The sequence below is a fragment of the Psammomys obesus genome, unplaced genomic scaffold, assembly GCF_907164565.1.
Source record: "Psammomys obesus unplaced genomic scaffold, mPsaObe1.curated_primary_1811, whole genome shotgun sequence".
NCBI lineage: Eukaryota > Metazoa > Chordata > Mammalia > Rodentia > Muridae > Psammomys > Psammomys obesus.
In genome coordinates, this window is record NW_026596131.1 from 14309619 (window position 1) to 14373186 (window position 63568).

At 55.5% G+C, this 63568-nt stretch overlaps 3 protein-coding genes and 1 non-coding gene across 10 annotated transcripts; 2 read left to right on the top strand and 2 right to left on the bottom strand.

Moving 5' to 3' along the window:
• Positions 1-5736: 5736 nt before the first annotated feature.
• On the top strand, positions 5737-31590 carry Card14 (caspase recruitment domain family member 14). Of its 4 annotated transcripts, none has more exons than XM_055592053.1 (22): positions 5737-5829; positions 6389-6706; positions 9091-9228; positions 9947-10272; positions 11722-11889; positions 13874-13993; positions 14507-14632; positions 15058-15207; positions 16697-16819; positions 18792-18934; positions 19045-19133; positions 21085-21145; positions 21311-21503; positions 24475-24601; positions 24870-25107; positions 25498-25561; positions 25815-25883; positions 26192-26303; positions 27609-27782; positions 29386-29504; positions 30092-30207; positions 30706-31590. In XM_055592053.1, exons 2-22 carry the CDS (start codon positions 6496-6498, stop codon positions 30911-30913), a joined length of 3075 nt encoding a protein of 1024 aa, XP_055448028.1. In that variant the 5' UTR covers positions 5737-5829; positions 6389-6495; the 3' UTR covers positions 30914-31590. The 4 variants fall into 4 exon arrangements, with proteins under 4 accessions (XP_055448028.1, XP_055448027.1, XP_055448029.1 ...); XM_055592052.1 differs by having other exon boundaries at positions 6487-6706; XM_055592054.1 differs by having other exon boundaries at positions 6487-6706; positions 21314-21503.
• On the bottom strand, positions 31562-40604 carry Sgsh (N-sulfoglucosamine sulfohydrolase). The gene is made up of 8 exons (XM_055592060.1): positions 40492-40604; positions 38097-38257; positions 36775-36880; positions 36310-36460; positions 35898-36054; positions 35468-35549; positions 33699-33902; positions 31562-32901 (listed from the first exon to the last, which is right to left on the bottom strand). Exons 1-8 carry the CDS (start codon positions 40577-40579, stop codon positions 32342-32344), a joined length of 1509 nt encoding a protein of 502 aa, XP_055448035.1. The 5' UTR covers positions 40580-40604; the 3' UTR covers positions 31562-32341.
• A 22-nt stretch (positions 40605-40626) lies between these two features.
• Slc26a11 (solute carrier family 26 member 11) lies at positions 40627-60712 on the top strand. Of its 4 annotated transcripts, none has more exons than XM_055592059.1 (17): positions 40627-40729; positions 41827-42052; positions 42707-42899; positions 43373-43458; positions 45173-45252; positions 46154-46296; positions 49714-49889; positions 50261-50333; positions 52456-52506; positions 54676-54736; positions 56033-56088; positions 56292-56432; positions 58309-58436; positions 58636-58735; positions 59085-59218; positions 59632-59704; positions 59922-60712. In XM_055592059.1, exons 2-17 carry the CDS (start codon positions 41870-41872, stop codon positions 60023-60025), a joined length of 1782 nt encoding a protein of 593 aa, XP_055448034.1. In that variant the 5' UTR covers positions 40627-40729; positions 41827-41869; the 3' UTR covers positions 60026-60712. The 4 variants fall into 4 exon arrangements, with proteins under 4 accessions (XP_055448034.1, XP_055448032.1, XP_055448031.1 ...); XM_055592057.1 differs by having other exon boundaries at positions 40675-40733; XM_055592056.1 differs by lacking the exon at positions 40627-40729 and having other exon boundaries at positions 41819-42052.
• On the bottom strand, positions 46799-46902 carry LOC129665819 (U6 spliceosomal RNA). Its single transcript, XR_008718430.1, has one exon. It is a non-coding gene; the product is annotated as a U6 spliceosomal RNA (small nuclear RNA).
• Positions 60713-63568: the final 2856 nt, after the last annotated feature.

A 63568-nucleotide genomic window follows, 5' to 3' on the forward strand; every position in this document is an offset into this window, starting at 1 on the left:
TCCTCCTGATTCAGCCTCCTGAGTACCAGGACTACAGGCATGTCACCAGGCCTGGCCTGTGTGTGTTTTAAGGGCAGAGTGTCGTGGGCTCCCTCTGTCATTTGGCACAGCAGCATTTCTTTGCATTTTCTAGATCCAGCCTTGGTGAGATGAGCCTTCCTACCATGAGGCAGGGACTTTTTAGGTGGAGAAGTGAGAAGCCTGAGCCCAGAGGCTTAGGGACCTGGCCAAGACATGGCAACACTCTTGCTCTGTTTGGACCTGTGATCCTGGTAGAGTGGCTGTGGCCTTTCCCTCACCAGGGGGCCTCATCTCAGCTGTGATCTGGGAGATCAGCCTTCATCTGTTCAGATGAAAATGCCTAAGCTCCTCCTGCCCAGACAGGGGACCGAGCATCCTTCCACCCTGACCCGAGTCTGCCAGCCTGACACAGTTTTACTCCCTCACCCAGGCAATATTTATGCAACTGTCTTAGGGGTGAGGCCGAACAGAGAACAAGACAGACAGGAATTGTTGTCTTGTGCCAAGGGAGAGGCAAAAAAGCAGACTACAAAATAGATCGGGGCAGATGAGTCCAGCAGAGAGAAATGAAACAGGCCGAGGGGGAGGGAGGGAGGACCCGGCTGAGAAATCTGCAGTTTGAAATAGGCCTGGAAGGGCCTTTTCATGGGACGCTGGGCATGGAGTGGCACCTGAAGGGCGTGAGGGGAAGTTCTTGGCAGCAGGCACAGCAGGTGCAAAGGCTGTTGTGGGGTGTGAGCCTGGAGCCACGGACTTGGCCACAGGGGTGCGGGGCTGGAGAAGGTGACGGGCGTGTGCCATCCAAGGGACCCCACAAGTGTTGTGGACTGGCACTGTGGACTTGAGTGCTGGCACACGGAAGGGAGTGCCTGGGTCTCACAGGTGTCACTGCCTGCTGTGCTGAGCGCTGGGTGGAAGGGGCCTAAGAGCCCCTACGCAGTAAGGGGGTGCTTGGGTGTAGATCTAGGGGGTGTCACTGCCTGCTGTGTCCAGCGCTGGCAGCCCAGGTGTAACAGCCGCCATGCAGCAGTGGGGGACTACGGCTGGGGATCCAGGGACACTGAACACGTGAATCAGACTCCAGAAAGAGACGCGCCAAGGCTTCTGCTGCAGCCTAAATCTCCTTATGAAATGGTGACTTTTGCTGGGTCTGTTGGGGTCATTTCATAATTCCTATATGATTATGGAACCAGGAAGGCCCCTAAGGCATCTTAACCTCCCTAGGTTCTTTCCGAGAGTACAGGCTGAGGAACTGGGCTGACTGCTCAGGAAGGAGGGAGGATTCTCCTGGCCTCCACCACACCCTCTGCCTTTGCAGAGGGGGCGGTATGGAGGGGTGGGAGAGTTGGGGGGGGCAGAGGAGGCGGCAGATACCTGGCATTCCTCAACAGGTGACGGTGACTCTCACAGCAGCCAATCCGGCCGGGGAGGAGGGAACGCGCTGGCCGTTCTGCTGTGGATGTAACCCTGCTCCCGTGGGCAGAGCCCAGAAGACTGTGACCTGTCAAACCTGCTCCTCAGTGCTGCCCAGCCTGGGCCGGAGCCTCCGTCTATCACTGCTACAGGACAGGAAGACAAATGCAGTCGGTCCTGCCAGAACCAATCAGCATGCCAGAGGGACCGTGGACAGGTCAGGACAATGGGCAGGTCGGGATGGGGCGCCAGCCATTCTGAGGCCAGAGGGACCGTGGACATAGCAATGGGCAGGTCAGGATGGGGTGCCAGCCATTCTGAGGCCAGAGGGACCATGGACATGACAATGGGCAGGTCAGGATGGGGCGCCAGCCGTTCTAAAGCTGAGGGAGCAGCTTATCTCACTGTGCTTGATGAAAGTCCTGAACACTCCCCTCAGGGAGCCACAGGGGCTGGACAGCTGAGCCGAACGCCAGGATTCACAGCCACACCTCCTGGAGAAAGCGGGGTCTGGAGGGAGGGTATGTGAGCTAGGCCTGTCTTCGGTGGGACAGTTCACATGGGTGTTCCTGGACTGAGGGACTGGCTTGAAGCAGAGGACTATAAAGGCCCGTCCTCCCCTCTTTGGTTGGTGACCCTGTCCTCGGCTACTGCGCTTGTCGGCCACCTCTTCTAACCTTCCATGTGTGGTGTATGTGGGGGCGAGTGTGTGCATGAGAGAGAGAATGTGGGGGTGTGTGTGAGCGAGAGGAAGAGAATGTGGTGTGTGTGTGTGTGTGTGTGTGTGTGTGTGTGTGTGTGCTCTCCTACCAGGCTGACGAGGAGGCGGCTTGCATGCAGGCTGCACTAGTGTCGGGCGGGGGGAGAAGGCTGTAGAGAGCTAAGGCTGCTGCGAGGGTGCCAGGGCCGGGGCAGAGCTCCTTTCTCACAAGGACGCCCCCGTCTGACCTTATACACAAGTGCCACTGTCTGTTTTCTGAGACCCAGTGTCCTCTGCCTTCAACTCTTAGACTTGTGGGTGCTTCCCAAGTAGCTGGGACACACCCAGCCTATCTACTGTGTGTGTGTGTGTGTGTGTGTGCGCGAGAGCGCGCGTGCTCAGGTACAAATGGTAAGTGCTCTACCACTGAGGTACACCCCAGCCCCAAGCAATGCTTTCCTGATTTGGGTTTTCGTTGTGCTGTGCTTTCATTTTTGTTTTGCGACAGGGTCTCACGTAGCCCAGGCTGGCCTCTCACTTGCTGTGTTGCCCAGGCTGGCCTCACTCTCACTGTGTTGCCCAGGCTGGCTTAGAACTCCCACTCCTGCAGCCTCTGCCTCTCAAGCTCTGGCCCCCCAGAGTGACCCTGAGGGACTGCTGTCTGCATGCACTTTCACCCTCATCCTGGACTGGTTTGGGCTCCTGAGGCCTGGGGCAGAGCTGGATGTGGAAATCCCCGACTTTCCAGTTCACCTCAACAGTAGCAGGGTCAGCTCCAGGGTAGGACCTACACCAGGGGAGAGGAGGCAGGAACAGCCACACTAGCTAAGGCTCCCAGAGCTGTGTCCTCCGGGACCCAGTCCTGGGAGGCTCCAGAAGTTCTCAGCACCCTTCCCCCAGCCTGGGCCTCACGACCTACTGGAAGCCGAGGTGTTCAGGGCCCCTGAGTTTCCGCTGCAGGCTAGAGTGTGGCTGATGGCATTAGCTGGCATCCTGAGTCCCGATGTAGTGATGTTTGGGGGAACGACATAAGTGTGATTTGTTACAAATAAGTTAGCATACCACAAGCCCTTGGTATCGGCCACTTGGTACCAACATAATCGCAGGGCTGTTGATTCTGCCAGGGAAAGGTCACCATGCTGGGCCGCCTACTCTGTACAGCTCAGACGGGGCCAGGCTCCGTGTTTAAGTGGGTGTCTCTGGACATACCTGGGGAAGCACTGCCTTCTGTACTGCGTGGGAAGGGAAGGAACCTTGTCCCGACAGTGACACCTTCCTGACGGAGGCTGGGCAGCCGTCTCCTTTCCTGTGACTCTTCCACAACTCTCCCCACCGTGGCCAGCGTCTGCTGCCCTCCGGCCTGCTTCCACCCTCGAGACACCAGCACGTTAGGGGGACACCTGCTCTCAGAGCTGAGGGACCCTGCAGGGAGGTGAGGCATCTGTGCTCCTCTCTGTGTGTGCAGGGGGCCAGAGGACAGCAGCCCAGCCCCCTCTGCCCTGGGACCCTTCCGTCCTGGCACTGGGCTGGCGTCAGCGCTGCTGGTCACACCCAAAGCCTTCTCCCAGGTTGTTTCCCTTTTCCTGATTTTGTGGCTGCTCTCCCCCCCCATTTATCTATGTAGTTGTTTATTGGGGAGAGCGGCTCTGGTGGAGAGAGGGGATAGCCTCTGGACAGTCCTCTCTCACCATGTGGGTCTCAGGGATTGAACTCGGGGTGTCAGGCTTTGTGTCAGGTGCCTTTGCCAGCTGAGCTAACTTGGCCCCCAACCTTTTAAATGGTTTTACAGCTATTTGGGGTTCGACTTGGAAAGGTCCAGGTAGAGAGCTTTCAGGGTCCGTCCCACCCTGTGCTGTCATCATTTCTCCTGGTCCCACGTGTCCTATTTAACACGGGAGGTAGCCGTGTTCACCCATGTCCATGACCTGTAAGAGGGGTAAGGTGGTGCAGTGAGAGCGGTCCTGGAGGTCACTTGTCCGGTGACGGCTTCTGAGACTCTGCCGTGAGGAGGCAGGGATGAGAATGAAGAGGCTGGCACCCCGTGTTCTGAGGACAGGCATACAGGGCCACTACTAGGGCAGAAGTCAGGCACTGGCGCAAAAGGAACCAAGCGTGGGTGGGAGCTCCTAACAGTCAAGGGCCAGACTGATGAAGACCCTGTCTAGGAAAAGAAGAGAAAGAGGGTGGAGGAAGGAAGAGGAAGGGGAGGTGGCGGGGAGGGGGAAGATGGAGGACGGGAGGGCAGGAAGAGAAGAAGGGGACAGAAGTGTGCACAACGGAGAAAGGCTGCTGTCGCCCCATACACAGAGTAAGCCCTAGCTTCAGGCTGGTAAGACAGATCATGTAGGGAGCTCCTCAAGCCCCACCCTCTTCCTGGACCCTGTCAGGGACTGGAGGTGAGAGACTCGAGCCTGATCAGCATAAGGTCATCAGTAACTCTGAGATATCTTTCTCTCTCTCTCTCCTAGTTTTTCAAGACAGGGTTTCTCTGTGTAACCCTGGCTCTCCTGGAACTGGCTCTGCAGACCAGGCTGGCCTTGAACTCACAGAGATCTACCTTCTCCTAAACTCTGGGATGAAAGATGCCACCGAAGCTGGGCCATTGTACTTTATTCCTTTAATCATAGCACACGGGAGTCAGAGGCAGGTGTTGCTCTATGAGTTTGAGGCCAGCCTGGTCTACAGGGTGAGTTCCAGGGCAGCCAGGGTCACACAGAGAAACCCTGTCTCAAAAAACCAAAAGAAAACAAAAGATGCCACCAAGCCTGGCTTTATTTTCACTCCTCACCGGGCTCTGCAGGCCACACCTGACCCTGTCCTGGTGTGGAGGTAAACACTGCCCTTTGGGATGTGTACATGACTGGCAAGATGACAGAGGGCAGGCCTGGGCCATTCCAAACCTCTTTGCCCTGTGTGTCTAGTATGGTGGAGAGAGTGGCTCCAAACTGCAGGCGCTCCTGTCCTCTGAGCTCCAGATGTGCCTGTGATGCTTGGCACCCCGAGGCTCACGTCCCTCTTCCTGGGTCAGTGCCTCTCCTCCCCTTCTTGAAAGGACACCAGTCACTGTAGAGAGAGAGCTCACCAGCTCCATCAGTGAAAACTGCTTCCAACAAGCTCACACTCACAGGTCCCTTGGGGACATGACCGCAACGCTTTACTTCGCAAGCCTGGGTCAGCTGTCAACAGGACAGCAGGAGAGAGCTGGTGGCGCCCATGACTGCTCTGTGCTCATCCCCACATGATCTTCCTTGTGACGGCTCTGGCCTGCCCACAGGCTCTCCAGAGTTCTCTCTGTGTGAGGAAGCTCAGGGAGGGTGTTCACGGAGCCCTGTCACTGAGTGGCCTGTGAACACTGGGTGACGATGATACCTGCCCTCCCTGTGTCCTGGAGTTCCAAGCTCAGGCTCCACCTGGAACCTGCTTCCTCTAAGCAGCTGAGAAAGTCGTGGGTCAGAGGCGTCTGCAGCAATTTCTGAACTCAATCTCTTATTGTTTCTCTTCCTGCCTGCTGTAGTCTTTGGTGCTGCTCGGACTTTGAGTTTTGGAGCAGGTCACGTGGTTTGACGTGACTTCACAGCCCTCCCTGCCTGGCCCTGCCCCACTACAGCCATCTGCAGCTCAGCAGACAGGCTGGGACTCATCAGGCTCTGGCCAGCTACACGGAGGCTCTGCAGAAGCAAGTCTGGGCCCCTCAGGTGAGCAACTTGCTGGAGCCATGGTCCCGGCACGGTTTGTTAGCTGTCCCTCTTGTTGCTGTGAGGAGACAGGTCATTTGGGCTCATGGTTCGGGGAATCAGGCTCTCACTGTGTGGAAGGCGTGACAGCAGGGACATGAGCTGGACATCCAGAGACAGGAAGCAGAGAGGTGCATGGCTGCTGTCCAGTTGGCTTCCTCTTCCTCACGCAGTCTCAGCCCACAGCCATGGTGCCACCCACATTCAGGGCAAGTCTTCCCTCCTCAGCTAGACCTCCCCAGAAACACTCTCACAGACATGCATGAAGGATGAGCACGATTAGCTGTCCCAGTGGACAGGATGCTCCAGCCATCACTTTCTTTCTGAGGGCTGGAGGGTTGTTGAGATAGCGTTCCTCTGTGTAGCCTTGGCTGTCCTGGACTCACTCTGTAGACCAGGCTGGCCCCCAACTCACAGAGATCCACCTGCCTCTGCCTCCCAGAGTGCTGGGATTACAGGTGTATGTCACCACGTCCAGCCCCCTGACTGATTTTCATTCCATCTTCTCTGATTGATGAAGTCCCTGGGCCATGAACAGCAATTGGCAAATGTAGTTTGCTAACACCAGGGAAAGCCGGGCCGGTGTTGGATTGCACCCTATCCGTCCCGTCCTCTCAGCGTCCAGGCATGGCAGAGCTGTGCCGCATGGACTCCACGCTGACTGCCCTGGATGAGGAGACGCTCTGGGACCTGCTGGAGGGTCACCGCTGCAAGATCGTGCAGAGCATCTGCCCCAGCCGCCTCACCCCCTACCTGCGTCAGGCCAAGGTGCTGGGCCAGCTGGATGAGGAGGAGGTCCTCCACAGCCCCCGCTTCACCAACAGTGCCATGAGAGTCGGTGAGTCCACTAGCCTCTCCCTGAGCCCTGCCCAGCAGCTCAGCAAGGCTTGTAGCATAACAATGGGGGGGGGGTCTACACCAATAGTGACCATGCCTATCATCCCAACATCACAAGCGACTGAGGCAGGAGGATTGCCACAAGTTCAAAGCCAGCCTGGACTACACTGTGAGACCCTATCAAGAAAAGGGAGGAGGGAAGGTAGCTCTGTTGGTGGAAGCCTTTGCAGCGTACACACAGCACAGAGCTAGATCCCCAGTACCTCGTCTACCAGGCGTCAGGGGTGCACCTGTAACCCAGGTGGACATCTTGCGTGCACCTGTAACCCAGGTGGGTATCAAGGAGCACCTGTAACCCGGGGAGGCATCGAGGAGCACCTGTAACCCAGGTGGGCATCTCGAGTGCACCTGTAACCTGGGCATCGAGGTGCACCTGTAACCCGGGTGGGCATCACAGGTGTGGCTGTAACCCGGGTGGGCATCTCGAGTGCACCTGTAACCTGGGCATCAAGGATGCACCTGTAACCCTGGCATCACCGGTGCAGCTGTAACCTGGGCATCGCAGGGGAAGTTGTAACTCAGGCATCACGGGGTGCAGCTGTACCCCAGAACTTGGGAGGTGGAAGCAGGAGGATCAGAAGTTTAAGGCCATCTTCAGCTCTGCATCAAGAAGTTCTAGGGAGCCTGGGCTGTATGAGGCCCTATCTCAAAACAACCTCCGTAACAAAGCATCAAGGGAACCAAGGTTCTCACTGTTAGGACACTGAGTCAGTCCCCTAACAAAGCCCCAGCAAATAGCTATAAACAATGTGGCTCAAGGGAAGACTGGGGTGTAGCTCAGTGGTAGAACACACTCAGCATGTACAAGGCCCTGACATCCGTCCAGGCACCAAGGGAAAGAAGCCCCACGGGCTCTGTTCTCTCAGTTCTGCAGCCAGGAAGTCTTATGTGTGCTGGTGTGAACAGGGCTGCAATCCCACCGCAGGCTCCACAGGGACTCTTCTTGCCTTTTGGCTCTAGAAGGTTCTGGGAAAGCTTTGGCATGTGGTCCTGTCACTCCATCTGTCCCTCCTCCTTCATAATGCCCCTTTCCACGTTTCCCTCTTCTTGTGAGCACACTTGTAATTGGAATATGGCCCACTGTGTCCTCTTCTTCTTTTAATTTTTAAGTTTATGTCTTTGATTGAGACACTATCTTGTGTACACTTACGATGTCGCCAAGGATGGCTTTGAGTTTTCAGTTTGTCACCTCTACTTGCCAAGCGATAGGATGACAGGTGTGTGCCGGCACTCCTTGTTTATGTAGTCCCGGGGCCTGAACAAGGGACTTTGCGCCTGCTGTGCAAACACCACCACGGAGTGCAGCCTCAGGATCTCTCCCTGAGATCTTTCACTTAATTACCCCTACGAAGCTCCTTTGTCCAAAGGGAAAAGATTCACACAGGCACCATCTTTGCTCTCTATTGCTCTGATAAATATCACGAGGAAAAGCAGCTTGGGAAGGAGAGGGTTTGTTGTGTGCTTACATGTCTCAACCACAGTCTATCACTGAGGGAGGTAGAGGCAGGAACTGAAGCAGAGGCCGAGGAGCAATGCTACTCGCTAGCTTGCTCCCCTTGGTTTGCTCAGTTTTCTTATACACCCCAGTGGTGGCCCATCCACAGAGCTCTCGGCCCTTCTACATCTGTCATTAACCAAGAGAACACCCCCCAGGCTTGCCCACAGGCCGGTAATGGAGACAGTTCCTCAAACGAGATCCCTCTTCCCTGAGGTCCCTAGTGTACCGAGTTGACAAAAAGCATCCAGCACGGATAGACTTTGGGGGGTGATGTATCTTTTGGGGATATCTTTGGAATTTGTTCTTCTGGTCTGGCGGGCGGTATTTCCTCACCTGGACGTGACTTCGCCCCTGAAGGCTGGTGGGTCAAGCTGGACTGCTGACAAAATGCCACTGCAAATGCAGGCTGTCGAGGCCAGGTGTCGGTGGCAGTCACTGCTGTCATAATGCAAGTGTGTGGATCTCAAGCTAGACTGATCTGTAAAAGGCTGGTGTTTTACACACACGCACACGCACACACACACACACACACACACGCACCTGCACACACACACGAGAGAGAGAGAGAGAGAACACAGCACTGTAAGACCATGTCTGCACCTGTCCCTCTGTTCCCAGCTCACGGAAGAACATTTTCTTGCCCCTAGTAAGGGTCCAACTATGGCTCCTGCCTCTTCGAGTTGATGACACATGAATAAAGCCTGCAAGGACAGTAAAGGGGCACCTCCAAGCAGGGGTCCCAGAGGACTCCAACCCCGAGGTGTACAAAGCTGTCCATGTCCACATCCACTGGTTCAGGCGCTCTCTCTCCCTCTCTCTGCCTCAAGGACACTTGCTGGATCTGCTGAAGGCCAGAGGGAAGAACGGTGCCGTCGCCTTTCTGGAAAGCCTGAAGTTCCACAACCCTGATGTCTACACTCTGGTCACTGGGCTGCAGCCTGATATTGACTTTGGCACCTTCAGCGGTGAGAGCTGGCTCGAAGGTCGTTCCCTCTAAGCGGGCTGTTTGGCCCTGGGCAGGGCGCTCTCCCCACTCAGTGCAATGGGAAGAAGAAGGCCCTGGACTTTGGGGGCTGCAAGGCCCCCCTCCCCGCACCTTGAGGAGACTCTAGGGGCCCGCCATGCACTCAAGACATAAAGGGCTGCCTTTCATGCTGCCTAAGGGGACGCCTAGTGTCTCTCTTCCCTGGAGTGGGGGGACTTCTGCAGGAGAGCACAGTCATGCCCTGAAGGCTTACCCGCATGGTGGGACATGCAGTCACATTCAGGAGCTGATGGACTCTGGCCTTTCCCAGGGAGCTGTTGAAAGATTTGGTTGTTAAAAGAACAGGACTCTCAGGGAACTCAAAACAGCAGCTAGTCAGACATCTGCTCTGGTTTGTGTGTTCTGTCAGGCAGATTTATGTCTCTGCTGAGTTTTCTTGGGGTCCCATGGAAATTGCTAGCTTTGGGTACAATCAGCTCATAAGGGAAGCTGGATGAAAATGGTAGGGTCTCACAGGAAAGCCTAGAAGGGCAGTCCAAATCATGATGAAAATATGGAGTCCCTCAAAAGCAGGAGGTTTTTAAAGAGACCAACAGAGTAGGCCTGTAGGCTTACAAGGGTCTGGTCATGGGGTACAAGACCCTGGGGACTGAGTACAGGAGGGCAAGGTGACAGAGAGAATGATCACCCACCTGTAGGTCTCATGGAAACGTCCAAGCTGACTGAGTGTCTGGCTGGGGCCATCAGCAGCCTGCAGGAGGAGCTGGCCCAGGAGAAGGCGCAGAAGGAGGCGCTGCTTCGGAGATACCAGCAGCTGAAGGAGCGCCTGGGCGCCGCTGAGGCCCGGGCAGAGGGTCTGCGTCAGCTAGAGGCCGACCACAGCCGCATGAAGCGAGAGGTGAGCGTGCACTTCCACGAGGTCCTGAAGCTGAAGGATGAGATGCTGACGCTGTCCCTGCACTACAGCAACGCGCTTCGAGAGAAGGAGCTGGCCGCAACGCGCTGCCACAGCCTGCAGGAGGAGGTACCCACCCGAGGACTCGCTAGCCAGCTAATGGGAGAATCCAAGTAGGGGACCGCATCTGGGGAGCCCACTCCACACGCCCTGCAGACCTCCTGGGTTTGCCTTATGGGGTGCTTCCTTCCGGGGTGCTTGACAACGTTGGGGGACATCTCTGAGATCCAAGTTCCTCTTGGGCCTCTGACGAAAAGAAGAGGCCAGCTTGATCTGGCTGGGTAGTTTGGAGGCTCGGGACCCTGGACACACACGGAGCCCTGGACCCCACAGGTTACCCCAGGAAACTGCTTGGCAACGGACCCAGTCCCTGTGAACCTCAGCTTCCCTAGCCCTCACTGGCCTGACCTTGCTGGTGCATTGTTGTTAACCCACCCTTATGATCCCACATTCTCCCCATCAGAGGGGTTAGCAGAGCACAAGATGGCAGAGAAAACAGGGGTGCTGGTGGCCATCAGTCTAACTAACTGTAGAGATGGGAGCTGGTACCGGGTGCCATGGTCTGCCATGGTCTGCTCCAAGGGACCCAAGCCATTAGTCTCTTTCTCTTTTATCTGTACAGTGTTCTGCTTGTATGTGTGGCTACATACCTGAAGAGGGCACCAGATCTCATTATGGTTGTGAGCTGCCATGTGGTTGCTGGGAGTTGAGCTCAAGACCTTTGGAAGAGCAGCCAGGGCTCTTACCCTAGAGCCATCTCTCCAGCGCTAAGCACTGTATCTCATCCGAAGCAAAATAAAGCTAGCACGCCTTTGTCTGATGAGAGGTTCAGTCTGTATTAGTTACTTTTCTGTTGCTGCGATAAAACATGGCTAAAAGAAACACAAGAGGGATTTGTCTGGGCTTGTGGTTCCAGAGGAATAAGAGTCTGTCGTGGCAGGGAGTGATGGCAGCAGACAGGCATGGTGGCCAGAGGAGGAAGCAGACAGATCATAGCCTCTACTATAAATGAAGAGGAAAGTGAGAGTGGGCAAGGTGTACACGCTCAAAGCCTGCCCTAATGCCTACAAGGCAAGCCCAGCGTGCCCCGCGCCTCCCAGGCACAGATAGACCCCCCCTGGGTACCAAGCCAAAGGGGACATTGACCATTCAAACCGTCACAGTGTTTTCCCAGAGGATCCAAGTCAAGTCCCGGAACCCACACGGGGAAGCTTTTAACTCCAGCTCGGGGGCATCTAACACCTCTGGCCTCTGCAGGCACCAGCACACACATGTGCACGCTCACACACAGATACACACATATGCAATTTAAAATAAAGTAAATGCTCTCACATGCCACTTCTTCCCAGGAGGCTGCGGGGCTGCCCAGGAGGTGAACCCGTGCCTGGTGCCTTTGGAGCTCAGGGCTGAGGCCCTCCACAGGCAACCAGCATCAGCAGGGCGGGTGGGCAAGCTGCAGCTCGCAGTGCTGGCCGGAGAGACCTTCCCCACCACCCTCCTCCGCTTTCTCCCACACAGCTCTACCTGGTGAAGCAGGAGCTACAGCGGGCAAGCCTCGTGTCCTCGTGTGAACGGGAATCTCGAGAGAGATCCCTGAAGATGGTCAGCGACCTGGAGTCTGAGGGAGCGGAACTGAACCGCCTTAAGGAGGAAAATGAAAAGCTGCGCTCCATGACCTTCAGCCTGGTAGGCCTTGGTCCCTCAGGAGGCCAGGCGTCTCCTGCTGATCTGGGAAGGCCATGTCCTTAGTGTCAGCGGGTACCTATGGGCTCATGCCAACCCCTTCTCTATGTCTTAGGCAGGCCTTGAACTCATGATCCTCCTGCCTCAGTATCGTGGTATGGTATACCTGTACCACCAGAGCAGGTTATGTGATCCCCCGTGTTCCTTCCTGCCTCTCTTCCCACCCACTCAGATGGTGACAGCACTATAAACCTTGTCCCCGCCAAGGTGGTGGTGGCACACACTTTTAATCTCAGCACTCGGGAGCCAGAGGCAGGTGGATCTCTGTGAGCTTGAGGTCAGGCTGGCTACACAGAGAAACATTGTCCCGAAAAACCAAAAACACAAAACAAAACAAAAACAAAGGCCTCGTCTCTATATTAGCTCATCATGAGGGTTAATTCACTGTGACCGCATTGTTCTGCAATAGGAAGGGCCCCTGTGACTGTGGGGTCTGCCGGCTGCGGGGTGCAAGCCTGCCGGCTGCGGGGTGCAAGCCTGCAAGCCCAGAATGGGAGCCTGAGGCAGGCGATACCGTGGCTAAGTTAAAACAGGCTGGATGAGCTATCGGGATGTGGAAAATACAATCCGTCCCGCCCATCACACTTTCTGCATCTGGCTCACCACGGCTCAGGGGAGCAGACTTCCTGGAGCCTGGGAGCTGGGGACATGGAAGCTCTGGAACTCGGCAAACACTTTACTTAATCACCTTGATTCCTTTTTCTTTCTTTTCTTTTTTGATTTTTCAAGACAGGGTTTCTCTGTGTAGCCCTGGCTGTCCTGGAACTCACTCTGAGTTAGAGCCTGGCCTCGAACTCAGAGATCCACCTGCCTCTGCCTCTGCTGGGATTACAGGCGTGTGCCACCGCACCTGGTCCCCTCTGATTTTTTTAAAGAGTTATTATTTTATCGTATGTGGATGGGTATCTGCCTGCACACCCAGAAATGTGCACACAGGCTTGCCTAGTGCCATGCAGCTCCTGGCACTGGAGTTACAGCCAGTTGTGAACTGCAATTCGGGTGCTGGGAATTGAACCTGGGTCCTCTAGAGAAGCAGCCAGTGCTCTTAACCACTGAGCCATCTCTCCAGCCCCCTCTGAGTTCTTTTAATTAAAACTTTTACTGGGGGAACAGTCCTGGAGAGACGGTTCAGCAGCTAAGAACATCTGCTGCTCTTGCAGTTGACCTAGGTTCACTTCCCAGCACACACACACACACACACACACACACACACACACACACACACACACGGCAGCTCACAGCTATCTCTAACTTCAGTTCCGGGTGTTCTGGTGCTCCCTCTGGCCTCTGAAGGCATTGCACTCACATGGAACACATACATTTCTTATAAGAAATTCCCTCAGTATACCCTCCTTGGGGATATGACACGGCTCACTGCAGCCTGGGCCGGACTGTGTGTCGCTCACAGGCTCCTCTGGGGAATGAAGCACGAGAAGGACCGTCCTTTGTCTTCAAGCTCTGCTGGTGGAGCAGTTGAAGAAGGCTGAATGATCCTAAAGAGGAATTGTCGCTTGAGGGGTTCTGTCTCCTCAACCAGTTAGAACCAAAATGCCTATCTTCTCATTTATGACTGGCGTGCATGTGTTCCTGTGTGAGTATATGTGTGTATACAGGTGTACGTGTGTGGGCGTGCGTGTGTGTGTTTGTTTCTGGGCACCAAACCAAGGGCGCCACATATGCTATGCACTCTCACACCAAAATGCACCCATGGCCCTCATTTCACACTCTTTTTTTGAGTCAGTGTCTAAGAAGCCTAAGTTAGCCTGAACGCATTCTGCAGCCTATGCTTGCCTCAGACCAGCAGCTGCAGTAATGAGGCCACACTACCTAACACATGCCCGGCCTTGGGCTTTCCTGTGCCGTTTTCTTGGGGCTCAGTTTCCCCGGTAGGGTGCTGGGGAGGTTGGCTGACCTCGTTTTGCACCAGGTGGAGAAGGACATTCTGGAGCAGAGCCTGGATGAGGCCCGGGAGAGCAAGCAAGACCTGGTGGACCGCATCCACTCGCTGCGGGAGCGAGCGGTGGCCGCAGAGAGGCAGCAGAAGCAGGTGACAGCACAGCCCCTTCCTTGGGGTTGCGACCCTCCCTCCATCCTGGGCAGGCTCGTTTTTGGGGCCCACAGATTCGTTCAATCATCAGCACAGTTTAACTTTGCGTATGTTAAGCCGTAGCCTGGACCTCATGGCAAGGGATCAATGGAGGAAGCCTCAGCTCGTGTCAAAGGCTTAGGGACCATGACATCCCAGGATTTAGACAAAGGAGGATGGACAGAGAAGAAGGCAGCAGAGGGAGAGAGTGAGGCAGGGGAAATCGCTTGCTTATTTAGGGCCATTAAGCAGGTGTGATTCCTCACACGTGTATTCACAACTGCTGAGTAAATCCAGCATGAATGGCTCCGGGGCTCTGAAGTCAGACCTCTAAACCTGTCCCAGTGGAGAGAATATGAATTCACCTCACTTCCCCACCCCAGGCTCCTGTCTCCCTTCCCCCGTCTCCCCACTCACCCCTTCCCACCCAAGCCTTCAGACCAGTGAACCCATGGCTGTGTCCCCACTGCACAGTACTGGGAGGAGAAAGAACAGACCCTGCTCCAGTTCCGGAAGACCCAGGTGGACTGCGAGCTGTACAGAGAAAAGATGACCACGCTACAGGGCCAGGTGGCTGAGCTGCAGAAGGAACGTGACCAGGTACCCTCAGCCCTGGGGGACAGGCTGGGAGGGGAGGTACAGGTGGCTGCCTCGAGGGCAGGGAGCAGGAGGACGCCCCCATCCACACTGCGCCCTGCTGGAGTGCGGTGGGGCCAGGGAGAGGCTCAGGGTTCCTTTCCCCCGTCCATAGGCCCCTAACTTCCGTGCAGCGCACTGACGCAGGCTCTCTCTCGCCCTCCCCGCCTTTGTTCCTGCCACAAGATGTAGACTGCACCCCGGATACGGGTTTTCTTAACACAGAGAAGGTTCGCATGCAGTGTGAGCCCTGATTAGCGCAAACCTGGCCGAGGGCGCAGGATGTGCACGCAGCATGAGGGTGCCTTTTGCAGCTCAGAGGCCTGGTTCAGTGTCCCACCAGTAACCACCCCTCCACCACTGGCCCTGTCTCCCCGTCTTGGCTCCAGGCATACGCAGCCAGGGACAGGGCCCAGATGGAGATTTCTCAGCGCCTGGTGGAGAAGGATGCCCTGCGCAGGACGGTGTTCGAGCTGACGGAGCAGCTCTGCGAGCTGAGGACTCAGCTGCGCAAGCTGCAGGCAGAGCCCCCGGGAGGGGTGAGTACGCAGCCCAGGAGGGGAGGCCGGGCCAGGGGCTGCATGGGTGATGGGGAAGCACAGATGTTAACTGAGCCGGAAGATGGGGCAGAGCCCACGCAGAGCTCCACAGAGCTGTGAGCACACGGGCCAGGACCGGCCTGCTTCAGCATATTGTCAAGTTGACATACTGGGTTACAGAAAGGGAAGCTTGGCGAGGAGGGGTTCTAGAACCAGCAAATCTGAGTGTGTCGTGGCAGAGGAGGCTGTCAGAATATCCACTTTGTAGAAATGATTTTCCCAAAGTCAAAAGCCCAGGGGCAGAGTGGCACAGGTGCTAAGGTGAGGGCCCAGCACGGTCAAGAGCTGTGAGTGTCACCACGCCTGTTTGGTCCCATGGGCAACACGGGTCAGGTACCCGGGTGGGCAAGTCTGTGTAAGTACCCGAGGTCTGGGTGGGAGGCACAGGCAGACTCTTCCTAGTCCCACCCCTTCCTGCGTGTGTGTGGGGGGGCTCTTGAGCCACACTCATGCTCAGCAAGTAATCTGTGGCTAAATCATACATGGCCCTCATCCTCCCCCAACCATTTAAGAAACTTTTACTTTTGGAATGGACTCACGTTGCCCAGTCTAGCCTTGAACTTGTCTGTCTGCTTCCTCAGTCCCCCGAGTGGCTGAATGCGCAGGCCTGAGCCACCAGGCCCCGCTTGTGACACACATACATGCACATGCTAGCAAGGTGACGTGTCACCAAGTCCGACAACCCGAGTTCAACCCCGTGACCCACACGCGAGAGGGGGAGAACCAGCCCCTGCAAGCTGCCCTCTGACTTCCACAGGCGTGTTGGCATGTGTGTTCACACGCGCACACACTCGCACACACATGCACACACACACAAAGTAAACACAATCTACACGTGCTACTTGATAATATGTGTGTCTATATATGCATAGATGAGTGAACATAGACGTATTGTGTGTGTGTGTGTGTGTGTGTGTGTATCCACACACAGAAAGAAGGCTGGGAGGGCAGACATGGAAATGCTAACTGCATATACATAATCTATTTTATTTTTATGGGTGTGTGTGTGTGTGTGTGTGTGTCTGGGCACACGGATGTGCACCATGTACACACAGTACCTGTGGAGGCCAGAAGAGGGCGTCAAAACCCTTGGAACTGGAGTTACAGATGGTTGTGAGCAGCTGTGTGGTGTCGGGCACAGAACCTGGTCCTCTGCAAGAATAGTTGATGCTCTTCACCACTGAGCTGTGTTCAGTCTTATTATCCTTAAAACTGGCAAACAACAGCAGGCAACAAACATTCTCTAGATTCTCGAGAAAGACTGAACGGCATTTTCTCAAGCCAGGTGGCCCTCATCTCCTTGGTGGGTAACTACTGGGATTTCACCCAGAAGCTGAGAGGGAACCTGTCCAAGCAGGGGTGGGTGGCTGGGGGTGGGGACCCAGAGGGAAGTTGCATGCCCTAAGGAGCCCTCTGGCCTCTTTGGAAGCCCAAGCAGGAAGCGGGAGCCAGGGAACTCTGCCTTCGGGGGAAGCAGAGGCTTGTGCGGATGCATGCCGTGTGTCCACCGCCGCCCGATGACAGCGACCGCAGCCTCCTCAGCTCCACCGAGGTACGTGCTCCCGCCCCTCCCCACTCTCCACCACCCAACACCCTCTGCCCTCTGCTGTGTTCAGCTCAACACATCATCTTGGCCAAGCTGCCTCCAGGAACCTTATTGGCATAGAGCAGAATTGATACATGGAGCATTTCAGGCAGGAAGCCCACTCCCTCACGGGTCTGGGAGCTGTGGCTTTGGGGGAACCTTTCCTATGGCTCCAGCTTTGCTTTCCCAGCAGTCCTTGGCTTGCAGCTGTGTCTCTCCAGGCTCCACCTCCTTGTCAGGCAGAGCTCTCCAGGTCCCCTTGCATTGCTTCTCAGCTTTCCTAAAGCTGAGACCCTCTAGTACAGTTCCTTGTGTTGTCCTGACCCAACCATAAAGTTATTTCCATTGCTATTTCGTAACTGTAATTCGCTACTGTTAAGAATTGTAACTATTTTTGGAGATGGAGGTCTGCCACAGGGGCTGCGACCCACAGGTTGAGAACCACCGGCTTAGAAGGTGTGTCAGGTGGTTTCCCTGAGATCATCAAGTTAAAGGGAAAAAGTTTGTGTTCACAGTTCAGAGGTTTCCGTCACAGTGGCTCAGACCCATCGCTTCAGGTTTGTGATGAGGCAGAGCGTCTCGTGCAGCAGCTGGGAAAGCAGAGAGAGACAAATAGACAAAGAGACATATACACAGAGAGGTAGAGACCCAGACAGACAGGCACAGACAGACAGATAGAACCTGACTTACTAGCTCCCACAGGGGACACTCCGTGTGACCTAACTAAACTTCCTTCCCTAGGCCTCCTCCTGAAGTTTCAGTTAGCTCATAGCCACAAGCCAGCAGACCAACCTTAAGCATAGTCTTCAGGGGAATCTAAAAATCCAGACCACAGAAGACTGCAGTGGACTTTTAGCCCACTCCCACCCAGCTGACTTCTCAGCTAGATCCCTGTAAAGACCCTACTTTCAAATCAGGTCACATTCAGAAGTCGTGAGAGATCTGAAGCTTAGGAGACACTATTCCACCTAGCTCAGATGGTCCCTGGATGGCACAGAGCAGAGGTGACCTCTTCAAGGTGGCTGTGCAGGTTCAGGGCGCTCAGGGCGTGGTGGCGGTGCCATGTTGTGGGCGCCGTGAGCTGGATGGGGGTGAGAGGCAGGTGAGCATGAAGCCCCCTTGCCACCGCCTAGGGCAGGCTTGCCGCTCCCTTCCTGGATGCCCTCGCAGTGTGCTCCACCGGCCCTGCATTTGCAGCCAGACTCTGCACATGCTCCCTGGCCTCTTGGTCCACATTCCAGCCAGAATCACAGCCCCACCTTCTAGCTCTGGCTCATGATCAGGATCCTTTGGGGCTGTGGCCTCGATGGGAAGGAACCTGGGGTCTCAGGGCTAACTCCTGGCTGGCCTCCCTCATGCACATATGTCCTCTCTCAAATACCTGAGGAGTGGGATCAGCTCCCCTGTCCAGCTGTACCCTGCGTGCTAGGATGTGGCCATCTTTGAGCTGGCTGCCTCCCGCAGTGCAGGCTCTGCTGCTGCACCCTCCTCCCTGGGATCCTCTGTCACACCCTCCAGGAAGTCTGCGAAACCCTAGTGTGGTGTCCTTACTCACTGTTCTGTTTTCCCCTGCAGTCAGTGATCAGGGGGCGGTGCCAGTCCTCAGGGTAGCAACAAAGGAGCCACAGAGCCGCTGTAGGGATTCCCAGTGAGTGGACCCAGGTCACCTCACTGCCTGCTCAGAACTGGCCCCAGCCGAAGGCCTCCGATTCTCCCCTCACCAGCCCGGAACTCCTCCATCCTGGCTCTCATTACTTTATATGCAAAATGGGATACCAAATACACAACCTAGGACGTATACAGCAGGCACTCTCACACAACCTAGAATGTACACAGTAGGCACTTCACACAACCTAGAACAACAAGCCCTAGGTGAGCGTGATTCAACATGCTCTTCCTCTGCTTTCCTTTCCCACGTTGTCACCCTCTGCCCACCCAGTCCCGGCTGTGGTGGGACCTGAATTCCAGCTCCAGCCGAGAGCAGATGGACAGCTTCCGCTCCAGCAGCCCTATGCCTCCCAGCCAGCAGTCACTGCACAAGCGGGTGGCGGAGGACTTCCTGGCAGATCCGGAGTCTCTAAGGTAGCGCATAGTCCAGCTTTCGGGGGATGCTAGCTATTCCAAGGACTGTCTGGGCTTTGGGCACAGCAGCTCGGCCGCCAGGTGAGCTAGCTTCCCGTGCTCTGTGACAGCTTCTCGGAGGCCCCGGAGGCGAGGCTTGAAGGGACTGTGGGGGACGACACGGACACAGACCTGGAGTATGAGATGCTGGACGGAGCAGGTGAGTGTGCCACACACACGCATCTCTTCAGCAGGCTCTTTTTCTGGGCAGCAGGGAGGTGAGGGAGACAGCCTGGCTCTCTCTCCAGACTGCAGAAAGATGTGAACTTGATCTCTGCCATAATGGAGGCGACCACAGCCCAACTGAGCTGTTTCCTGTGGTCGTAATTTTCACGCAGAGGCCACACAAGGCTCAGCATCTGTGCTCACATGGCCACAGGCGTGCGTGTTCTCCTGCCCCATCCCCGCCCTCCCTGTGAGCAGTGCTCAGTGGCTCCTGGCGCATCTGCATCTGACAGGAGCAGCCCTTCTCCTGGCTGCCAGCCGCAAGGCTCTCGCTCTCCTCATTTCCTCACATCTGTGACTGAACTGATCCCTTGTCCTGACGTCCACTAACTAACATTCTCACTTTCACCTCACGCCTGGGGCCACACCCGGGGTTACACCTGGCCCTCTCAGCTGTTTGGCTCCTGGCCAGAATTCACCTCACAGCCACCAGAGGTCGAGAGCGTTCAGCACAGTGGACCAAGTGACCAGAAACCCAAACCCTTGCCAACTTCCGCCTCAGGTTCACACACTGTGTCGGGGTCAAATCCAAGCTCGGCTGGAGCGTTTCCTCTATTTAATTCTGCTTTTAAGATAGTCAGATGGTGCTTGTTACCTGGGCGGAAGCCATCTGTGGGCGGCAGCTCTGAGGCCCCCACCGGAGCTTGCGGTGGGGTAAGATGCCCCTGGCCCAAGGTCACAGAATACGAACCACAGTGCTGTGTCAGGGGCTGGGACATGTGGGGAAAATGCTTGCTTGCACGCATGGAGGCCTGATCGGCAGAATCCCTGTAAAAGCCAGGCATGGCAGCAGGCTTCTATAAGCCCAGCGAGGGGAGGTGATATAGGCAGGTATCTGGGCTTCTCAGCCCAGCTAGGTTAGCTAAAATGAAGAGCTCTGCAGTCAGTGAGAGACCCTGCCTCACAAAATAAGGCAGAAAGTGATAAAGGAAGACAACTGATGCTCACCTTTGGCTTACACACACAGAGACAGACACACAGAAAGAGACAGACAGAGAGACAGAGAGAAAGCTCTCTGGATGTGGAGACTCGCACATGTAACCCCAGAACTTGGGAGGATTGAGAATTCAAGGCTATATAGTACGACCATTTCAAAGTAATTAATTTTATAAAGATTTATTTATTATTTATATACTACTCTGCCTGTAGGTATGCTTACACACCAGCAGAGGGCACCAGATCTCACTATAGATGGTTGTGAGCCACCATGTGGGTGCTGGGAATTGAACTCAGGACCTCTGGAAGAGCAGACAGTACTCTTAACCACTGAGCGCTCTCTCCAGCCTGGATTAGTTAATTTTTAACATGCTAGATCTTGGGGAGCCTTGGGGAGCATATAATGTGAGAATTCAGAGGCCCAGCATAGCCAGGGGGTGCTGGTCAGTGCCAAGGACTGGACTATGCCAAAGTTAGACTCCCCCTTTTTGGATTTATTTTATTTTCTGTGATGAGTGTTTTGCCTGCATGTATGTCCGTGCACCACATGCTTGCCTGGTGCCCACAGAGGCCAGAAGAGGGTGCTGGTCTCCTGGTGCTGGAGGTACAGAAAGTGGTAATCACTGCGTGGGTGCTGGCAACCGAATTCTGGTCCTGTGCAAGAACAAGCGCCCAGAACTAACTCCTGAGCTGTCTCTCCTGCCCTTAGATCTGACCCTTAACTGAATTCAGAAATCTAGATGTTACAAGTCTCCCCTCCCTTAAGCTGTTGGCAACTAGTTCAGGCAGTGCAGAATGATGCACAGCTGTCACCATGGAGAGATGAAATCAAAGAACTCAGCACAAAGGCGGGGCCTCTGCAGGGGCCTGAGCCAGGCAGGTGAGGTACCTGAGGAGGCCGCCGCAGGGGAGCAGGGCAAAGAGCTGGCGTGACTCCCATGTCCTTCCAGACCTCTGCCAGCCGGAGGACAGCCCGCAGGAGTCTTCGCAGAGCCTGACTATCTCAGAAAGGTGAGCTGCAGGCTGGGGAGACTGGCCGGGACAGAGCAGAGGGTGACTGCCCCCCTCACCTGGGGGAGGCCACAGCATTTCCGAGGAATGGGCCGGAGCAGAGAGAATTCCAGAACCTGGGCCTTTCCTGACTTCTGCGCTCAGCGTGGATCTGTCTGCCCGCAGCAGCATCCCTGTGAGGCGGAGGCCAGCCCGCAAGATCCTAAGCCAGGTCACAGTGCTGGCATTCCAAGGGGACCCACTGCTAGAGCAGATCAGCGTCATCGGCGGGAACCTCACCGGTATCTTCATTCACCGGGTCACCCCCGGCTCCGCGGCAGATGAGATGGCCTTACGTCCTGGCACTCAGATCATGATGGTGAGCAAGAGAGGAAGACCAGGCCAGTGCCAGAATGGGTAGGGCTGTGTGGCAGGAGACTGTGGTCTGGCTCTGACAGGGTCTCGGTTCTGCTTGGGTTGATGGAAAGTATTGCATTTGTTTATGGAAGTGGGTCGGGGAGGGAAACCCAGCCCCTTCTCAAGCCGGGCCGGTCAGATGCCCCAGAGCCCCTGGAACTCGGCAGCTCTGCCCTTGGTGCTGTTCTGGAGGTGAAACTGGGGGGCTTGTGCCTGTCAGACACGTGATCCAGTGCTGAGCTGCGCCCCAGCCCTGACTGGGCTGTGTAAAGCCATTCTAATGGGGGTAGGGCTTTGTGTTTCTTTTTTACTTTGATGATCTTATTGTCAGTTTGCATATGTGCAGAAAAAAACATGTACATGACATAAAATTCACCATTTTAGCTGGTCATGGTGGGGCACACCTTTAATCCCAGTGCTCAGGGAGGTGGAGAAGAGGCAGCCGGATCGCTGTGAGTTCGAGGCCACCCTGGCTTACAAAGTGAGTCCAGGACAGCCAAGGCTACACAGGGAAACCCTGTCTTGAAACACCAAAAACAAAACAATACACCATTTTAACTATGGAGTTTTATTGCAAAATGCCCATATCTGGACAGAGCACAAATATACATATAAAGGTAAATCATAAATTACTCTTATTAAGAGAAAACATGAGTGGGGAGGGTGATTTGGACGTGGCCTAACAACGTAGTTTTCTTCACTTCTGCGTGCGTGTGTGCGTGTGTGCGTGTGAGGCTGCACAAACGCACAGCACACGTGGCAGGTCAGGGCTCAGCTTTGGTTGTCCTGCTGTCTTCCACCTCGCTTTGAGGCAGGCTCTCTCTTGCGGGGTGTGCTGGCCCACACCTTCGATCTCAGCACTTAGCAGACAAAGGCAGGTGGAACTGTGAGTTCTGGGCCCGTTCTGCAGACCGAGACCCTGTCTCAACAAACACCTACATGTATTTGCTTATTTGTCTGTGTGTCACAAAACACACGTCTATCCTTCCACCACGTGGGTCCCAGGGGTTGGATTCAGGCTTTCAGTCTTTGGTGATGAGTACCTGAGCTGTGGGGCCAAGCATGAGGCTCTCTCCTCATCCTTCTTCTTGGATCTTTCTTGTTTGTTTGTTGTTTGGTTTTATTTATTTATTTATTTTTTTTTAGACAGGGTCTCACTATGTAGCCCTGGCTGTCCTGGAACTCACTCTGTAGACCAGGCTGGCCTCGAGCTCACAGAGAACCACCTCCCTCTGCCTCCAAGTGCTGGGATTACAGGCCCCCACACCTGGCTCTTCCATCTTCTTTCTCTTGCAGCCCTTCTCAGGCTCTCGGGTGAGTGAGTGGGTTTCTGTGCGTGCGGTCAGTCCGCTCTCCCCACCTCAGCTCCATGTGAGAGCGCCGAGGACACGGGTTCACAGCACAGCACCCACGTGGGGTCGAGGGCTGGGCCGGGTGGTCAGGCTCACACAGCAAATGCCTTTAGCTACCAAGCTGCCTCCCTGGCCCCCCAAACAAAACTGCTCAACTATAAGCCTTTAAAATGACTTTTTTCACATAAAATTTTTTTATTAGGTCAATGGGTGCTTTGCTAGCATGTACATCTATGTATTGTCTGTGTGCCTGATGCCCCCAGAGGCCAGAAGAGGGCACTGGATGCCCTGGAAATGGAGTTACAGAAAGTTGTGAGCCACCGTGGAATGCCGGGAACTAAACCCTAGTCTTTGGAAGAGAAGCCAGTGCTCTTAAACACTGAGCCATCTCTCCAGTCCCTATTTTATTTTTAATTATGTGCATATATGTGAGAGGGGTGAGTGCACACGAGCGCAGGTGCCTGAGGAGGCCAGAACTGGACAGCAGATTTCCTGGAGCTGGCGTCACAGACAGTTGAGAACTGCTTTGTAGGGACTGGGGACAGAACCCGGGTCCTCTGTAAGAGCAACAAGTGCTCTTAACCACTGAGCCAAATTTCTAACCGCCCCTGCCCAACTTTAAGCCTTTTAAAAATATCAAGAAAGGTGCCAGCCGGGCGTGGTGGCGCACGCCTGTAATCCCAGCACTCCGGGAGGCAGTGGCAGGCGGGTCTCTGTGAGTTCGAGGAGATCCCGGTCTGCAAAGTGAGTCCAGGAAGGACAGCCAGGGCTACACAGAGAAACCCTGTCTTGAAGGGAAAAGGCTTCACCCCATCCCTGAGGCTCACCTGTCTGTCGGCCTCACTGAGAGAAGGGCAGGAATGGGGCAGCTCACCTGGGCAGGGGGTGTCCACAGTGAAGCAAGAGCATCCTGAAGGGCCCATATGCTCCCCTGTGCCCTACATACAGATACGAGGAGCCCTGTGACACTATAGTCCTGAGACTGGCGAGTAGCCAAGGGCCCTTTCATGCTGCAGGGTCCTCCATGGCACTTGAAAGACAGTTGTATCATCCTGGGCAGCTCTGAGCTGACAGTTGGCAGACGAGTCAAAGCACGTGCACACAAGACACAGAAGCACATGTCCCCTTACACCACGGGGATGAGGGAGGCAGCATGGAAGCCCCAGCCCTTCCCAGTAGGGTAAGGGAGGGGCACCCTGGCACTGAGTGGGTGAGGACCGGGGATGCCACTCAGCAGCCCCGTGCACATAATGGTCGGGCCTCGCACACACAGAACCTCGATCTAGAGTGACCCAGAATGTTCTAGAAGCTCCCAAGGTCCATTTTCAAGACAGGAAAGAGGCTATGACGAAGAGGCCATCCTCAGCAGTGGAAAGGTTGGGGGGTGACAGGCAGCTGAGCGCAGCCTGATGCTGTGACAACACAACCCCAGCACAGCTGTGACAAGCGATCCTGATAGGCCACGAGAGGCCAACATGGGGGGCTGCGAGGGAGGCCAAGGGGTGCTCTGCGGGCTCCCTCTGCACCACATCTCAGCTGCCATACGGTGTTGGTGAGAAGTGGCCCTCTCACTGCCCTCAGGTGGACTACAAGCCGACTGAGCCGTCATTAAGGGCCACGCTGGAGAATGCCACGCTGGAGCAGGCTGTGGGCCTTCTCAAGAGGGTGAATGGTTCCTGCTACCTGTCTGTGAAGATCAACACTGAGGGTAAAGGCACCAGCCCACACCTGCTCAGCTCTCGGTCCCCTGCTCTGACCCTGCTGCACCCCAGAACCCAGGCCTATCGAGACCGAGGCAGTTCAGCCAGTCTCTCCCTGAATCCCCCGGGCTCCAAAGAACGGGAACCATCCCTCCACCCTGCGCCTAGCACCGAGGTGGCTTCCATGACGGTTCCTCCCACTCTCACATTCTAGAACCTTCCTCAAGTAAGTGCAGGGGTCTGCAATCGTCCTCTACCGATGTGTTCTTTTATCAGGTTATAAGAACCTAATCCAGGACCTCGAAGCCAAAGTGGTGACCTCTGGAGACTCATTCTACATCCGGGCCAACCTGGCCATGCAGAGGAAGGGTGAGGGAGAGCTGAATGTGCACTGCAATGATATCCTGCACGTCACCGACACCATGTTCCGAGGCCGAGGCTGCTGGCACGCCCATCGCGTGAACCCCTACACCATGAAAGACATGGAGTCCGGCACCGTCCCCAACTATTCACAGTGAGTAGCTGCCACTCGAGTCCCGAGGATAGCATCTGCCTGGCTCAGCACCGTGTCCGGGTCCCTCCTGCCCAGGAGGCCTTCCAGAATCTTCCCTGCCTTAAAGCAGAGCACCTGCCCAAGAATAAAGAGCAGAGGAAGGATTTATCTCTATAAGCCCTCCTGGTGGTAGGGCCTCCGTTACATACCCTGGCTGCTCAGTAGCCCCCACTGGGACCCATGCAGGACCATTAAGTTAGCATGTTCTGGCCTGGACTAAGGCTTGGGAGATTCAAGGCCCCAGTCTGTGAGCCCCGGCATGGAGCACTCCTGTCCCCAGGCTATGCGTCCCTCTGGGCCGTGAGGCTGCTCAGTCAGGCTGTCAGAGTGTCTCTTCCTCCGTCTGCTCAGGGCGCAGCGGCAGCTCCTGGCCCTCATCCAGGACATGACTCAACGGTGCACAGTTCCCCGAAAGGTGAAGCCCTGGTGTGGTCCCTGGAATGGGCTGGAAGCGGTGGGATGCTGTGGAATCCGTGTGGGAAGCGTGGACCGATGAGCTGAGCGGGGCAGCGTCTGGACCCTGTGTACCCACCAAGCCCTCCAGGCCCGCAGGCCCTGGAATGGGCCACGTGACCACGGCAGACCTCACGCTCAAACCTGCTCCCGCTCCTCCTCACCCTCCCAGCCTCCTGTCACAGCCTCACCTCCCTGTTCTTGTCTCCTCTGAGGTCGGGAACCTTGTTCTCTTGGGACACAGAGCACCTTTCACTTTGAGCACCCATCTGTCCCTGAGCAAGGTGCTAGGACATTCCTGCTTGGGGCACGGCAATGCTAAGTCGGGAGGGGGCCTGCTCTTCTCTCTGCCTTTTGCACCCCATCCCTCCCTGCAGGGCCCTGTTGCCCAAGGCCCCTCCCCTGCCTCCCACCCCCTGGTGTGGGGCCTGGGAAGCCTGGTCCCTCTGTAGCACAGCCTGATTGTTTAGAGGCTGCTCTGGATCTGCTTTTGTGGCAGGTTGCCAAAGTAGGGAGGGGGTGCCAGGCCCCAAACCCTGTGCTGGTGGCTGAGCCTCGTGTCTTTCCTGTCTCCCTGTTCCTCCTGTGACAGCCTTCTGGAGGAACACAGAAGTTAGTACGAATTGTCAGTGTGGACAAAGCCAGTGTCAGCCCTCTGTCTTCATCCTTTGACCACGGCCAGCTGGACTCTGGCAAGGAGGAAGGTGAGGCTTGGCCAGTTGGCATGGGGGCCATGTGGCCATTGGGGGTCACTTCTGGGCAGTACCATCAAGGCAGAGTCTCTCACTCAGGCCAGGGGTGCTATTATTTATTTGCATAGGTGTTTTGCTTGTGTGTGTGCTTGTGTGTGTGTGTGTGTGTGTGTGTGTGCGCACACACACACACACACACACACACACACACGACTTGTGCATGCAGTGCCCCTGGAGGCCAGAAGAAGGCATCAGATCCCTTGGGACTTGAGTTACAGGTGGCTGTGAGTTACCCCATGGGTAATGGGGGTTGAACCCAGTTTCCCCTGGAAGAACAACAAGCTCTTAACAGCTAAGCCATCTCTGCACCATCCCTCTCCACACACACTATGTCTTTTATGGATCATAATAAATGTCCACATGCCTTCTGAACTAGCTGAGCAACACATTTGCTATCCTTTAAAATGGCCACTCCACTGACCCAGTGGAACTGTGCAAAAGCTGCTAGCACCAAAGTGCAGAGTCTGTCTGGAACAGTGAAAACTAGCAAATGCCCAGTGTCATAGAGAGGAAGGTCACTATCTGATCAGTGTGGGCACACAGTCACACTGGAGATCTGACTGCTGTGGGCCCCACAGCTAAGGCCACAGGATGAAGTTGATCAGAAGTGAGTCAGTGGAAGATTAACCACTTGTTTTCTTTAAGAAAGTTTGGGTGGATCCTGAGGCTCAAGAGACGAGCCTCTTATGCTCTTCTAGAGGACCCAGCTTTGTTCCCAACACCCAAATTTGACAGTTTACAACCGTCCATAATGCCAGTTTCACGGGATGCAATGCTGTCATCTGTCCTCTGCAAGCACTGGCGCGCACACACACACACACACACACACACGTAAAACACTCAAACACAAAATAAAAATAAATCTTTTAAAAATTAAGTTTGGGTGCTGAAGACAGGAACAACATAGATAACCCAGGAGAGGAGCAAAGGGTCTAGGAAGGAGGGGGCTGAGGATCCAGTGACCTGAAGGGCAGGACTGAGCCAATGGGAAAAGGAGGGAGAAGAGGATGAGTGAGGGGAAGGAGGGCTGGGGCGAGAGGCAAGACCCCTACACATCCTTCCTTCGGGAGGAGGGGCCAGGCTCCTCCTGTCCTCAGAGGCTCCTCCTGGCGGGCTGCGAGCTCTGTGGCAGCTGAGCCAGCATCACAGCTAATGCACAGTTAGTGGCATAGACGCTTAGAATGTCCTTGTCCGTCTCTCCTGGAAAGCGGGGCAGGGACCCCGGTGGGAGGTGCTCACGGCCTCTGTCCTCCACAGGCAGCTCCAGCGTGTGCTTCTGGGCAGAGAGCTGCTTTACCCTGGCGCCATACACTCTGGTGCACCCCCACAGGCCTGCCCGGCCCCGGCCTGTGCTCTTCGTGCCCAGAGTGGTTGGGAAGATCCTGGGCAAAAAGCTGTGTGCCCTCCAAGGTTTTAAGCGGTGTCCGGCAGGTACGTGCTCCTCTGTCACGTGGCCAGAGGCTGTCTGTTCTGGGACAGCAGCAAGCGGGTGTCGGTAAATTCAGGGACACCATAACAGAGGGGCTCAAACTGGGAAGACTGAAGGGGGACAACTGTCTCAGCATTCCCAGAATGTCTGACCGCCTCAGCGGAGCCCACTCTCGGGGCTGCACGTGTGGGTCCTCCCTGGCTCATCAGCACCTTAGGGCTTCAGGGCATCCCCACTCCCATCTTGGCTTTGGTCATTGCTGCTCTTTTTCTGTCCACGTGTCTTTGTCTATACATGTCCTTCTAGGGTCCATCGTAGCCCAGGATTGTCTTTCCAAAGGAGGCCCATCCTTGTTTCTGATGGACACTGGTGGGGTGGACCACTGTTTCTCCCTTCAACAGTCATGTTGAAAACAGGATGGACTCCACAGGGTAGCATGGCTGGAGGGTTCTGTCAATTCACTACCAGCTACCTGGCAGCTTCATGGAAGTGCTTTCTAATCCCCAGGCCCAGGACTTAGGAAAGGCTGACTGACAGGGGTGGGAGACTCTGGGGAGACTGTTCTACTCTTGACTTTCAGAGGAGAGGAGGAAGCAGGCACCACCCATGTGGCTTCTCCACTGAGCGCCTCCCTTGGCCAGCCTCCTCGGGAAAGTGGGAGAAACTGAATCCCGGGAGCCCATGGGTTCCTCTAGAAACGGTCGCCTGGGTGTAGCTGGGGCAGACCAGGGGGATGAAGCTACACAGACATGGACGCTGTACTTGTCCAGGGAGGGAGGGACATGACGGGCTGGCTGACAGGGGCAAAAGGGAGAGAGATGGTCCAACTGGCCAGCCAGCATGCACAAGGGCACCCAGAACGCTGGGCCAGAGCCCAAGTTTTTACAGGAGAAGGGGTTTCACTCACACTTGATCTTTGAACATCTTTCTAATGCAGAGTGGAAGATGGAAGGCCTGGGGGGGGGGGTGTTTCACTGGAACTTGGGGGCCTGGGTTCCCAGCAATGCTGCATGGAAGGTGGGACGTGGACAGCTGGGGTGCCTTGAGAGACAGGCTTGGGCCGTGAGGGCCTGCTCAGGAGGGCTCCAGAATGGGCTCTCGCCATCAGCACCAGGACATCTGTGGCTGCCTTTCTCTACTGTGTCGCACTGTTGGAGTTTGACAGTACCAGTCACACACATACACAACAGAACATTGCCCAAAACACTGACCAGCATCCCCTAGGGCCAGAGCCATGCTCGGTGGGAAAAGGGGATTTAAGGGACTGGTGGGATCCCTCAGGTCAGAGGGCAGGTCCATCTATAAGCCTGGAGCACGGGCAGCGGCGGGGAGCACTGTCGCCCTGTCCCCTGCCTGCACATCTATGGGTCTACCTCTCCATGCCCCTCCATCTACCCTGCCCCCAACCTCACCGACCCAGAGTCCACGCGTGCCATCCCAGGGCTCCGGGTGGGCGTGCCAGCACACTTGTGGTTGGAGGTGGTGTAGGTTTCCGTGTGGCCACTGCAGGAAGCTCCTACTGAACGTGGCCGGAGACCCCTAGGGTGGGGTGTCCAGTGGGGCTCCCTCAGGATCCATATGTGACACATCTAATGTCACCACCAGAGTACCTGAGCCGGGAGGAGTACATCATGTGGAGCCAGAGAGGGGCCATCATCCAGGAGGAAGAGTCAGCAGGTGACCACTGGCTCACCCGGCACGCCGTGGAATCCCTCATGAACACGGTAATGAAGGGTTGGAGGGGTTCTGGGACTGGCAGCTCCTGCCCAGACTTGGGGAGTGACTTGTAGCTCCCTAGATACCCAGCTTCATGCTCTATAGGAAAGACATAGAGAGACCCAACCATGCTCCTGCCACTTGGGGATCCTCGTGCTGAAGCTCTGGAACACTCTTAGGAGGGCCTCTGGGCCTCAGCTCTCTTAACTTGGGATGTGATAGATGTTTATTGATAAATGGAGACATTAAGGCCATCACATTTTACAGCTCTCAGCGAACTGTCAAGTTTCATACTTCCACAAGGAGCAGGAAAGACACAGACACAGAGACCATGGAGGGTGACAGCTGCCATTGTCTGATTCTTAAGGCTTGCACTCCATTGCCAAACCTATCTCAATGCCAAAGGCTTGCAGCTCCAGATTTCCCCAGAGACAGATCAGGTGGCTACTGCCCTGTAAGATGGTCAGCGAGCGCCCTGTGCACACCTCACTCTGGGTGTCTTCTGCACAGCCCTGCGCTCAGCTGCACAGGGCCCCTCACTTCCTCCCAGACCCAAGGCCATGGGCTTAACTTGCTTCTCTGTGCTCTCCCAAAGAGCACCCATGCCCTGCTGGATGTCCGGCTGGACAGCGTCCGAGTCCTGCACAGAATGGACATTTTCCCCATCATCATCCATGTCTCTGTCAATGAGAAGACGGCCAAGAAACTCAGGTAGCTGTTGGGTGAGAGCTGGGCAGTGGGGTCTAAACAGGTAGCTGAGCTGTGGGAAAGCTTGGCACGTGCCTCCGGAACACACCAGGGCTTTCTGTTCCAGTCCCAGTCAGGTGTCCTTACAGCCTCAGGTGACAGGCCCAGCCTGCCCTCCCTCAGGAGAAGACCTGTCCCCTGACCCAGCTCGACCAAAGCTGCACAGTGCCTGAGGCTCATGAAGCCTAACCCCACCTCATCACTTGGTTCTGGCAGGGCAGACACCCTGCCGTCCCTGTCCTCTGGGAAGTGTGACATGCTCTTGCACACCCCATCAGTGGACACCACCTGCAACCAGGTCCTAGCTTCCCTGGACAGGATGCCCAAGCTGGTGCCCAAGGGTACAGGCAGGGTTCTCGCCAGGCCCTGGCCTGGATGCCTACACTGCTCTGTACTGGAAAGCCAACGGTGCGCTTTCCCGGCTACCTTGCTGTCCTCAGGCTGAACATCTCTGCTTTGCAGGAAGGGTCTGCAGCGGCTGGGCAGCTCGGAGGAGCAGTTCCTGGAGGCGGCCCGGCAGGAGGAGGGGGAACTGGACAGGGTGCCCTGTCTGTACAGCAGCCTGGCCCCCGACAGCTGGAGTGACCTGGACGGCCTGCTCAGCTCTGTGCGCCTGGCCATTGCTGACGAGCAGAAGAAGGTGGTGTGGACAGAGCACAGCTCCCGCTGAAACCCAGACCTGCTTCGGGACTGTGGGGACCTCCACGTGCCTGTTAACACTGCCAGCAAACCACCCCACTTCCTTCGGGTGAGGGCCTCCCTCAGGTGCTCACGGCAATCAAGGTGTAAATGATGGAGCCACCTTATCGCACCATGACCTGCGCTTATGGAGGACACGGGGACATTCTGCTACACTGCTGCCCTTCCTGAGACCTGCTTGGGGCCAGGGCCCCAACCTCCTGTGGTAACAGAATAGCTTCCTGGGGACTGTCCTCTCTTTCTACACTTCTGATGTCAAAGGAACCTTGAAAGCTCACTGGAACAGTCCTCCTGGCCCAGGGCAGGGGCACAGCCTCTGGTGAGCCATGGGCGTGGCTGACTCTCCTCAGCTGCCACAGACACTGCCCAGGAAGTTGCTCTTCGAGGACAGTGGCTCTTCGACTCACGGCCTCTGTGTCCAGCCCCAAAGGCCAGGTTGCTTTGGTAGGTGTCCTGGACAGAGCCAAAGGACCCTCCCTGAGTGAGGAACTGACTGTCAAGCTGACATGACCCCAGGTCCTTCTTGGGGGTCATTACACCCCACATGGGTAAAGCCACCACCTAGCCATAAGCTGAGTCATTTTGACAAGTCTTTGAGTCTCAGGGCCTAAGATCCAGTGTGCTACTATGAAGGTCTGTGAACTATTATACTGTTGTGAGGTTTTCTGATGCCAGGGCCCATGGTTCTCGCCGCCTCCCATGATGGAGTTGATAGGGGGCAGAGGGAACGGACCCTCTCTTTCCAGGTTCCTAGGCTGTGCTTGACCCCTGGCCGAGTGGAGGAAGGGGAGAGCTGGGGCCAGATGTCACTCAGAGAGAATGAAAGGCAAGAGACGGAGCACTGTCACGCCCTGTCCTCCACGGTCACCCTCAGAAAGGACAAGCGAGCCCAGAAAGACCACAGGATCAGACTCCTCCCCTCAGAACCAGCGAGAATCCTGGCTAAGTGTGCACTTGATAGGGGTAGGCTGAAGGCAGAAGCAAGCCCAAGGCCTCCTAAATGCTCCCTCCAGGCCAAGGTCGGTTAAAGTAGCCAGTGTGGTCTGCCTGCTGCCAGCGTGGCACACAGAAGCCCCGGGCTCCTCGAAGGCCTGAAAACATCCATGGCTTCCCCAAACCAGAGGGCTTCAAGCCCCCTGCATCTGCAGGTCTACAAGCTCACCCATCAAAACTTGGGGTTCTGCCCTGCCCAAGCATCCCCCAGAACTCCTGGGCCAGGGAACACAGGCACCAGGACTGCAGAGTCCCTGGTGCGGTAGCGACACAGAGCGCGCATGCCCCGTGTCCTCCACAGGAGGCAGGAATGATCCCACAGGACAGAGGGGCCCTCCTCAGACCGGCCCTGCCTCCACCAGTCCCTCCCTTCGTGTCCCCGAGGCTGGCGGGCGCCCGGGGACTGTCAGAGCTCATTGTGAAGCAGCTGGCACCGAGGCGTGGGCTTTGTCTCCAGCACCCCGTCAGGGGCGCACACCCAGGGGTCATGGGTGTCCCACTGCCACTTAGCTAGCTGAGCTCTCAGCAGCTCCAGCACCTGAGCGAAGCGCGGGTCTGCGGCCAGGTTGCGTGTCTCTCGGGGGTCCCGGCTGATGTCATAGAGCTCCCAGCGCTCCCGGTAGTAGTAGCGGTGGAGGTCCTTGTACCAGCCCGTGGGCCGGCCGGCTGCGGTGCGGTTCAGGATGTCCTGGAAGGTTGGCGAGACGTAGAAATCCTGGTCGATGGGAAACGGCATCTTGAAGCTGAGGTTGTGAATGAGGCGGAAGTTCTGGTGGTACACAGAGCGCATGGGGTAGCTCATGGTGACCTCGTGGTGGCTCTGGCTGCTGAAGACAGTGGCCCACGAGGGCTCTGTCTCCAACGCCGGCAGGAGGGATCGGCCTGTGAGCTGGATTGTCTTGGAGCCAAAGATGGCGTAGCTGGGGTAGGGAATGGAGAACCAGTCCAGGATGGTGGGGGTGAGGTCTGGAAAGAAACAGCCTCTTAGCAGGGGTCCACGAGGGGCACGGAGACGTTCAGAAGGGCTGAACCTCAGCCTCTGAGGAAATCCACTAGGATCAGATCAACAGTGGGGAGGGACTCCTTTGGGCCTCTCCTGTCATCACAGCTCACCTCCAGCCTGTGAAGCCGATAACGGTGTAACCAGAGCCCCTGGCTTGCTCATATCTAAAACTTTCTAAAATCCTATGGACCAGAAGAGCCCTGGGTAGGGAGGGCTCAGCAGTCGCTCTGGGCTGGTCACGTGGCTCCCTCACTCATGGTTTAGGGCCACATGGAGAGGTAGGTCCAGAGCGGGAGGGAGCCTATCCCATAAAGAACGCAGAGGTTCTTTCCAGGCAGTGGACGGGGCACAGAAAGCTGGCTGGGCTGTTAACTCAGCCCATCCATTCCCATAGGTGCAGGCATGCTTGCTCACTCATGGCAGGGGGCTAGATCACCAGGTCCTCTCAGAGCTGACTCATGAGGGGCTCTGGATCCTGAAGAGAGAGAGAGACTGTTCTCAAGTGGGTAACCCACAGCCCACTGGTACCACCTGGGACCCCACCAGACACTCTAGGGGGTCATGACATGACAGGAACAAGCCTTCCAGCCAACTCTGATTCTTATCATATAACAGAGGAGGCCATCTTGTCCCCACCTAGGTGGAGGAGGACTGCCTATGCCAGGGGGCACTCCAGTCCCTAACCCATGGCAGTCCCACTAGACCTCACTTTTCCCCTCCCATGAGACAGACAGACAGACAGACAGACAGACAGCCATACCTAGAAGGCTCACGTAGGCCTCGCTGACCTGGCCCCATCGTTGTGTGTGCTCTGGGGATGACACCAGCAGGGGTTCGGCTGTGCCAGGCCAGTACAGGTTGGTCCTGCCGCTGGGAAAGGGAATCCCGTTGTCGGACGTGAAGATGACGAGGGTGTCATTGAGCACACCGGCACCTCGCAGCTCCTGGAGCACCAGCCCTATCCCTGAGGATGGGAGGAGGGAGAAGGCTCAGGCACACGCGGCCATTCACCCCAGGCTGTTTGTGGCCCTCAAACAACCCTTCGATCCTTCCTGCAGGCGCAGCCTCTTTGCACAAACCACAAACCTCCTGTACTTGGGCACATGGCTTCCAGGGACCTCTCATCCCTGTGATACAACTGCTGTCACACTAGGCAGCTGCTACTGCCCCAGGCTGGCGTCTGTGTTTTAGAACCTCGTGTCTGTGCCATGGAGCAGAGAGAGACAGCCTGGGTAGGACACCGCTGTTAGGGACCTTCTAATACCAGCAACAGGGACACGATACCACGGTGCCTCCTGCAGGCAAGACACGCCCACAGCAACCTGTGAGCTTCTTTAGAAAAACAGACTTAGCAGATTTAAGTTAGGGATCCATGGAGGAAATTATCCTCCAGTCCCCAGGTACGCCCTCCTCAGGGAAACCAGGCTCAGGTGCTCACCTCTGTAATCTCAGCTCTCAGCACTAGACAGGCGGAGGCAGGAAAATTGGGAGTTCAGGGACAGCCTGGGCTACTTAGTGAATTCCAGGCTAACCTGAGCTATAGCAAGACCCAGTCTCAAAAAGTCAAAAGTTTTCATTTAAAAGAGAAGACACGGTACTGGAGGGCTGGCTCAGAGGTTAAGAGTACTGGCTGCTCTTCCAGAGGTCCTGAGTTCAATTCCCAACAACCACATGTTGGCTCACAACCATCTATAGTGAGATCTGGTGCCCTCTTCTGGCATGCAGACACACATGCAGACAGAACATGGTATAAGGAAATAAATCTTTAAAAGAGAAGGCTCCAGGGAGATAGCTCAGCAGTAAAGTGCTTGCCGCGCGAGAGTGAGGATCGAAATTTGTATCCCAGAAACCCACATAACTGCCAGATGGGTGAGAGAGCGTGCCTGGACTTCCCGGAAGGCAGAAGCGGGACACCAAGAGCAGGCTGGCACAGAAGACCAGCTCTGTCAGCAAGCTCTGGGCTGACTGACAGGCTCTGCCTCAGGAACTGAGGGTGATCTCCAACACCAACCTCAGGCCTCCTCACGCACACACACATGTGCACACCGCACACATGTGAAAAAATATGTGTGCGTGCACACATACACACGAAAACAAAGAAAAAACTTAATTAAATGAAGAGATATGGTTACGAGCACTGGCTGCTGCTCTTTCAGAGAACCCAGATTCGATTGCCAGCCCCCACAAACATCCGTAACTCCAATTCCGAAGGCGTGCTGCAGCTCTGTTGGCTCCCATGGGCACTGCACGCATGTGAGGCACTTACAACCAACTCGGCAAACCGTCCACACACGTAAAGTAAAAATAAGGAAAAATTAAGGAAATAAACCAGAGGAGCTACAGACAGAAAGCCGAGCAGGCGACTCGAAGCTGGAGCGATGTGACCACGAGCCAAGGGACACTGAGGCCTCAGAAGCAGAGACTCCCACCTTCAGCTCCCACCCTGGCTCACACTGTCTGGGGGACCCCCCGGCCTGATTGGGTGTCCCCGGCCTGGGATGAGAGAGGCAGCCTCGGTCGGGGACCTACCCTGGTCCATCCGGCCGATGGTGGTGTACTGGGCCGCTAGGTCTGCTCGGGCTGCTGGGGTGTCCGGGACAAAGTAAGGCACCTGAGGAGGAAGGCAGGGGAAAGCATCTGCGAGAGGATGGCAAGGGGGACAGGACATGGACGACGGGGGCCATTTCCAACTGGGTAGGAGGCAGGGCGCGCGTCCTTCCCCTGATCCCCCCATGAACAGACTAGTCAATCCAGCTTTATTCTGTAAGCACTTCATCTCCAGGGCCCAGGGTTCCCTCTGCAGCCCGCGCACAAGGACCCGGAGCCCACTGGCTCAAGCCTCCTCGCACACATTAAGCTGCATCCTGGGGACAGGGGCTGCATGCTCTGAGGCGGCCTGGGCCCTGGGCGGAGGGGAATGGGCTGCATGCCTTGGAAACATCACAAGGGCCCCTCCTACCATCACGTCCTGAGGGCTGTAGGTCTGGGGTGTCCAGTCTGGAATGCGTCCCATGCCACTCTCCCCATTGCCAAACTTCTCACAGAAGGTTCCGTACTGGGGCTGGGAGTGGCCGCAGCGGTGGGGGTCATGGAAAGCCACATAGAGGAAGAATGGCCTGGACGTGGGGGAAGGGATTCGGTGTGGGGTCAAGGCCAGGCCACTGCCTTGGCCCTGGCTCAGAACCCCAGTTCTTGGGAGGCACACTTTGGCTTAGCTTACTAGTACAGGCAAGTCACCCTGTCTCCCTCGCTGCCTCAGCCTCCCCCTTTCTCCTGGGTATTTAGAACGTTTTCTTCTGCCCCTGCCACAGCCAACTGTGCACCTGGGATGACAGCCGTGGAGAGGGAGAGCAGGGCAGAGCCCTCTGTACCTGTGATCCCGAGTCTGCAGAAATTTCTGGACTAGCTGCTTGATTCTGGTGATGTTCCGCCCCACCTGCAGCACAGAGCTGTTCTCCTCGGTGAACGCAAAGTCAAAGGGGTACACCGTCTGCGGGCCCACGTGCTTCTTCCCAATGATGCCTGGGGGGGCGAGGGAAGAGCCCACTGTGTCCCCTTATGCCGTCCGAGCCCTGACAGCGCAGCTGCTGCCGATGGACAGTTGGGAGCCTTTGGCCTGGTTCTCAGGACCAGTGTTCGGGAAGACCTAAGGGTGACTCTCAGCCCTGGGCGGCCCTCGAGCCTGCATCCTGTCCTCAGGCCCACGCCTCTCCTGCGCGCCCGCTGGCCTGGCTGGGCAGCAGCTCACAGAGCTGAGGGATCCGCAGGCCTCCAGCTTTGGCTGGGAGGGGACAGGGGGGACCACACGCCTGCACTGTGCCCCGCCCAGGCCTCACCTGTGCGCACCCCGGCCTGGCTGAGCAGCAGGGGCAGGCTCCGCACCTTGTCGAAGGAGTTGAAGTGGTGTACGTCCTGGTGCAGCCCATACATGCCATTCTGATGCTGCAGAGGAAGACGCCGTGAGCCTGGCTCCGACACCGAGGCTCACCCGGGACCCTTCCGGATGCTGGCCCTATGGGAGCTCCACCCATCCCCCTCCTGGGACAGCAGACACGAGGGACAGTGGACACCAACGGGGGGAAGGGAACAGGGAGGGTGTGCCCAGAGGCAGTGAGCCTGCGCCAAGCCTGGGCCCAGTCTCCAAAAGGTCAGGGGTTGTGCCAGATAGCTCATCTGGGAAGGTGCCCAGCCTGATGACTCCCGAGCGCCATCCCTGAGCCCACCCGGCGTGAGGGAAGAACCGGTTCCCACAAGCTGTCTCTGACCTCCAGACTCATTGTGAAGGCACGATGTGCTCATTTCACAAACTCACACAATGTAAGTTTAAAATGAAATCTGAAACTTCAAAACATAAAGCACGGAGATAGCATGTCTGTGCACAGCCCAGCTGTCCTGGAACTCGCTCTGTGGAGCAGGCTGTGAACTCACAGAGCTGCCTGTCTCTGCCTCCCCAGCGCTGAGATCACAGGCGGGTGCCGATATGCCCACAAAGGCGATTTAGTAAATTCTGACATGGTTACAAGGAGCAGGTCCCATAGAGGCGGTGACCTCAGTGTCACAGCCGGGCACCAAAGCCGAACAGCAGTGATCCACCTGCAGTGGGCCCTAGAGTAGTCAGATTCAGAGCGCGGCGGGTGTGGCAGGAATGAGGACAGAGTCTCGGTTAAAGCAAAATCTCGAGGTGGATGATGGCTGCAATCATGTGAGAATCACACCAGGGAACGAGCACTGAAAAATTGCTGAGATGGCAAATTTTATGTTTTATGTACTTTACCATAACAACAAAAAAGGGAAGTGCCTGCCAGCGCCTGACTCAGCACAGAGATCCGCAGCTCAGGGCTGGACAGCAGGTATGCAGGCCCTGTACCAAGCACCTTCCCCACGAAGCCATGCTTGGCCAAGCCCCACAGTGACCGGTGAGTGACATCTCACGGTTTCCCAGTCACAGACGAGGACACTGAGGCCCTGAGAAGCACACTGCTTGCTCGTGGCCCCAGACGGGCAGAGCCAGCTGAGCCCAGAGCGGTGAGGCAGAGTCCTGGCTGCCCCTGAGATGCCCCTAGGATGCAACCCCCAGGCAGCACGTCCAGGTAGGCGGTCCCTGCCACAGAGGCCCAGGCCCTAGAGTCACCTTCTCCCCACCCCCAGCCTCCCGTACCTGGGGCAGGCCAGTGAGGAGGCTGGCCCGGCTGGGGGAGCAGCTGCTGACGGAGGTGAAGGCGTTGCGGAAGATGAGGCTGCGGCGGGCCAGGGCATCCAGGTGAGGGGTGGCGATGGCACTGTTGTTGTATGCGCCGCTCTCAAAGCCTCCATCGTCCGCTGAGGAAGTCAGAGCAGAGGCCATGTTGGCGGGGGTCAGGACGGGGAGTGTGGGGGCTCCCAGCATACTGCTGCAGAGGCCTGGTCCTGTGGTGCTCAGAACCAGCCACCCCCAAGGCAGGACACCTGAGGGGTTTGATGCCAGGCGCGATGACACAGGAGCTTGTGAGCAAGCACGGAACAGGCAGGCAAGACCCCTGGGTGGATGTGTTAACGGAAATGATGACACCGTGGCTTGCATGGAACCCAGGACGGGACACACAGGAGGGAATGTCAGCAGGTAGGCTAATGTGGAGAGCACAACACCCCAACAAACTTGGTGTCCACACAGGCGTGTTATCGTGGCTGAATGCAATCACTGCGGCTGCTGGGCCTCCCCGGGCTCTGCAGACACCTCGCAAGGTGGCAGCCAGCCAGGAGAGCCACGCCCAGGCACAGAGGAGGGGTGCATGTGCGCAGCACACCTCTGCCTCTCCCCAGAAGGCTACAGCCCTGAGATTGTCTGTTTCTACCCTTCCATCCTACAGGAGACACGGAAGCCCAGAGGGGCGCCATGCGATGCCACGGCCACAGCTGGGCAGCGGAAATTTGGACAGGCCACCCAGATTGCACACCTTTCCCTCTGCCCCGCAGGAGTGGGCAGCAGGGACAGCCAGCAGTAGCTGGTGGGGACCCCAGGGACAACACGTCACATGCCTGCCTCAGAGCTGAATAAAGGCCTTGAATAAAGGCCAGCTATCGTCCTCCACCCCTCTGGAGGTGGGCAAGAACCAGACATCTGGGCAGGAGGGAGGACAGGCAGGGGGACCGGCGGGAGGACAGGTGGGAGGACAGATAGGAGGACAGGTGGGAGAACAGGCGGGAGAACAGATAAGAGGACAGGCAGGGGGACAGACAGGAGGACAGACAGGACAGGCAGGGGGACAGACAGGAGGACAGGTGGGAGGACAGGCGGGAGGACAGGAGGAGCGTTGTGCCAGGTGTGCCTTCTGCTGCAGGCCAGGAGCTACTTGTGCACACACAGGTCTCAGCACCCGCCTATGACCCTGTCACAGACTGAACTGTGTCCTTCCAAAACTCATGCTGTCACTATCTGTATCCAATGTTTAAGGGTTAAATGAGGGTGGGGTCCAATCCAACAGGACCGTGGCATTTCTGTCATGGTGGGAAAGAGATGGTTGCCATCAACAAGCCAAGAAGGCCGCCCCAGCACCAGACTGAGTAGCTGGCTCCCTGGTCCAGTCTCTCCATACTCTGGGATTGTTAGAAATACACTTGCTTGTTAAAAACCTGGCCTGTAGTCTGTAGTGTGTGTTTAATCTTTATTTTGTGGGTATTCTGCCTGTATGTACACGCATGTGCACCGCCTGGAGTGCCCAGAGACCCAAACCGGCGTCAGATGCACCAGAACCGCAGTTACAGATCGCTGTGAGTCGCCATGCGGGTGCTGGGGCCTGAACCTGTGTTCTCTGGAAAGGCAGCAAGTCCTCTTAACCCTGAGCCATCTCTCCAGCCCGACCTGTTGGGTGTTTGTTGTCTAGGATGTCCCAGCTGGGACAGGACCTAAACTCGGAGCCACCGAGTGGGCTCCGGAGGGCCCGGCAGAATCCTACGCGATGGATGTGCGCCCTGAGACCTTCACTAGTGTCCCGGGAGATGCGAGGCAGTGGCCGAGACAGCACTGTTTATGTTACAATTAGCCAGCTCGCCTGCCCAGACACCGCAGAGTTTATCAGAAAGAGTGGGCCTGGCCCGGGGCCAGACCTCAGAAGGCCCGGGCTGTCCCAAGGCAGGCACTGATCACCCAAACAGGAAGTCTCGTGAATGCTGGAGGAACTTGATGGTTTCGAAGAGGGGCTGAGGGAGTTTGAGTGGGCGATGGAGCACTGTACCTTTGGGCCAGGAGGAAAAGGGACTCACAGTCTCTGTTCTAGAACCCTCTCAGGGGTCTGTGAACCTCCTAGCTCTGCAAAGCCGCCCAGCATAAGCAGCTAAGGCCCACGGGGTCTCCCTGGCAGCTGTGAAACAGATGTGGGCGTGTTGGACCGGACCGGGGAGGGCAGAACGGGAGGTCTCACTACGTTGAGTCACTAGGCAGAGACCCGCAACTGGAGGGATGGCAACGGGGTTGCAAGGGAACTGGAGCGCACGGGGCAGCCCGGACCAGGTCCGCGTGGCCGCTTCTGGGGGCAGCAGCAGCAGCCGCGGACGACGCCGGAGACGGCGGCACTCACCGACAATCAGCAGCACGTTGCGCGAGCGCGCGCCGCAGAGTCCCAGGACCAACAGCAGTACGCAGCGGGCCGGTCCCAGGCCGTGCATGGCGGCGACGGACAGGGTAGGCGGTTCCGGCCCGGCCCCTCCCCCGGTCACGTGCACGGTAGGCCCCGCCCGGGTCCTGCCCACTCCGTCCCTGAGATTCCTGCGGTCGCAGCTCCCGCCAGGTCTGGAGACCCCGAGCCTCCGCGTCCGGTGGGTGAGTCTGGGTCAGTGGAGTGGAGAGAGGGATCGCGTGGCCGGGTGGACCGGGGTCACCAGGAGCCGTGGACGGGGCTAGCGCTGGGTCCCCGGGTTCGCCCTACTCCGGGCCCGCCCGCTGCCGTGTCCCGTTGGCGTTCGGGCCGCCCTCAGCCTCACTCCAAGTTCTCGGATTTGCTTGTGTTCCCCGCTGAGACCTCAGGGGACCTCAGGGTCCCTACTGGATCCCGGGATCCCGCGCTAGCGGCGGCGTGTGGATGGGGAGGAGAGGATTTTGTCCAGAGTGCCACATCAAGGGCTGGGCGCGCGAAACTCTGTGCCTGTGTGTGTCCCCATGTGTCCCCCCCCCCCGTGCCAGGATCTTAGCGGATGCTGCGCACCTAGAATTAATTCGGGAGTTCTACTTGGTCTTTGGGAAACAAACTAGAACCTTCAGGCCCCCATCCCCACCCCGGGCTATAAATGTCACAGATGGGTGCTGGGTAAATTCTGACTTCAAGGATGTGAGCCACCCCCGCCCCCATTCCTCCAGCTGCGGTCCTCAGTGGGTGGAGCCCTTCCTCCGTGGTGGGCCTCCGCGGTGGTGCGGTGCACACTTGTAAAACTTGGCTCCCCTGGGGCCGCCGCCACACACTGCCCGGAGCCCGCTGGACCTGCAGCTTCTGGCTGTCACACACAGGTTCCCTGGGGAGGAGGTAAAAGAAAAGAACGGATCCTTCAGAGGTGAAAATTTAGTCTTTCGGCATCCCAGGAAGAACTGGTTTGCCAGGTTTTGTTGGTAGGACAGAGACACCGAGGCTTGGGGACAGTAGGTTGAGGGGCAGTGGCCGAGAGAAGGGAATCAATCCTTGGTCCAGGCCCATGTGCACAGCTTGCTGGCTTCCTTTTCCGGGTCTCCATAGTTTGGTGAAGGTGGCCACCTGCCTCAGCCTCCCATCCCAAAAGACAGACTCAGCTCCTGATGCCCTTGGGAGGGGACTCAGCTCCTGATGCCCTTGGGAGGGGACTCGGCTCCTGATGCCCTTGGGAGGGGCCTGCTACCTTTCTGCACGCTCAGCCCCTGAGCGCTGTCCCATGTCACTCATGCCCAGCTCTGCGAAAAGTCTGTGTCAGGCCAGACCCCCCAGCCTGGACATGGCACCAGACACCTGCTGCTGTGCTCCTGCGGCCCTGCGGAGAAGGCTGCCCATCCTGGCCTGGCTGCCTGGCTACTCTCTGCCCTGGCTGAGGATGGACCTCATCGCCGGGCTGTCCGTAGGACTCACAGTCATCCCCCAGGCGCTGGCCTATGCAGAAGTGGCTGGACTCCCGCCCCAGGTGAAGTGCCCTCTCCATGGCCTGATCCCTCCCTGGTCCTCAGTGTCTGTCCACAGGCGGAAACGCCGGCCGTGGAGTCCCACCCGTCCGAGCGTCCGAGCGTCCGACCCAGGCGGCCCCTCTGTGTCTAATCTCTTAACATGTGACCGCCTTTCGGTGCCAAGCTGGTCCTGGATTTTCCAGCTGGGGCCCAGATCATGCCTCAGGGTGGCCTTAAGAAAAACCAGGTACTGCTGGCTCGCATCTAGACATCCCAGCCTTTGGGAAGACGCAGTCACAAGACTCGGGGCTAGAAAGGAGGCTGCGCAGTTGAGAGCACAGGTCTTGCAGAGGACCTGGGTTCAGTTCCCAGGACCCCTTGTACCTCCAGGGATCCAGCACTGGCCTCCGAGGCCACCTGCACGCACATGGCACCCACGCATAGTTGCAGGCAGAAGACTTGGGCACAGACAGTTAGAATTGAAAGCGATCACTCCCTCAGACTCAGATATAAACACACAGACCTCTGAGCTGCCAGCAGACAGCCGGACCCCTACCTTTGGTGGTTAACGGAAGGAGAGGGGCGTGTTCTCGGTGTGTGCTGGGTTGACCAGCCTGGGCCTCTTGGGTGCCCAGCCTGGCCTCCTGGTGCTCACTGTAGTCTCTCCCCAACAGTACGGCCTCTACTCTGCCTTCATGGGGTGCTTCGTGTATTTTTTCCTGGGCACCTCCCGGGACGTGACCCTGGGCCCCACGGCCATCATGTCCCTCCTGGTGTCCTTCTACACTTTCCGAGAGCCTGCCTATGCCCTGCTGCTTGCCTTCCTGTCTGGCTGCATCCAGCTGGCCATGGGGCTCCTGCATTTGGGTAAGACTCCGCCATCCCGCTGCAGGGCGAGGCTTCAGGCTGCTTTCCTGGGGTACAGAGGTCTCCTGGGGTGCTTTTCTATGCATTGCTGCATACAGGGGTGGGGCAGCCTCCAACTCTGCTCTTTTCTGCACGGTGGCAGAGGTGTTGGGGCCCCAGAGCGCAGACCTTTCTTACCTTCCAGAAATGTCGAAAGAACGGGGCTGGAGAGATGACCCCAGTTGAGAGCTTACTACTCCTGCAGAGGATCTGGGTTCCTAGCAGCCACAGGGCTACTCGGAACCAAGGCAACTCTAGTTTTAGGAGATGTGGCATCTTCTCCTGGCCTCTGTTCACACCTGCACACACATGGTGCACAGGCATGCACACACACAGCAGCATGTCAGCCATCAGTCTGCCGAGGCTCCTGGGCCGCGCGCACCCTCCCCCTCAAGTTGCGGGGTTAGATGTCTCAGTCCTGTCTCTTGGCACAGGGTTCCTGCTGGACTTCGTCTCCTTCCCTGTCATTAAAGGCTTCACTTCTGCTGCTGCCGTCACCATTGGCTTTGGACAGATCAAGGTGGGCACAGTGTTGGCCTGGACTCTGCCCCTGTGGCTGCTGCTGTCGTGCCTGGGGTAGACCTGGGCTGGTCCTTCACGAAATGACCTTCCTAGGGGAGGTGTGCAGCCTTGCTCAGGTTTCACAGCGGGTGGTCTGGGGCAGGGTGAGTGGCTGTACCCTGGCTCTGTTGTGTCTGTCCTGTCTTGGGAATCCCCGGGAGACCTGTGGCTGCCAGCCAACTGCCAGCATCCGGCACACGACACCTCCCGGGTCTGCCTCCATACTTGGCTTGGCTGCTGTGGTCTCTCCCTGTTCGTTACCATTTTTTAAGCGCACCAACCTTTCATTTATTTATTAATTTATTTTTAGAGCAGTCTGTGAGATCTGTACAGGAAGTACTAAGGCTCCCAGTCTTCATTCCCCGGGGCGGGATTTCCTTCCTCCTGCCAGCCCTGGAGGATGGGACTCTGTGTGCAACGTGTCCACGCAGGCCTGTGCAGAGTGGGCTCAGCCCTGTCCTGCACTGGGCGACTTGGGCCCCTCGTGGCATCCTCAGGGCCACGTGACTGGTTCGCCACCATGTGTCACCACCCCATAGCTCTGCAAGGCGTGCTTCCCAAGGCTAGGGGCTCGCCAGCGAGGCACCAGGCCACACTTTTATGTCTAACTCCCAACACACACCAGACCTCTCGGTGACAGACTTGTCCTTATGTCCACTTTAAAACAAGCAAACGGGTTGGAGAGATGGCTCGGTGGTTAAGAACACTGTCTGCTCTTCCTTAAAGGACCCGAGTTCAACTCCCAGCGCCCACATCGCAGCTCACAACCACCGCATATAACTCCTGTTCTAGGGGATCTGACCCCCTCACACTTGCAGACGAAACGCCAATGTACATAAAGTAAAAATAAATATTTTTTAAAAAAAACCAAGCAAACAACTTAGGGTGAGTGGGATGAGCTATGGACAAGTCACAGAGTGCTGGGCTCTTTCCCAGGAGGCCCTATCCATCTTTAGAAAACAACGTAATTGGATTTTAGGACGTGAGGGTAGTGTGTTTTCATTTCTGCCCTCCCTTGTGAGAACCGAATGGTCTCTTGTGTGAACGTAATCCCGGCAGGGAGATCCTTCTCTGTACCCATGTTCTGCGGTCCTGCCTACCTAGCTTTTAAAACCATGATTAGATCATGGCCTGCAGCCGTCGTGGCCGGGACACAAGTCCCCTGACACCCAGAATCCATCTCTGCCTGCTTGCCCAGAGTGCCCACACCTCAGTGTTGCCAACAGGGGTCAGGCGGGCATGGCTTATCACACCCTTACTGGGCCTAAGTTAGAAAGGGCAAAACCTTTTGTAGAGCCCTTTCCCTGGAGCCGGTCGGTACCCAGCTCCCTTGAAGCCCTGCCTGCCCGCCTTTGTCTTCGTGGCAGGTGTGATTTTTCCCTTCTGGTTGGGGGTGGGAGTGAGGGACAGGCCAGTGCCTGCAGGTGGTCAGAGCGTGTGGTCGGGACTCCTAACCGCACAGCTGGAGAGCTGGTTTTCACTAAGCTAACTCCACTCCCTGGCCTTTGGGGCCTCTAGGGATAAGAAGGTAGTCTCCTGGGAGCCCTGAGGCAGCATGGCCCTGGGGGTTGGGGGTACAGCACAGGCCTGGGGAGGGGGGCTTCTCCCGGCGTGGGGGCGGGTGCTGGGGGAAGTGCATGAGGAGCTGACCTCTGGCCGGCACTGTCTGACAGAACCTGCTGGGACTCCGGAACATCCCCCGGCAGTTCTTCCTCCAGCTGTACCACACCATCGTCCACATCGGAGACACCAGGTACCTGCTGCCCTTTGACCTTCCAGCCCCAGCCCCAGCCCCACCCTGGGGACATTCTCCCCTCCCACCCCCGAATGGCCCCTGGGAGCAGTGCTGTCCCCCCCTGCAGCAGGCTAGACCCAGGGTCGACAGCATGTTAGCAATGACCTGGGCAGTCATTGAAGGCCTCCCTCCAGCCTTCTAGGCCAGGCGGTATCTCACTCCCAAAGTTCCTAGTGAGGCCGAGAACATAGCCCCAGCCCCGGGAGCTGATGCAGAGCGCAGGGGCAGCTGGCAGGGCCAGGGAGCCATGGAGAGAGATGGGAAACCCCTAGGCTGCCTTTCCTTTAGGGAGTTAAACAGCCACCCCAGGAGCCCAGTGGAAGCCAGGATGGATGGCCTGCTCCTTAAGCCAGAAAGTGTTTGGGGGCCACCCAAACCGAGGGCAGTCTGCTGCTGCTCCACAGGGCCTGCAGCCCGTGGCAGGGAGCCTCCTGTCTGCCTGGTGGAGGTGGGGGAGCGAGACTGGCCAGTCAGCCATTACAGAGAGTGCCCTGAGCAGGGTGTCACTGACTATGCCATCCAGACCTGTTGGGAACAGACTAAGCACCTACATGCCAGAGGACATGTGACTGAAAACAGGGCCAATAGTCCCGTTTCCATGGTGATGAGGCCTCTCACCCCACAGTCCTCACAGGGGTGTGTCTTTCAGAGGCCACGGCAGTTCTGCAATAGAACTGAGATGGCAGAGTGTTCAGAAGGTGGAAAGGGCAGGGAGAGAGATTGCAGCAAAAGCTACCACTGAGAGCTATCCTTTTGTCTGGTCCTGTCGTTGGGGATGCTGAGGCAGGAGGATTACAAGTTCAAGGACTGCTTGAGCTGTCTAGAGAAACCCTAACCCGTCAGTGCCCTCTGTTGGCAGGGTGGGCGACGCCGTCCTGGGGCTGGCCTGCATGGTGCTGCTGCTCCTGCTGAAGCTGATGGGGGAACGCATGCCTCCTCCCCATCCCGAGACGCCCTGTGGTGTCAGGTTCAGCCGTGGGCTGGTGTGGACTATCACGACAGGTGAGCGGACCTGCTGTGGGCAAAGGCTTCCTGTCGGCCGCTAAGCCAATGCATGGCTGCAGGTCATTTTCAGGCAGATGGCTCTGCCCAGCTCGGGACGTTTGCGGTCATTGCGGTTGTCACTGCAGTGGCCTAGCCTCTGTGGGATGGGTGTCTCTGCTCAAGACAGCAGCAGGAGAAATCACATAAGGCCCCCTGAGACCAGCTGGGTCTGGCTGTCTTGTCTTTTCATCATTACTTTAAAAACATAGTTAAGTGTATGGGCGTTTCACCTGCATGTATGTCTGTGTGCCATGTCCGGGCAGTGCCCGCAGAGGCCAGAAGAGGGCGTCATATTCCGCAGAACTGGAGCCACGGTTGGTGGTTGGTTGCCCGGTGGGTGCTGAGAATTGAACCTGGGTCCTCTGAAAGAGCAGCCAGGGTGCTCTTAACCCCTGAGCCATCTCTCCAGCCCACACCCCTTAAAACGTTTTAATATTTTCCTTGGCATTCTCATACATTTAAAAATACAGACCTCTGTGAATTTGCGTGTCATCCTTGCGCAGGGTCCTGTGAGTCTTCTCTGTATCCTCACCGCTTTAGTGCGCGTGCTGCCGAAGCAAGCACCAGAATGCGTCTTGATCATACTCTCTCCACTCTCCTCCCTCTCGCCAGCACTACCTCCAGCACACACCCCCTTTCCACATCATTCTTGTAAATGATTGATTATTTATATGGCGTTCTGCCTGCATATATGCTTGTGCACCAGAAGAGGGCGCCAGATCTCACCGTGTAGAGATAGTTGTGAGCCACCCTGTGGTTGCTGGGAATTGAACTCAGGACCTTTGGAAGAGCGGCCAGTGCTGTTAACCTCTGAGCCTTCTCTCCATCCCCACCCCCACCCCCCCGCCCCGGCATATTTTTTTAAATAGCTCCCTGACTGAGTCTAATTAGCACCTGTTCTACTGCGGTGTAGTGCCCTCTCCGGGAGCACGGCACGACTTCCATGGCTCCCCTCCTCCAGAGGAGACGGACTTTCCCTTTCCCAGCAACCACCAGGGACCAACCTACCAAGGGCCACACCCCTAGAGAAAGTTGACTCTCCCTTCCCAGTGTGTGAGCTGCTGGTAGACTCAGCTGGGGCGGGGTCTCAGGAGTCCCTCCCACCCCATCCTTGCTGATTGCCCCTGGCTTGACCGTGCGCAGGTGACCAGGCTGCTTTGAGTCCAGGAGTGCAATGGCATTCAAGCCTCAATAAATGTGAATACCTTTTTGTTGTGGCTTTTTGGTTTTGGTTTTGGTTTTTCGTCTTGTTTGTTGCCATTTCAAGACAGGGTTTCTCTGTGTAGCCCTGGCTGTCCTGAAAATTGCTCTGAAACTCACAGAGATCGGCTGCCTCTGCCCCCAAGTCCTGGGATTTACGGCATGTGCCACCATTGCTTTGCTAAATGTAAATAGTTTTAAACCAATAAGGTATATTTTCTGACCACATTTTCTGGGTGTGGTGGCAGAGGCAGGTGGATTGCTGTGAGTTCAAGGCCAGCCTGGTCTATAAAGCTAGTCCAGGACAGCCAAGGCTACACAGAGCAACCCTGTCTCGTAAAACAAAAAAATAAAAATATTAGAATTCAATAGCTAAAAATCTGGGTGTGGCAGCAAGTTGGAGGTCAGAGGAGAACTTGCAGGAATCTGTCTGTCCTTCCGCCATTGGCATGCCAGAGCTCACCCTCCAAGTCCTCGGGCTTGGTGGCAAGTGCCTTTAACCACGAGCATCTCTGCAGCCCTAGACTACTATATTCTTGTCAGTTTCTTTCCTACTTGTTAATTAAAGAGGGCGGAATGTGGGCGTCTGGCTGTGGTTGGTTTTCCTGTCTATAGGTTGTCTCAGATGTTATAAAGCTGATACTAGATCCATGAACGTGTAAGGTGAGGCTTTCGCTGCTGTTTCTTTCTTGAAATAACTTTCCCTGCTCTTCTGTGTCTCTATAAGGTGAGATTTTTGTGGACGTCAGATAATGGGGTTTGTTTTTAAGCCCTATGGCAGTTTCTGCCTTGTTCTGGTTGGAATTTATGCTGTTTACAATTATACAGTATTTGTATGTTTGGTCTCCACTGTGTTGGGCTGTGAGTCTCCACTTTTGTTGTTGTGTCATGTTCTTCTGTCTCTTTGATTGAGCACTTTTATGATTTCATTTGATTGCCTTTATTGGCTCATGAGTTCTGTCCAGAGTTTGCCCGAGGCTGTGTTGCACGGCTCTTAGGGTTTGTAATGTGCTGCTTTTTTTACAACTTCATGGTGACACAGCAGCTTGACTTGGATCTTTCCCCTGCTGGCCTTGATCGGAAGTGCACTCCGGTCTGCGTGTGGCCTTTTCTCCACTGCTTCTAGAAGAGGCCCTCACAGTCAGGTGTGGTGGCTCAAGCCTATAATCCCAGCACTCTGGGAGGCAGAGGCAGGTGGATCTCTGGGAGTTCAAGGCCAGCCTTGTTAGATCTATTAAAAGATGAGGCTGTCAACAGATCTTCTATGCAAGAGGTTTATTAGGTGGGTATGGAGGGAAGGGGGGAACAGGACATGATGGGGAGAGAGAAAAAAAGGGGAGGGGGCGCTCAGAGAGAGAGAGAGAGAGAGAGAAGAGTAAGAGGGAGTAAGAGAGAGAGAGACCACATGTCGGGTTGGGTTGTCCCTTTAAGGGGTAAGGTAACCACGTCTTCTAGGTGTGGCAACACATGACGACATTATAAGTTGCTAGGTAACCCAGAAGCAGGTTGTGTTCCAAAATACTAACAAGCCTGGTCTACAGAGTGAGTCCAGGACAGCCAGGGCTACACAGAGAAACTCTGCCTCAAAATGAATGGATGGATGGATGGATGGATAGATAGATAGATAAAAAAATAAAAGAGCCAACTCCCTGTTTATTTCTTTAGAGAAAGGTTCTCACTGTGCCTGCAGCACAGCACATAGCAAGGCTGATCTGGTATTTGCTGTGTATACCTAAACTAGCCTCAGACTCCTGATTACAGGCAAGCATTGCCTCTGTCACCTCCCACTGTCCTATGCTTCACAGAGCCACATGCTCGGGCCACATGCTCACACCCACTCATGGCCCCTATCCGTGACATGAACCCTCGGGTGGGGCTGGAGAGATGGCTCAGTGGTTAAGAGCACTTCTTGCTCTTGCAGAGATCCAGATTTAACTCCTAGTATTCACACCGTGGTTCAGGAGTATCTGTTACTACTGCTCCATGGGATCTTCTGACCTCCTCAGGCCTCCTCAGACCTCCTCAAGCCTCCTCAGACCTCCTCAGGCCCCAGGCACACACATGGCACACACATGTAATGCAGGTAAAACACTCGTGCACATGGAATAAAATAATTAAATCTTCAAAATTAAAAAAAGGCTGTGCCTCACCAATCTCTTCCCCCTTCTACCCCAGCTCGCAATGCCATGGTGGTCTCCTTTGCGGCCCTGATTGCCTACTCCTTCGAGTTGATGGGATACCATCCTTTTATTCTGACTGGAAAGATAGCTGAGGGGCTCCCTCCCGTGCGGGCCCCACCCTTCTCGGTGACCACGGACAATGAGACCATCTCATTCTCCGAGATGGTCCAGGTGAGCAGATGGCCAGCAGCATAGCCAAGGCTAAGGTGCCCCTGGCCTGGTCCTAAAGAAGGGTTATCTCAGGAAAGCGGAGGAAATAACCAAACAGGACACGACCTCAGGATATCCCTTTTGTCTTTCTTCCTGGAACCGCTTCCTCTTTGGACACTGGGAAAGGAGGCATTTGTGGGGTTCCTCTTAGCGCTTCTCTCTTTTCTTGATGGGGGTGGCATTTCCCCTGCAGAATAACTTTGCACTCTTGTAGCTGGAGCAGCCTTTGCCTCCACTGGCCACCGAGAAGAATCATCCTGCTGTGGCAGGGCCCTGCGTGGCAAGGTCCTTCTTGAGCACAAGGAGATTACTCACTGGCCTTCTCCTCTCAGGACATGGGGGCCGGACTGGCTGTGGTGCCTCTGATGGGCCTTCTGGAGAGCATTGCTGTGGCCAAAGCTTTTGGTGAGATGCCCGCCGCCTGTAACTCCCCTCCCCCCTCCCACCAGTTCACTGCTTCTTGCTTTGCCTGTTCTAATATTTTTAATTATAATTTTTCAAGGTTTATTATTTATTATTTATATAATACTCTGCCTGCATGTACACCTGCAGGCCAGAAGAGGGTGCCAGATCTCACTAAAGAGGGTTCTGAGCCACCATGTGGTTGCTGGGAATTGAACTCGGGACCTTTGGGAGAACAGCCAGTGCTCTTAACCCTAACCCTAACCCTAACCTCTGAGTCATCTCTCCAGCCCCCTAAAATTACTATTTTAATACAAGTACCACATGCTCATGTTTTTGAACTGATTTGGGGTTTTGGTGACAGCAGTAATGGACATCTGTAACCTAAAATCCAGAAGGTGTCAGGGCCTGAAAGGGGCCAGCATGGCCCAGGCACTCTGAGAATGTGGTCTGTGGGAGGCAAACCCTCCCAGCTCCCAGGTCCTGGCAAAGGACACCGAGTGCCCTAGACAAGGGCTCTGCAGTGAGGAGCCCCACCAGGAGTGTCAGCATGCTGGCAGCCTGCCCCTCGTGGCACCTGAGGCCCTGCTGTGGAGCCTTTGCTGGCTTCTGGGGTGTGGATGCTCCTATGGGTGGGGCGGGGGGGGGGGCTTGCTGAGCGTGATGTTGGATGAACTTCCAGTAGGCGCTGGCCACCTCACTGATAAAAATGATATGTCAAACCAGGAAGCAGTGAGCTGTCTATTGTTGGTTTTAGTGTAATTTGTTGAATTTTTAAAAACTTCAAGATTTAGTGTGGTGTGTGTACGTGTGTAATTTTCTTGTATTTATTTATTTATTTATGGGAGGCAGGGTCTTTCTGTGTAGCCATGGCTGTCCTGGACTCCCTTTGTAGACCAGGCTGGCCTTGAACTCACAGCGATCTGTCTGCCTCTGCCTCCCAGAGTGCTGGGATCACAGGTATATGCCACCACACCTGTGTGTGTGTGTTCATGAGTTCAGATGCCTGCAGAGACCAGAAGAAGGTGTCAGACGCCCTGGAACTGGACTTTCTTTCTTTCTTTCTTTGTTTTGATACCATGCCAAACTGTGTAGCTTTGACTCGCTGCTTAAACAGGCTGGCTTTGAACTCACAGAGATCTTTCTGGAGTTAAAATGAACCCCACATCTAGGAGAAATGGCAGGGCTTTAACTTCAGCTTTAGTACTTAGCTCAGAAAGTCCCAGAAAATGTGACCCCTTGTTTTCTCTGGCTGGGGATGTCTCCAGGGTCTTGCCTTTCTAAGGTGGGGTTCTTAAATCCCTCCATTTTCCCAAGGTCAGCCGTTCTCCCAGCCCTGAGTTATCTGATCTGTAAATACAGCAGGACCTTCTTGTTATGGGTATAGAGTGATTCCAAGGCTAAAACCCAGTAAGCAGGCTTGGGGTGGAGCCCTGTGGTGCCACATTTGGCTAGGGTAAGGTGGTGGTTCCACCCTCAGCAACACACACACCATCACCAGCGAAAATAATAAATAGTTTCAAAGCTCCACATGTGTGCCTGGTCCTGGCTGTGCCTAGAATGAATTCCTGCCCTAATGTTTTAGAGCTTTTTCCTTTACAGAGTCACCCTTTAGTAGTTATTTATTTGGGCAAGACTGCCTGCCACTTTTACCCCAGCCCTCAGAGGTGGAGGCAGACAGGTCTGTGTGTTCAAGGAAAGCCTGCGCTGCATGGGGAGTTCCAGACCAGATAGGGCCACACAGGACTAAGCTGTGTCAGCCTCCCCTCCAGATTTTAACTTAGTTCAAGTATGTAGAAGTGCCTGTGTGTATGTATGCGCACTGCATGGGTGCTGTGCCTGTGGAGGCAGGGGAGGGCACTGGACCCCTTGACCTAGCGATATAGACAGTTGTGAACCTCCACATGGTCCTGGGAACCAACCGAAGTCTTCTGTGAGAGCAGCAACTGCTCCTAACCACCGAGCCGTCTCTCTAGCTTCTGCTTTAGGATTCTTAAGTTTAGATCAAGCGTGTTCGGCGGCTTGTGTATGTCTTATGTGTGTAAACTCATCCATACAACTTGGTACCACCCCTAACTTGCTGGTGTTCATCATTGACAGCATTTCTGTTGTCCTTTCTCTTTAGCGTCCCAGAATAACTACCGCATTGATGCCAACCAGGAGCTGTTGGCCATCGGTAAGACCCCGTCCTGGCCCCAGTGCCTCTGGGCCTGGCCAGGTGCCTCAGGTGTGAGTTTGTGGGGGGAGGGCCTTTGAAATCTCAGGTTGGACTTGTTCTCGGGTGCCTAGTCAGCTCCATGCAGCCCTCCCCTGTGGTCTGTTCCTCTACCTACCTAGCCCTGCTGTACCCTGCCTAAAAGCTGTAGTCTCGTCCTGTGCCCCCGGGAGAGCTGGAGAGTGCAGCCCGGTGGAGTCCCAGGCGGTCCCCCTGAGTGCCTTTCCCAGGAAGAACATGGGATAAGGGGGCCCAGCACGGTACCTCCATCATTTCCCAGTGTGACCTCCCTCCAGGCAGGGACACATGGGTCAGTGAGAGCTCAGTCTGTGCCCAGCTTAGTTGCACTTTCTTTTGTCCCTATAAACTTACATACTGATGTGTTTTGAAACAACACTGAAAGTCTTTTTGTGCTAGGAATGGAACCCAGGTCCTCTGCAAGAGCAACAAGTGCTCTTAACCACTCAGCCACTGCTTTAGCCCCACACTAAGAATTTTTTTAAAAATAATTTATTTATTTTTATTTTATATACATTGATGTTTTGCCTGCATGTCTGTCTGTCTGTGTGAGGGTGTCAGATGTTAGAATTACACACAGTTGTGAGCCGCCATGTGGGTGCTGGGAATTATCCCAGCCAGGTCCTCTGGAAGAACCGTCAGTACTCTTAACCCCGGAGCCGTCTCTCCAGCTCCCACACTAAGAATCTTAATTTAATAATGGTGCTGTTTTTAATTTGTTGTGGACCTGGGCTTTCCTGCCCCATCCTCTCGCCCTTGTGAGCCTAGAAATGCTAGGGCTTCCCTTTAAGAGGCTGGCAAGATCCAGCAATCCAGTGGCAAGGTTTGACTTGAGGCAATTCCTCACTGAACTGTGAATGGGTCCCGTTTATGTGGGACAACCTGCCTCCAGCCGAAGCGACCCAGGCACGCCATGCACGTCCAGCAGAGCTCATCCAGCTGGGCTTTCCCCGGCATCTTCTGACCACTTCAAACACTGCAGGCTCAGAGGCTGGTGGTATGGCGCAGTGGTAGAGCATTTGCCTCCGTGTGTGAAGCCCTTGATCCTGGCATTGGGCTGGGGAGGGAATACACATCACTCCCCAGTACCAACAAATAATAAACAAGTCAGTAATAGCATGGCTGTCCTGCTGGCAATGGAGTCCCCAGGGCACCCCCAGATAGAAAGGTGAAGGATGGAGGAAGGTCAGGGTAAGGTCTGTGGATGTGGGTGTCTGCTCCAGTCTGTATGGACCGTGGGTCTTCAGCAGTCATGGAGCAGCAGGCTGGTGGATTGTCGACATTGACCCCAATACAAACTTGTCCCCAACCTGGGCTGACCAGGGGTCAGTGTGATCCTGTGTAGCCCATGGTCACTATCCAGTCTCTGCCAAGCTGCCTGGGCCCCTTAACTCTCAAGGCCTGTTTGGCTCTGTGACCAAGAGAGGCTGGTACTTAGGAAATCCCCAGTCTTTGAGGCTGTTTCTCATTCTTCTGTGAGTCCACCAAGCCTTCGAATGACCATTGCTCAGCTCAGCCTGACTGGGCACTCGCAGCAGCTGCTCCTCAGCTCTCTCTCCAGCTGGGAGGTGATGCTGTCCTTCAGGTGTCACAAGGCTTTGCATGGCAAGGCCTGAGCCACATCTACTTTAAACCTAGAACAGATGGGCCATGGTGGCCCGCGCCTGTGACCTCGGCACTCAGGACGTAGGGCTAGAAAGCTCCCAGGCTCACAGTCATTCTCAGGTTCTGGCCAGCCTTGGTTACTTGAGATCTTGCCTCAAAAAGCAAAACCTGGGCTGGGTGTGGCAGCACACACCTTTAATCCCAGAACTCGGGGAGTTCTAGGCTAGCCTGGTCTACAGAGCAAGTTCCAGGACAGCCAATGCTATACAGAGAAACCCTGTCTCAACGCTCCCCCCCCCCAAAAAAAAACAAACAAACTAGAATTAGAGATGGGGAGTTAAAAAGCTAGACTCCAGTGTAGACAACTGTGATAAAGATTTGGTTCCTTTTTCTGGAAGAACTCGGGGTGAGGGGGTCCCAGGTCCTTCCCTCCATCTTCCCCTGTGTGGTTCTGCATTTGAACCTAATGTCCCTGCTCCTCTTGGTGAACCTCTGTTCTCTCCCCAGGACTCACCAATGTGCTAGGCTCCTTCGTCTCCTCTTACCCTGTCACTGGCAGCTTTGGGCGGTAAGTGGCCATGTTCTTTCTTCTCTGCATTTAGGGTCAGCAGGGTCCAAAAACCTTTCCCCCCTGCCACGCCCTTAGCCATATTTGACATTTTCCTTCCTCTCCCCATTAGTCCACCAAGCATTCTAAAGACCCTGGGAAAGCTGTGATCATGTCCACAGCAAGGCAGGGTACACCTGACCTCAGGATAGCTCCTGGCATCCTGCCCTACATTTAGTGATAGAAACTCCTGGCCCATCCAGGTCCTCCGGGCATGCAGGTACCCCTGAGCTAATTCCAAAAGGAAGTGAGGAGAGAGCCTGGCATAGTGACGCACACCTTTGTTTCCCGTGCGTGGGCAGCAGAGGCAGGTGGATCTCTGTGAGTGAATCGAGTTTGGAGGCCAGCTTTCCTGTGGTCTGGGGGATGGACGGGGAGCCACTGAGGCTCAAGGAGGAGCTGTGCAGTACTCAGTAGGAACTGAGGGTGTGGGGCCAGAAGGGGGGAGATCTTTAGGAAATTGGGGTCCTTCCTTCTTTCCTTCCTTCCTTCCTTTCTCTCTCTTTCTCTCTTTCTTTCTCTCTCTCTTTCAGATTTATTATTTATGCAGTGTTCTGCCTGCATGTGAGCCAGCAGGCCAGAAGAGAGCACCAGATCTCACTGTAGATGGTTGTGGGCCACCATGTGGTTGCTGGCACTTGAACTCAGGACCTTTCTAAAGAACAACCAGTGCTCTTAACCTCTGAGACATTTCTCCAGCCCTGAAATTGGGGTTTTTGATGGATGTTTTCATACTTAGTAGCAAACAGTATGTATTAGGGAAAAGAAGACAGCCCACCCATCCCTAGCTGAAGAGTTGTTGGTGGCTAGTTGCTGCAGGGGAACAGGAAGTCATTTTCTTCAGTGGCGTGGCCAATGGTCAGCTGCCTGTGCTGCAGTAAGGGCCCCACACCCAGGCTCATGCAAGAAGCCTTGATTAAACACAACACATGAATGTGTGTGGGTGGTAGGCCATGTTGGGAAGAAGGAGCCCAGAGGAAGTGGAAGGGACATGATCGAGAGGAATACGGGAGCAGGTGGCAAGATAAACATCTATAAAACTGTCAAAGGAGTTTAAAAAAAAAAAAAAAAAAGGCCACCAGGGAGATTGAGCGCAAACACCCGCAGCTGTTGTAACTCACGTCACCCACTGAGGGGGCTCAGCCGCCTGGTGTCACCTCCAGCTCAGGCCTCCCTGGACAGTCACCCCGGGATGAGGCTGGACAGCTCCCCGCTCAGCCACTGGGGACTGATGGGTTTCTTCCTGTTGCCTTCCAGGACAGCGGTGAATGCCCAGTCTGGGGTGTGCACCCCGGCAGGGGGCCTGGTGACTGGTGAGCCCCGCACCTTCCTTACTGTGGGACCCTGCCATGGGATTGGGGGGGGCACAGTTCCCTGTATAGGACATTCCTACCATGTCTGTGGAGGCCCACAGTTCTGTCTCACTGGATACCAGGCTCCTCCATCTGTCAAATTGAGCCACATTGTGCATGGGTGCCGGGTGGGTTCCTGCCCCCAGATGACCGTCACCCCACAGGCGTGCTCGTGCTGCTGTCTCTGGACTACCTGACTTCACTCTTCTACTATATCCCCAAGTCTGCCCTGGCCGCCGTCATCATCATGGCTGTGGCCCCGCTCTTTGACGTCAAGATCTTCCGGACACTCTGGCGTATCAAGAGTATGTATGCGCTCTTTCAAAGTGGGCAACTCTGACAATGCGTCTGTGAGTGCTAAGGGCATCTTTTGTTGCCCCTCCCTGCCTGCAGACCCACTGTGGGCTGCAGCTGTGGCATTGTGGGGAATTTAGGACACACAGAAAGCTAGGAAATGGTACCTCAAGGTAGCTGCTCGGAGGACATGGGCTTTGGTCCACGCAGAGCTGAGCCAAGCTCTGGAGCTACTGAATGGAGGCAGGATTTCCCTGACTCTGTCTCCTCATCCTCACCCTCCTCCCACCTTCCTTCGTTTGTCTGTGGGTGGGTGACTGCCAGGCCTCACATGCCAGGTATATCTGCCTCCCCATCTCCTGACCTGAGGTCCCTGTCCCACGAGTTCCTTTTGCAGATCAGAAGTTAGGTTCCCTTCTTCCTCATTGGCCACAGTTATCAGATGCGGGTGTGGTCAGTTGTTCTGTGTCTTCTGTATGTCACCTTCATCTTTAGGACAGCCTTGAAGTATATCAGTGTATGTATGTGGATGTAATGATACAATAGATGCTTCCAGAGGAAAGTGTGGCTCCGTGGAGGGTGGGGCCTGTCTAGGTTACCCCACCAGAGGCTGTAGAGGAATGTTAATTCAGAGCATGGCTGCTCTGGCAAGAGATCACATCCAAAGACCTTCTAGGTCTGTGTGATCCTGCTGGAATACAGACACGCCTTTAATCCAGGAGACAGAGGCAAGCAGATCTGAGTTCAAGGCCAGCCTGGTTTAGAGCAAGTTTCAGGTAAAGAAAAGCTTGGGTACTGGCATGGTGGGACACACTTTAATCCCAAACAATGAAGGGAAATTTAGTTTATAGAAGGAAGCACCCATGTTTGAAAGTGATGTTTAATTGAGTGGCAGAAAGGTGAACCAGAGAAATCAGAGAAAGATTTGACAGAATAGGATATGCCCAACTCTCAGGAGAACAGAAAGGAAAGGGAATGTACTTAAGGAACAATGAGAGAGAGAGAGAGAGACAAACACAGAGAGAGAGAGTCAGTTTTTACCAGGAGAGTTTTACAGAGAGAGGTTGATTGAGAGAATAAGCTAGACACAAGTGAAGACAGAACAAGCCAGAGAATGAGGAGCCAGGAGATTAGAGCAGATTGCTGGAGTTAGTTTGAGGGCAAGCTGAGTACTTCAGAGGCTGAGAGAAAAGCCAGTCAGGTGTGAGAGGAGTTTGAGCCAGAGCAGCCGAGTTGAACCAGCCAGCTATGAGCTCAGTAAGAAGAAGAAAGGATGAGCTTATTCAGCAGTGAGCCTCAGAGGCTGAAACATTCTGGGCCAGGGTTAGATCACACAGAGCTAGAAGCTTCCAGGACTAGGCCTAGGCCAGCAGAAGGAGGCAGAACCCTCCAGACAACAATTGAAACAGGCAAATAAAAGTTCCTTTTACAAGCGGTAGATCCCGAGGCTGAGGCCAGTGCTCTGTGCCCAGGACACTACTTCAGCCAGGAAATCCTCTGGTTTCCTGGAGTCACAAGACATACCACACACCATCCACACATACCACAGCACACACACACCTACATACACACCACACACACCTACACACACGCACATGGAGACACTACAGCATGCACATGACACATGCACCTCGCTCTCTTTCTCTCTGTCCCTTTTTCCTGGGTTCTCTGACGAGCCCTCTGATGCCTGTATATGCTCAGGGGCTGGAGGACTGGGACTGGGCCAGGCAGGTCCTATCCTGGTAGACAGGAACCCTGTTCTCTACCTCTGCCCTTGGTCTGTGAGCCAGCTAGAGCCCACAGCTTCTCTTCCTGTTAAGCAAACATTCCTCCGAGGTGCTTTGGGCCCTGTGACTGGGGACACCCCTGAACGGACACCTGTCCTAGGGCTGGACCTGCTGCCGCTCTGCGGGACGTTTCTGCTGTCCTTCTGGGAGGTCCAGTATGGCATCCTGGCTGGGACCCTGGTGTCTCTGCTCATTCTCCTGCACTCCACAGCTAGGCCCAGGACCCAGGTAGGCGCAGAGCAGGGAGAGTCGGTGGAAATGCCCAGCTCCCACCTCCGTGCTACCTTCGGTGCTCCTGCCTCTCCCCCTCCTGCTGTCCCCCGTATGCACCCGGGTCCACCAGGGCTTCCTGGTGCAGGGAGCAAAGCCCAGAAGACTGTCCTGACCTGTCTGCTTCTAGCGTTCACTCCTGCCCTCCTCCATCCAGGTGTCAGACGGGCAAATTCTTGTTCTGCAGCCGGCCAGCGGCCTGCACTTCCCCGCCATTGATGCCCTCCGAGAGGCAATGACGACCCGGGCGCTGGAAGGTACGTGAGGGCAGCCAGACGTGGGCACAGGCTCCTGCAGCCTCCCCTCAGCCTCAGCACCCTCAAGCGCAGCGCTGCGGTCGCAAGGCACTCGCCTGCTTTCATGATTCCATAGTGCCCGCCGCAGATGGCACAGGCCCCGTTGGGCAGCAGTCCCGGGTCCGCCCTTCAGCCTGTCAGTGTGGCTATGTTTGCTCTGTTCCTCTGTGTGGGGAGTTGACATCAGGGAACCTGTGAAGGAAGTGGCTTTCTCCAGGCGGTCGTTATCTTCATCCAGGCCCCTTGGCTGGGTGACAGCCTGGGCAGTCCACGGCTGAGAGCCACATGCTTGCCTGGCCTGTCTCCCCAGTGTCCCCGCCACGCCACGCCGTCCTGGAGTGCACGCATGTCAGCAACATAGACTACACCGTGGTTGTGGGACTCGCTGAGCTCCTGGAGGACTTCCAGAAGCAAGGCGTCGCCCTGGCCTTCGTCGGCCTACAGGTAGGAGAGCATGGCCACCTTGTGAGCAGTGTCCGTCGCCTCCTTGTGGCCCTGGGCTGATGTGACACCTGGGGACAGACATTGTTCCAGGTACCTGTAGTCCCAGCATGCAGGAGGCTGAGGCAGGCTGATCTCTGAGTTTAAGGCCAGCCTGGTCTATGAAGCAAGTCGAGGATAGCCAAGGCTCTATTACACAGAGGAGTCCTGTCTTGGGGCGTCAGGAGGATCCTTTTATGGTCACTGGAGACCACATCTGGCAGGAGGACCCAGAGCCTACCCTCCTCCATCCATTCAAGCTGAAGCAGATTCTCACGGGAACATTTCTGCCATCCTGCTAGGCCACACACCCTACAATGCAGAGCAGGCCTGCCCTGCCCTGCCCTGCCCTGCTCTAAAGCAAGTCTACCCCCTAGGTGCCCGTGCTGCGCACACTGTTGGCCGCTGACCTCAAGGGATTCCAGTATTTCACCACTCTCGAGGAGGCTGGTGAGTACGGGGAATATTCTTAGGCAAAACTTGATGACTATGGAACAGGATGGGTCAGGAAAGCCCAGAACTAGGGCAGGACCCTTGCCTCAGGCAGGTCCACCCTTTCTTAGGAACCAGACCCTGGGTAACTGTCATCCCTTGAATCCCATCCAGTGGTAAGACCCAGCCTTATGTAGTATTTTCAGCCCTTGATAAAATCCTGTGTGTTTTGCAGAGAAATTCCTGCAGCAGGAACCAGGGACTCAGGCCCACAACATCCCTGAAGACTCGGTCCCAGAGCACAGGGCCTCCCTGCTGAAGCCCCAGTCGGAGCCCTGAAGGGCGGCTGGTGCAGCAAGGGTCTCTAGAAGGTTCTCTAACTGTGGCTGATGTTCATGTCACCTTCCTGGTGGGACCACATGGCGGCTCTGGGGAGAGCAGGGAGCGAAGTGATTCCCAGGTGTCACTTTCCCGCTGTCCCCTAGGTGTGAGTGTTCGAGAAGGGGGCTGGAGAGCATCTTCCAGAGAGAGCACATGAGGCAGGAGGACCCCTGGCTTCCGGCCTGGGCTGGCAGGATAAGCTGTTGTTTTCCACATCCCGGATTCCTCTTTGGAATCAGGCCCTGCTGCAGATGGGCGGGAGAGACAGTCCTGTCAGAGAAGGTGGGCGTCTGAGCTGAAGAGGGGCCCCCAGGGTGCCACAAAGTCAATTCTGTTTAACATTGGGTGTTTTAAAGTGGAAGACATCACTTTGGTGTTTCTGCAAAACAAAACAAAACAAAAAAATATTAATCCTTGTTAAACAAATCCAAGAACTCATCTGCCCCAGGCATTGTCCTTTTCATCTGCGGTTCCTCCCTGCCCAGGACAACGTGTGTGTGCCTGTCAGTGCACACGTGGTGACCGTCTCAGGCCAAGAGCCAAGTCACTACACCAACGTGCTTTGTAAACTGTCTCCATGCGCTCATTTACTGTCAATTATTTATTGTGATGATCAATGGCATTAAATACAAGATTTTTTATTTATTCTGTGCCTGTGTGTCTGGGTCCTTGTGTGTGTGTGGTGTGTACATGCAGAGGCAAGAAGAGGACACTGAATTGCTCTCAGCCTTGTTCCCTTGAGACAAAGGCCCTTACGGACTGGTTGAAGCTGGTTGTTAGCGAGCTGCAGTGGCCGTCCTGTCCTTTGTCTGCCCTGCACCCCAGTACTGGGATTAAGAGTGTCACCAGAAACCACATCCAAAATTGCATGTGGGTGAACCGCTGAGTATGGGGGTGGGCCTACTGTAGGAAGCAGAGGAAGTCCTGAATGAGTGACGTGCATGGGCACCGCCATGCCAAGGGTTCCGGTGCCCCGGGCCATGGGAGTGGGCTCAAAGGGATGGCAAAGCCTTCCTTTGTGGGAGCCTGTGCAAATGAGTGACTGTGTACAGAAACTAGCAATTGCAGCTGCTGCTTCCTGATTGATGACAGCCTGAGCCCGCTCAGCACAGACCCTTCCTCTGAGATGTCTGTGATGGGCCCCTGGAGGCCGAGGAGGTGTGGCTGGTGCATTCTCCACCTAAGTTCCCTGCTGCCCCTGGTCAGGGCTCCAGGGCCAAAGCCGCTGGGGATGAGGTGGGCAACTCACAGGAGCAGACGTGAGTCAGAAGACGGCAGCAGCAGCACCTCAGCAGGGCCACAGCTGCAGAAGGTGGGGTGCAGCCTGCAGCCTGCAGACAGCTCAACTCGACAGTGTCCTTACCAGGTCGCTCAACCGATCCGTATGCTACGCAGCTTGGCCACTCTGTCTCGTCAGGGAGTTTGGCTTGTTCCCCTGGCTCAGTGGTTTGGATTCTACATGCTTAGAGAGGAAAGGGCCTAGTGAATCTGGTCCGTTTCAGAGACTTCCTTAAACTGCTGAGCTGTTTACTTCCTGAGCGTAAGAAGCTTCCCTGTAGGATGGAATGTCTCACCTCCTCTTAAAACATCCTGTGCCTTAAGGCATTTTCCTCCGTGACTGAGGCTTTACCTCAGAGGAAACAGTTTCACATCACTCCTGTGTGGTCTGTCTTAGAGCTGTGGTCCTCTTTCTAGTCTGTATTACAGAGGGTAGGGGGTCATGTCGCTATTCCTGGTGTGTGGTGTGGTATGGTACAGTGTCCCTATCATGTTGAAGCTGGTTCTTAAAGACTGTCATCCATTTACCCACAATGCCCTGAGCAATGCCCTCAGTGGCCCTGGCCAAGGGAGAGGCAGCTGCTGGGTCTGGGGCCACTTCCCTGCCCTAAGACAAGGCCTTGTAAGTGACCCTGGCTGGTGTCCAGCCAGCCTTGCTAGCTAGGCACCTGCTTCCCTTTTGAGGAAGCTGTCATGGTTCTGGACCCCAGAAACCATGTTTCTGCAATTGAAAAGGACCTTGTAAGACTAGTGCCTGTCTGCACTCCGCTTCGGCCCCCAGTTATTCTGAGTTTGTAGTTTCATGCACATGTGGGAAATTGTTTTGTAGATGGAGCGAGCTCTTAAATTCAGAGTGTGATACTGGATCAGAGCAGGCTCCAAATCTGACACGCTGTCCTCTCAAGCAGAGGACACAAGGTTGCAAACTCAGTTGGCAGTGCTTGACAAGCCTGCATGAGATCCTGGGTTTGAACTCAAACACTCAGGAGGCAGATGCAGGCAGATCTCTGTGAGTTTGAGGCCAGCCTGGTCTACAGAGTGAGTCCAGAACAGCCAAAGCTACACAGAGAAACCCTGTCTCAAACAAACAAACAACCCCCCTTGTGCTTTCCTATTTGCACCAAGAACAACAACAACAAATTTAAGTTTATTGATTAACTGAAAGACAGTTCCAGGAACTCTTAGGCACTTACACCTGGACCCCAGGATGAAAGCATACAATCAAGAGAAACAATGGGCCCAGACCCGAGGCCTTGGCAATTAAGGGCAAAGGTTCAGTTAATAGTATAGAATAGTGGCCGCAATCAAGACGTTGATTCCCTGAGTATGCTACGGGGTACGCTCAGGAGAAGCAGGTTCTGTGACATTAGACTGGCTGATCCCCTCTGCCATATGCAGGAGCACATGCTGAAGGAATGAGGATGGTATGGCATGATGAGAGATGAGTAAGATGTCAGGACCTTCCCTTTGGGGAGTGTGTGAGGAGAGCAGGCCCACCTGTGAGACTGAGGCACGAGGGAACAGTTAGGAAACAGCTCGGTGCTTGTGATGCCTCACGGTGCAAACGCTGCCTCATGCCACCTGAGGGAAGAAAATTGCTCTGATTTGTTTCTCAGGATGCAGCCTCCACGAAAGCGGAGAGCCTGAGGGAGGAGGCACCTGTGGGGTTGCTGAACCCTAGAGGACAGTGGGGACTTGGGCGCCTGCTGAACTTTCTGTTCTGCTTCCAAGAAAAACGCTGTAATAAAGTTGTTGACCTCTTTCTTATGGATGTTGAAAAATGGGGCTAAAATAGGCTAAACAATCTGTGAAAAGATCATGCATCTCTTGGAATCATTAGGCTGCTTTCAACATTGCATGTGGCTAAGCTGTCATGCAGTCATAGAGTAGAAAAGTGTAGTGTGGTGAGAATTTGGGAATTTGGTTTCTTAAAAAAAAAACACAGAAATAAGCAGGTCACAGCGGTGCACGCCTGTGATCCCAGCACTCAGGGAGGCAGAGGCAGGCAGATCTCTGTGAGTTCAAGGCCAGCCTAGTCTACAAAGTGAGTCCAGGACAGCTAAGACTACACAGAGAAACTCCGTCTTGAAATAAACAAACAAAAAACACACAGAAATAAAGTATGTTTTTGGGTTTTTGGTTTTTTTTTTTGGTTTGGTTGGTTTTTTGTTTGTTCGTGTGTGTGTGTGTGTGTGTGTGTGTGTGTGTGTGTGTGTGTGTGTG

Bases quoted from the DNA above. Each gene is read 5' to 3' on its own strand.
- Card14 (XM_055592053.1), top strand. From the start codon at position 6,496: ATGGCAGAGCTGTGCCGCATGGACTCCACGCTGACTGCCCTGGATGAG. The intron at 25,108-25,497 runs GTGAGTAGCTGC...CCGTCTGCTCAG, and splicing joins ACCGTCCCCAACTATTCACA to GGCGCAGCGGCAGCTCCTGG. The intron at 27,783-29,385 runs GTACGTGCTCCT...TGTCACCACCAG, and splicing joins TTTTAAGCGGTGTCCGGCAG to AGTACCTGAGCCGGGAGGAG.
- Sgsh (XM_055592060.1), bottom strand. From the start codon at position 40,579: ATGCACGGCCTGGGACCGGCCCGCTGCGTACTGCTGTTGGTCCTGGGA. The intron at 38,258-40,491 runs GTGAGTGCCGCC...TGACTTCCTCAG, and splicing joins CAACGTGCTGCTGATTGTCG to CGGACGATGGAGGCTTTGAG. The intron at 32,902-33,698 runs GTATGGCTGTCT...GTTTCTTTCCAG, and splicing joins GGCCTACGTGAGCCTTCTAG to ACCTCACCCCCACCATCCTG.
- Slc26a11 (XM_055592056.1), top strand. From the start codon at position 41,819: ATGCCCAGCTCTGCGAAAAGTCTGTGTCAGGCCAGACCCCCCAGCCTG. The intron at 58,437-58,635 runs GTAGGCGCAGAG...TCCTCCATCCAG, and splicing joins CAGCTAGGCCCAGGACCCAG to GTGTCAGACGGGCAAATTCT. The intron at 59,219-59,631 runs GTAGGAGAGCAT...TCTACCCCCTAG, and splicing joins TGGCCTTCGTCGGCCTACAG to GTGCCCGTGCTGCGCACACT.